We start from the raw sequence: 72,089 nt of genomic DNA, 5'->3' as shown, positions 1-72,089 counted from the left end.
TGGTTATCAAAATATTTTTAATGTATATAAACTTTGAATCACTGATTCAGCTTCCATAAAATTATCCTAAAATAATCAAAGATGCAAAAAGATGTATATACAACAAAGTTCACCATGGCCTTCTTGATAATAGTGAATAAGTATAAACAAAATAAATGCTCAACACTAGAGAACTGTTAGGCAAATTATTCATAAGATAGAATGTTATGCAGTCATCAAAAATCAAGTTTTAGATGAATATTTATTGAAATATGAAATATTTGACATGCCCATAAAAGGTTTTTAAAAAGCAAACTACAAAAGAGTATTATAAAATGATGCTATTATATTGAGAGAGAAGAAAGGAAAGAAAGAGAAAGGAGAGGAGAAAAGGAGGGAAGGAGAGAGGAAAAGAGGAGGGGAAAAAATGGAATGGCAAGCTCTGTTGAAATTTTGTTTTATATCTTAGGAACACAGGGATTTATTATTTGTTGTTTTGTTTTTGCTTTCCTATGTTTTAACAAATTTTCTACATTTTTGTAATGGAAATATTATTTATTTGAGTCTGAAAAGACTACCCAGAAATCTCTGGGCAATAGGATTACAAATATTTTTCATTTTCTTCTTCTCATACAAGAATATTTACAGCATACAAAACTACTTCTTGTATTTTTCAATATTTTTATAGAAAGTCTTACCCGTGGAAGAGATCTGATTTACCCAGTGTTACCGATGGCCTGTCCTTAGGGGTCTGTAGCAACTTCAGTCCTTGCCTCCTCAGAAGAAATAATTCGACTGAGGGACAAAATCAGAAAAAGAGACAGAGACAAGTTCCACAGCAGGAATAGAAGTTTATTTTAAAAGGCCTTAGAACAGGAAAGAAAGTCAGGTGCGCTTGGAAGAGACCCAAGCGTGCACGTGAAAGGTTAAAGAGCGGACAAGTGCCCCATTTAACTGTGATCCTGGGACTTTCATAAGCTCGCCTCTTTACCATGATTCTTCCCTTACAGTGGGCTGCCCTCATGCACAGAGCCCTCCTTACCCTTGAGAAGTGAGCTCATGCAGTGTGTTTAGGGAGTTACAGGCATGCCCATCTGAGGCTTTCTTCCTTTTTCCAGTGGAATGTACCTGGAAGGATCATACTTCGCCATTTTTGTCTCTTAATATGCATGCCCAAGAAGCTGTTTCTCCCTGGCGTCTGCATTCAGTTAACAGTTTTAATTAATAATTAACAGGTGTGGACCATCAGTCTCTCCCTGGCTGCCGAATTATCATTTTAAGAGAGGCAATGCGATAATTGCCAAATCATCACCTGACTTTTCTAGTGGGTGGGGGGAGAGCCCTCTCCTGCCCCACCCACGCCTAACTACCTGTAACAAAAGCATGAATTATTTATATTGAAAGAAAAGAGTGCTTTTTTTTTTTTACACAAAAAGATATGGGTATCTTTTATATGTGACATTTTCAACATGAACCGCATAGTATTTGCATAATACTATGAAATATATTTTTAATAATGAAGATCTGGTCTGAATAATCTAGAATAGATGAAGTGTTCAAAATGGATACAAATTTGGCAGTGAGTCCCAGGTATCAAATATCCTTTCAGTCCTTCCCACAAGGAAACTGACAGAAATGAAGACTTATTCCCCTTATTTTCTTCTCAGCTTCTATGGCAGCCGGTGGGATGGGGAAGGTTTAACTGCAAGCATGTCCTTGCGCTAAGAATTTGAGGGAGTAAGGAACAATAGCTGGGGCGTGGCTGGGTGGAGAGGTCTTAAGAATAGTATTCACAGGGTCGGAACACATTTTTTCAAGATCTTACAAGTGAAAAACGTTTCTGTAAATAATCTGTTTATTTCACCTCTGTTTGCAATTTAAATAATACTGAACAATTTTTCAATAAATAACACTAAAAAATCACAATGGTTGACATTTATTGATGCTTGCTCTATGCCAAGCACTGTATTAAATCATGGCCATACATTATTTCTTTTAATATGAACAGCAGCCCTACGAGGCAGGAACTTTTTAAATCTTCACCTGACAGACTACAAGAGGCAAGGCCTAGAGAGGTTGGGTAACTTGTCCAAGTTCCTAGTAAGTAGTAGAGCCAAATTTAAGACCAGGTTTATCTGAATTTCAGCTCCAAGTATTTAATTATACACTGCCTAACATATCTGCCAAAGCTAAACAATACCCAACAAAAATGCATTCATATGGTCACCGAAAAATACATGCTAACTAGAAGGTTAAATAGCAGTATTATTCTTAAAAGTCAAAAACTAGAAACCACCCAAATGCACAACAGCAATTGAACAGATAAATTCTGGTATATTTACACAATGGAATGCTATACAGCAATGTAAATGAATTATCTACAACTACGTGCAACACATGGATGAATATCACAAACATAATGTTGAGCAAAAGAAGTCAGACCCAATGGATGCTATAATTCAATTTGTTCAAAATATGCAATAAATAGTCAAAATAAATCTATTATTTCAAAATCAGGATAGTGGTTACTCTTTGATATTGAGGATGTGGCAGGTGAAGCCTGGACAGGTTTCTGGGTGCTGGTAATGTTCTGTTTCTTGATCTGGGTCCTGATTACACTGATTACAAGAGTGTGTTCACCTTTTAAGAATTCATTGAGCTTTATGCCTGCAATAGGGGTACTTTTCTGTATGACTAGTAAGTCCAGAGGAAGAATGCAGTTGGTGACAGACATGTGGTTTAGTTTCTACTAAACACTCTACATACAGGAAAGTAGTATAAAGTGATAAAAGAGGATTATGGAAATACTGATCTGATAATGATCAGCTTTCTAAGATACAAACAATTAGCCCTGGGGAGTGACAAATAATATGCCACAACAAGCTCACTTGGTTACCTTTCCATCATAATTCAGAACCAGAGTGTGTCTGTTTGGACAGCAGGAAAGTGTTTGCTTTAATATCACCACCTGCAGAATGAAATTCAACCAATTAAGTTAGGAAATTGCCATTTACAGATAATTATTATTTAGCTGGTTTCTAACTTCACAGATCTGCCGCCATTTGAGGACAAGGTCCCAAAACTGCCATAGGGTGTGGTGTCGGAGCTGGTCTATTTTAACTTAATGATCTGGAAGAGGAAATAACCAGCATGGTAATGACATTGTGAACGATGCTAAATTGAGAGAGTTGCAAATGCTAATAAAGGCAGAGGAACAAGATGGGAAGACTTTGCTGATAAAATCTGGACTTTGTGAATAATACCAGCGCATTGAATTCCCAATGCTCTGCCCTAGCAATAGATTCCAGAGCAACTCCTTTGTGTTAAAAAATAAAGGTCTCATATCTAAAAAAAATTGAATATTCTATTTTGGCACTGCAATTTTAAATAAACTTTCTTTAATTTTAAAATAGTTTCAGACTTACAGAAAAGTTATTAAGATAGTACAGAGTTCCAAAACATCCCACACCCAGTTTCCCCTATTATTAACATCATATATTAGTATAGCGCATTTGTAACAATTAATGAACCGATATTAATACATTGTTTCTTTTTTTGTTTTTTAAATATAAATTGACAAATTATAGTTATACCTATTTATGGGGTACAAAATGATGTTCTGACTTATGACTACAATATGGAATAATAAAATCAAGCTAATTAACCTACCCATCACCTCAAATACCTAACATTTTTTGTGTTGAGAACATTTAAAATTTAGTCTCTTAGCAATTTTTAAATGTTTGATATTATTTTTACTATATTCACCACACTGTGCAATATATCTCAAAGCAAAAAAAGAAAAAAAAACTTATTCCTCCTGCCTAATTGAGGCTTTGTATAATTTGACCATGATTTCACCATTCCCCCTAAACCCCAGCTTCTGGTAACCACCATTTTACTCTCTGTTGCTTTGAGTTTGATTGTTTTAGTGTCCACATATAAGTGAGAATTCTTGAAGGGGAGTATCTACGTAAATTATCTGGAATTCTTCTACGTGGGATTTTTGTATATTCTTCCCCATTTATTTATTCAATCATTTATTATGTCAGTATGAACTCATGGATATTTATTTTATACTTTGGCTTATAATCCAATACTGCTTTATTTATTTTGATCCTCAAATCATTCCACTTTCAGCCATTGGGAGCTCTTTCAGTTGACTCCTGTGTCTTTCTGACACACTTCCACCACTGTGGATTTTCTTTTCTTTTCTTTTTTCTTTTTTTTTTTTTTTTGAGTACTTTCTTATTTTCTAGCAGTACAAAATGTTCCAGGATCATCTGCATATTTCCTGCCCCAGTCCTAGAATCAGCCATTTCTCCCAGGAGCCCTGGTTTATTTTATCGAAAAATGGTATTAGAAACCAAGATCTGTGCACTATGTGTGACTACTGTTACTGGAGTGTTTTTGGTTCTAGCCCTGTAAACTGACAGCACAAGGAAATACATTTGTATATATAAATGCTGTATATACACATATCTGTAAACATTTCTGTATGTATCTATCTGTGTCTATATTAAACTAATCATGAGTTCATACTAATGTCTTTAATTCCAATCCATTACCACATGAATTATTCTACTCTTTTCTCCTTATCTGTAACCTTTCTGCTCCAACAATGAGAAAACTAGCTCCCACCATCTGCCGTCCATTTCCTTATTGTGTAATCCTAGTATCCATGTATAGTAGTTTAAGAATTGTGAACCCATATCCCAATAGGAAACAACTTTATCATTTAGAGTAGTGCTTATGTACAGTTCCTTTTATCTTTAGTCTTATAGACTCTACCCATTACCTTGTACATTTCCTCTACCCCCCCTTCCGTTATGTTGTTTAACACATGCGTAATACAGTTAGATTTTTAAAAATCACATTCTGCATTCCATTCTGAGATCCACTGATCTCCTAAATGGTTTTTAAATTTGCATACATTAAAGTCCACTCTTTGGGCTCTAGTTCTGTGGGTTTTGACAAGTATACAATATTGTGTATCCACCATGGCAGTCTCATTCAGAATAGCTTCACTGCCTTAAAAAAAAATCCCCCGTGATTCTCACATTCAACCTTTCCCCACCTCCACTGAACTTCTAGCAATCACTGACCTGTGTCTAGAGTATTCTCTTTTCCAGAATGTCATATAAAGGGAATCACACCAAATATATCTTTGAAAACTAGCTTCTTTCACTAGGCAAAATGCATTTACATCTTTGTATTTGCATAGCTTGATAACTCATTCCTTTTCATCACTCAATAGTATTACATTATATGATGTAGAACAGTTGGCTTATTCCTTTACCTATTGAAGGACATTTTTGTTGCTTCTAGTTTTTGGTGATTATTCATAAATAAACCTGCTATAAACTTTTTTAATTTTAAATTTTTTATTTTCAATTTTTGTGGGTACCTAAGTGTGTATGTTTATGGGGTACATGAGATGTTTTGATACAGGCATTCAATGTGTAATAATCACATCATGAAGAATATCCATTCCTTCAAGCATTTATCCTTTGCTTATAAAAATCCAATTACACACTTTTAGTTATCTTAAATATACAAGTAAGTTATTACTGACTATAGTCACCCTGTTGTACAATCAAATACTAAGAATTATTCATTCTTACTATTTTTGTACCCATTAACCATCCCCATCTTACCCTAAGCCCCCCACTACCTTTCCCAGCCTCTGGTAACTATCCTTCTACGTTCTATGTCTATTAGTTCAATCGTTTTGATTTTTAGATCCCACAAATCAATGAGAACATGCTATGTGTTATTTAATTCAATTTACTAGTATTTTGTTGAGGATTTTTTGCATCAGTATTCTTCAGAGAGATATTGGCCTGTAGTGTTTTTTTGGGTTCTTTTTTGTTTGTTTTTTGTTTTTTTGCTTTTTTCTTTTGATATGTCTGTGTTTGGTTTGGTATCAGGGTAATACCAACCTCATGGAATGAGGTTGGAAGTATTCCCTCCTCTTCTATTTTTCAGAATAGGTGGAGTAGGATTGGTATTAGTTCTTCTTTAAGGGTTTGATAGAATTCACCAGTGAAGCCATTGAGTCCCAGGCTTTTCTTGACTGGGAGAATTCTTATTATCATTTATATCTCATTACTTGTTATTGGTCTATTCAGGTTTTGCATTTCTCCATGGTTCAATCTTGGTAGGTTGCACATGTCTAGGGATTTGTTCATTTCTTCTAGATTTTCCAATTTATTGGCATATAGTCACTCATAGTAGCCACTAATAATCCTTTGAATTTCTGCAGTATCTGTTGGAATGTCTCCTTTTTCATTTCTGATTTTATTTATTTAGATCTCTTTTGTTTTCTTAGTCTGGCTAAAGGCTTGTCAATTTTGTTTAACCTTTCAAAAAATAAACTTTTTGTTCCATTGATCTTTTGTATTGTTTTCTTCATTTCAATTTCATTTATTTCTTCTCTGATCTTTATTATTTATTTTCTTCTACTAATTTTGGGTTTGGTTCTTTTCTAGTTCTTTAAGATGCATCATTAGATTGTTTATTTGAAGTTTTTCCTCTTTTTCATATAGGCACTTCTAGCTATCAACTTCCCTCTGAGTATGCTTTTGCTGTATCACATAGGTTTTGGTATGTTGTATTTCCATTATCATTTGTTTCAATAAATTTTTTAATTTTCTTAATAATTCCTTCATTGATCCACTCATCATTCAGAAGCATATTGTTTTAATTTTCATGTATTATATAGTTTCCAAAATTTCTCTTGTTATTAATTTCTAGCTTTATTCCATTGTGTTCAGAGAAGATGCTTGGTATTAATTCAATTTTTTGAATGTTTTAAGACTTTTTTGTGACATAACATTTGGTCTATCTCTGAGAATGATCCATTTGCTGAGGAAAAGAATGTGTATTCTGTATCCATTGGATAACATGTTCTGTATCTATTAGATTCATTTGGTCTATAGTGCAGATTAAGTCCAATGTTTTTTGTTGATTTTCTGTCCAGAAGATCTGTCCAGTGCTGAAAGTAGGGTGTTGAAGTCTCCAGCTATTATTGTATTGGGGTCTATCCTTCTCTTTAGTTCTAATAATATTTCCTTTATATATCTGGATATGCCCATGTTGGGTGCACATATATTTAAATTTCTTATATCCTCTTGCTGAATTGACACCTTTATCATTATATAGTGACATTCTTTGTCTCTTCTTATAGTTTTTGTCTTGAAATATATTTTGTCTGATATAAGTATAGTGATTTCTGCTCTTTTTTTGTTTATACTGGCATGGAATATATTTTTCCATCCCTTTATTTTCAGCCTATGTGTGTCTTTACATATGAAGTGTGTTTCTTGTAGGCATCAGATCAATGAGTCTTGATTTTTCATTCATTCAGTCAGTCTATGTCTTTTGATTGGAGAGTTTAGTCCATTTACATTCAATGTTATTATTGATAAGTAAGGACTTACTCCTGCCATTTTGTTATTTGTTTTCTGGTTGTTTTGTAGTCTTCTCTTCCTTCCTTCTTTCTTCCCTTCTTGTCTTTCTCTAAAGAAGGTGATTTTCTCTGGTGATATGATTTAGTCTCTTTTTAGTTTTTGTATATCAGTCGTATGTTTGTTGGTTTGAGGTTACCATGAGGCTTGCAAATTCAATATTATAACCCCTTATTTTAAACTGATAACAACCTAACACTGTTTGCATAAACAAAAAAGCAAAAAGAAAACTAGTAAAAACTCTATGCCTTAACTTCATCCCCCCACTTTTTAAATTTTGTTGTTTCTATTTATATTTGATTGTACTATGTTTTGGAAAGTTGTTGTAGTTATTACTTTTGATTGGTTCATTGTTTAGTCTTTTGACTTAGGATAAGAGTAGTTTACACACCAAAGTTACAGTGTTATAATATTCTGTGTTTTTCTGTGTACTTACTATTACCAGTGAGTTTTGTACTTCAGGTGATTATGTATTGCTCATTAATGTCTTTTTCTTTCTGATTGAAACACTCCCTTCAGCATTTTTTGTAGGACCAGTCTGGTGTTGATAAAATCCCACAGCTTTTGTTTGTCTGATTTTGCTTCTCATGAAGGTGTTTTATGAGTGTAGATAGTTGTTAAATTGGTGTCCTTGTGTGGGGGATGACTGGTAGAGCCTTCTATTCCACCATCTTGCTGCACCTCCAATCATCTGCTATAAACATTGATGTGCAGGCTTTTATATGGACATAAATTTTCAACTCCTTTGGGTAAATACCTAGACGTTCAATTGCTAGATTGTAGGGTAGGACTATGTTTACCTTTGTCAGACACTGCCAAAGTGTTTTTCAAAATGGCTGTACCTTTTTGTATCCCCACCAGCAATAAATGACAGGGTTTTTTTTTTTGTTCTTCATCCTTGCCACCAATCAGTATTGCTAGATTTAGGGTAGGACTATGTTTACCTTTGTCAGACACTGCCAAAGTGTTTTTCAAAATGGCTGTACCTTTTTGTATCCCCACCAGCAATAAATGACAGGGTTTTTTTTGTTTTTCATCCTTGCCACCAATCAGTATTGTTAGATTGTAGGTGTTAGCCTTTATATACTTGTATGGTAGTATCATATTGCTGTTTTAATTTGCATTTTTCTAATTTGCTTGAAAAATGATGGCGAGTGTCTTTTCATAGGCTTCTTTGCCATCTGTATACCTTCTTTGGTGGGGAATCTGTTCAGACCTTTTGTCCATTTTTACATTGAATTGTTTGTTTTCTTATTATTGAGTTTTTAAAGTTCTTTGTATATTTTAGACATAAGTTCTTCATTAAATATGTATTTTGCTGATATTTTCTCTCAGTATGTGCCTTGACTTTTTATTCTTATAGCAGTATCTTTTTCAGAACAGAAAAAAATTTAGTTTTAATAAAGGTTTCCTGTTCACTCTGATGGTAGTTTCTTTTGCTGTGCAGAAGCTCTTTAGTTTAATTAGATCCCATTTGTCACTTTTGGCTTTTGTTGCCATTGCTTTTCGTGTTTTAGACATGAAGTCCTTGCCCATGCCTATGTCCTGAATGGTAAGGCCTAGGTTTTCTTTTAGGGCTTTTATGGTTTTAGGTCTAACGTTTAAGTCTTTAATCCATCTTGAATTAATTTTTGTATAAGGTGTAAGGAAGGGATCCAGTTTCAGCTTTCTACATATGGCTAGCCAGTTTTCCCAGCACCATTTATTAAATAGGGAATCCTTTCCCCATTGCTTGTTTTTCTCAGGTTTGTCAAAGATCAGATAGTTGTAGACATGCGGCGTTATTTCTGAGGGCTCTGTTCTGTTCCATTGATCTATATCTCTGTTTTGGTACCAGTACCATGCTGTTGGTTACTGTAGCCTTGTAGTATAGTTTGAAGTCAGGTAGTGTGATGCCTCCAGCTTTGTTCTTTTGGCTTAGGATTGACTTGGTGATGCAGGCTCTTTTTTGGTTCCACATGAACTTTAAAGTAGTTTTTTCCAATTCTGTGAAGAAAGTCATTGGTAGCTTGATGAGGATGGCATTGAATCTATAAATTACCTTGGGCAGTATGGCCATTTTCATGATATTGATTCTTCCTACCCATGAGCATGGAATGTTCTTCCATTTGTTTGTATCCTCTTTTATTTCATTGAGCAGTGGTTTAGGGCTCATATCCAGAATCTACAATGAACTCAAACAAATTTACAAGAAAAAAACAAACAACCCCATCAAAAAGTGGGCAAAGGAAATGAACAGACACTTCTCAAAAGAAGACATTTATGCAGCCAACAGACACATGAAAAAATGCTCATCATCACTGGCCATCAGAGAAATGCAAATCAAAACCACAATGAGATACCATCTCACACCAGTTAGAATGGCAATCATTAAAAAGTCAGGAAACAACAGGTGCTGGAGAGGAAGTGGAGAAATAGGAACACTTTTACACTGGTGATGGGACTGTAAACTAGTTCAACCATCGTGGAAGTCAGTGTGGCGATTCCTCAGGGATCTAGAACTAGAAATACCATTTGACCCAGCCATCCCACTACTGGGTATATACCCAAAAGACTGTAAATCATGCTGCTATAAAGACACATGCACAAGTATGTTTATTGCGGCATTATTCACAATAGCAAAGACTTGGAACCAACCCAAATGTCCAACAATGATAGACTGGATTAAGAAAATGTGGCACATATACACCATGGAGTACTATGCAGCCATAAAAAATGATAAGTTCATGTCCTTTGTGGGGACATGGATGAAATTGGAAATCATCATTCTCAGTAAACTATCGCAAGAACAAAAAACCAAACACCGCATATTCTCACTCATAGGTGGGAATTGAGCAATGAGAACACATGGACACAGGAAGGGGAACATCACACTCTGGGGACTGTTGTGGGGTCGGGGGAGGGGGGAGGGATAGCTTTAGGAGATATACCTAATGCTAAATGACGAGTTAATGGGTGCAGCACACCAGCATGGCACATGTATACATATGTAACTAACCTGCACATTGTGCACATGTACCCTAAAACTTAAAGTATAATAATAATAAAATAAAAAATAAAAAAAATTTAAAAAAAAATAATAAAGGTTTCCTGTGCATTGCATTTTTTTATTACTTTTCTCCTCTTTTTATTCTTCTCTGGTGTTAATTGAGCATTTTATGTCATTCCATTTTATCTTTTTTATTAGCATATCAATTACAGTTCTTTAAAAAAAATTTTGTAGTGATTGCCCTAGACTTTCCAATATATATTTTAAACTGGTCTAATTTCACCATCAAATAATACTATACTGCTTTAAGCACAGTACAGATGCCTTATGACAGAGTATCCCAAATTCATCCCACTCATTCTTTGTAACATTGCTATTATTAATTTTATTTCAGATTTCACTTCACTTATCCACATGCCATAATAACCCAATACATTCTTACTATTATTACTTTAAACAAACAATAATATTTTACACCAATTAAAAATTTAAAAATCAAAGTACTTCATCATATCTTTATTTATTCATTCTCTAGTGCTCTCTTTATGTAGATTCAAGTTTCTGACCTATATACTTTTTCTTCTGCCTGAAGAACTTCTATTAACATTTCTTGTAGGGTGAGTTTGCTGGCAGTGAATTCTCTTAGTTTTTGTTTAAGAAAGTTTTTACTTCTTCACATTTGAAAGATAATTTTTTTGATATAGAATTCTAGATTGGTGAGTTGTTTTTTCTTTCAAAGCTAAATATTTCACTCCACTCTCTTCTTACAACACAGTTTCTGATTAAAAAGTCACTGTAGTTCTTTTTTATTTTTTATTTGAATAGTTTTGGGGGAACCGGTGGGTTTTGGTTACATGGATAAGTTCTTTAGTGGTAATTTCTGAGATTTTAGTGCACTCATCACCCAAGCAGTGTACACTGTACCCAACGTGTGGACTTTTATCCCTCACTCCCCCTCCCACACTTCTCCTCATGTCTCCAAAGTTCATTATATCATTCTTATGCCTTTGTGCTTTCATAGCTTAGTTCCCACTTATAAGTGAGAGCATATGATGTTTGATTTTCCATTCCTAAGTTACTTCACTTAGAATAGTGGTTTCCAACTCCATCCGGGTTGCTGCGAATGCCATTATTTTGTTCTGTTTTATGACTATGTAGTATTCCATGGTATATATATATACCACATTTTCTTTATCCATTCATTGGTTGATGGTTATTTAGGCTGGTTCCATATTTTTGCAATTGCAAATTGTGCTGCTATAAACATTCTTATCTTTATTCCTCTATAGGTAAGATGTTTTCTCTTCCCTTCACCCCCCAACCCCCGTGCCCCCCTGATACACACACTTGTTTGGCTTCTTTCAAGATTTTCTCTCTGTGTTTGGTTTTCTGTGTTTCAATATGATATACCAAGGTGTGAGGACTTCATGGTGGGCTGTGGAGGCAGAGATTTTTCCTGCTGGTATTCTCTGAGCTTCCTTGATCTGTGGTTTGGTATCTGTCATTAATTTTGGAAAGATCTTAGCCATTATTACTTCAAATTGTTCTTTTGCTTCACTGTCTCTCTACTCTCCTGGTATGTGTGTGTTAAATGTTCTTTTCTTTTTTTCACCCATGCTTTATTCTCCTTGCATTTCAGTTTGAGAAGGTTCTATGATCCTGTCATCAAGCTCACTGACTCTTCCCTCTGTCATGTCAAATCTACCGATGAGTCCATTGAAGATATCCTTCATTGCTGTTACTTTTTAAAATTTCTAGCATTTCCTTTTGATTCTTTCTTAAGGTTTCCATCTCTCTGCTTGTACTACTCATCTGTCCTTGTATGTTGTCTACTCTTTCCATTAGAGCCTTTGACACATCATCATAATTATTTTAAATTCTGTCTGACAATTCCAACATCTGTGTCATATCTGTGTCTTGTTCTGATGATTGCTTTGTCTCTTTAAGCTGTATTTCCCTTGTTGTTTGTTGTTGAAAATCAGATAGTTTATATTGGAAAATAGGAATTGAGGTAAATAGGCCTTTAATGTGAGGATTCATGTTAATATGACTAGAAGTTGGGCTGTGTTTAAAATTTCCCATAGCTACAGGTGCCAGAGATTTCAAAATCTTCTAATGTCTTTGTTTTTGTCTCCTCTCTTGACTTTATGTTTCCCAAAGTTCTCCTGCTCAGAGAGAGTTTGTGTCTTGCAGCTCTTTCAGCTATAATCCACTATCATACTAGAGCCCTCTTGGGGTGCTGGTAAGTGTGTGGCAGGGGAGCATTCTATAATCTGGTGATTAACTCTTAGTGTTTTAGTGGGCCTATGTCTCAGGGACGTAGCCTTCACAAGTATTTCTGCAGTGGCACAGCTTTCTTTTCTCCCTTGGCCCCTCCTACCTTTCTGACTGCAACATTTTCTTATGGAAAAGGCTCTGGAGATAATTTCACAATGATTATGCTTCCCATTTCTCTGCCACAAGGGGATCTTTCTTTAATACTCCCTAAAAGAATTTGGTGGGTTCCTGGAGGCAAAACCTACAAAATTGTGGGGCCCCTCTATAACTGAAACCCCATGAGTTTCTTACTTTCATGTTAGACTACATTGAGGTGCCAACAATTCATCAAATTACTATTTAAATGTTCCTATCAGTTTCTGTCTCCAGAGACTCCTGCTTCAAATTAGCATATCTCAGCTGTGACTCTTTTGATACACCTGTCTATACAGATTTCAGGGTGACAATTTGTCCTACAAGGAAAAAGGAAAGGTGTGACAGTGGAGAAATACTTGTGCATGTTACATCCCTGAGATACAGACCCACTAAACACTGAGAGTTAATCATCGGGTTATAGAATTTGGCTCTCTAGTGGGTTCAGGAAAAGTTGTTGATTTTTACTTTGTCTATATTTTTCTTCTTGTAAGGATGGGAGTGACAACTTCCTAACTCTTTACACGTCAGAGCTAAAACCAGGGTATGTCCAGCATTGCATTTTAATCAAATAACAGGATGAAAGGGTGCCAAATATTTTGTTTCTAAGAAGGTCATTGAGAAGTGGCATTTACTGAGTGCCCAAAGATTTATATAGCCTATTAATTTGATCAACAAATAATTATTGAGTGCCTGCTATGTGCCAGGTGCTATTCTAAGAGATGAGGCTACCTCTGTGAATGAAATGAAGTTCCTGCTTTCATGAAACTTCCATTTGAGTCAAAGGGAGGCAGAAAATGATGATAAATGCTGTAAAGTAAAATAAAATTGAGTGGGAGATAGGGAGCAATGGGATGGAGGTTGGGGAATGCTATTTTAAAGATAATAGAAAAAAGGCACCTCTAATAAGGTAAGATTTGAAAAGACTTCCCTTCAATGAAGGAATGCCCCTATAGGATATCTGAAGGCAAAGTATTTAGGAAACATAAAGAAGGCAGGTATTGCTAAAGTGGAGTAATTAGAGAGAGAGTCACAAGAGAGGAAGCAGCAGGAACCCTCATCATGTGGAACCTCATCAGCCATGGTAAGGGTTTGAACTTTCACTCTGAGTGAGTTGGGAAACCACTGGGGAATTTTCAACAGAAAAACGGCATGAGTTGATATATTTTAAAGGGATCACTCTGTCTGATACATTGAAAACAGACTGTTGGAGTGGGTAGGACAACATGGAAGCTACAGAGGCTGATTAGGATGCTATTGGAATAATCAAGGCAAGAGATGATGGTGGCTTGAAGGTAATAAGATTTGGTCAGGTTCTGGAATTATTTTGAAAGTATAGACAACAAGATTACTGATGAATTGGTTTAAAAATATTAGTCAACTCTTAGTAAAATAAAGGTAATAAAACTTGTGTAAGATGAGAAAAATAACCCTCAAGGAGAGTTTATCTAGATCCCTGAGCTAATGAGTGGCAAATCAAAATGTTAAACCAAATCTGTCAGGCTCCAAACCCCTAACTCTGACTCTCACATTCACAGCCTGTTAGAGTTATGAGGGATCTTTGAGTTCAGCCCAATACTTCATTTCACAGAAGAAAAAAACTGAAGCTCCCACAGGTTAAGAGCTATTCTCTAGTTTCTAAAATTAGCTAAGGGCAGAACTGACACAAAAGACCATCTGGTGACACCTGAATGGGTCTCTTTCTACTCCACCATACTGCCCTTTTATCTGATAACCAGAAATAAACAGCCAAAGGTAGCAGGTAATTGTCAATTAAACCCAAGTTCACAAGAAGATAGTGCTATTATAAAATCTACTGCATATGGGTCGTCTTTGATGAGACATCACAAGACAGAAGTGATATTTATCACACTGCACTCTGGACACTGCTTGTATTTTTTACTTATTAACAAAATGGTGCATGTCTAAGGGAAGCCTTTAAAAGAAACCCAAAGGAAACAAAACGTGAAACAAACAAGCGAGCAAGCGAACAAAATCTGTGAAGTCAGTTGTGGTCCTAATTGCCTAACAAACATGCCAGGGCTGCCAAAAAGGTTGAATTCTGTGTGTTTCTATAGGATACTTTGGGGATTTTCACGACAGTGGTATGAACATTTAAACTGTGGAACTGCTTAATATAAAGAAGCCACATTATTCTGTTCATCTAAATTGATTATTTTCTCCTAGAAAATATATTCTTGGAAAAACCAAGAATTAATAGTAATCCCTAGAAATAAATTAGGGTCTTTCACATTTTGTAAAATACTTTTTTCATCTAGTAATGACTATTAGTCCTTCAAATTCAACTCAGTCTACTATTTATTAAGCCCTTACTATGCGCCAGAAACTGAGCTAAGGGATTTATGCCTTATTCATCTAATTTCCTTTGGCTCACTGAGAACCCTGGGTTTACCTCTACACCTTCACTCTTAAGTGTAAATCAAGGATTATTGTGCTATGTGATGTCTCTCTTCCATTATGCTTTGAATGCCTTGAGGACAGAAACTCTTCTTTCTCTCCTCTTTAGTACTTCAAAATATCTTGAGAGAAGTTGCACAGATCTTTACCTCCAAGTATTTCACTTAATTCAATTTATTCCTGACAATAGCCCTATGAGATATTGCTTTAATAGCCTTCTATTCACTCCGATGGTGAGGGAGGGGTTCCTAACCTTGGGTTGTGGGGATGGCTGAACTCACAACACCTGATACTAGTCACATGAGAGTGACAGCAGCTTCTTACATATACTCATAGCTCAGGGGAGGAGGACACCGTGGCATGCAGGGCCACATGAAGATTGTACTCCAGAACACAGTGAACAACTAGGGGCTATAGGAAGCTTTGCAGTGTCAAGTATAGGATGGGGTGCCCCCTGGTTTCCATGGGAGGATGCAATTGGCTTGTTTGGACAATTCCATTAACTGTCAGGAAACTGTAACCCACTACTCAAAGATATGTAGAAACCGTGCCTGATTCCTGTGATAAGGAGAGTTGTTTGTCTCCGGACTGTATCCATAGGAGCAGAGTAGGGAGGGAAACTTGTAATTAGTGCACACAAAGCACTAATTTTACCAGCTATCACGGCTGAACATAATATTGAGCCTTCCTTGTAAGCCTTACATTACAACTATACACGAGTAAAAGGAGTTCAGGATACTTAAATCGTGAAAAAGTTTATACACTTCCTGAGAGGTTGAGGTTAGACCCAGGTCTTTAAGACTTCAAAGTCATATTTAGTTTACAAATGGTTAATGGGACATCTTCAATTTCTAACCAACATTTTGATATGACTTCTAGAAGTATGAGACTAGAAAAGAAAGAATATACCATTTTCTGCCTGAAATCAACTTACAACAGAATATTTTTCCTTATATGCCCAAGAGTCACCAGCATTTGATTGGAAAGCATCATCACAAATATTTTATACCAGGGAGTGGAGAGAGCCATTATTGGCTTATGCCAAGGTCCCCTCACCTGCCAAGATGCCTATTTAGCCAATTTAGCTGTGACTTGGCCCGGTCTATCCAAGCTTCAGGTAAAGTACAATTATGGGTTAGATAACATGAATATTTTAATATGAAGATTGTGCTCTTGAATGTTTGGACTGCCACTTATCCATAAAAACTTGTTCCTATTTGCTATGAACATGAACATTTTTAGTAATTGCTGTTCTTTTTTTTTTTTTTTTTTTTACTTTAATGTTAGTTTCACGGATACATGTGCAGGTTTGTTATATAGGTAAATTTCATGTTGTGAGCGTTTGGTGCACAGATTATTTCATCACCCAGATAATAAGCATAGTACCTAATAGGCAGTTTTTTGATGTTCACCCTCCTCCCACCTTCCACCCTCAAGGAGTCCCCAGTGTCTATTGTTTCCTTCTTTGTGTCCATGTGGACACAATGCTTAGCTCACACTTGTGAGAACATGCAGATTTGATTTTCTGTTCCTGCATTAGTTCACTTAGGATAACAGTCTCCAGCTCCATCCATGTTCCTGCAAAGGACATGATCTCATTCTTTTTTATGGCTGCACAGTATTCCATGATGTATATTTGCCACATTTTCTTTAGTCCGCCATTGACAGACATTTAGGTTGATTCCATGTCTTTCCTATTGTGAACAGTGCTGCAATGAACATACACATGCATATGTCTTTATGACTGAACAATTTATATTCCTTTGGGTATATGTTCAGTAATGGGATTGCTGGGTTGAATGGTAGTTCTAAGTTCTAGAAGAAGTCACCATACTGCTTTCCACAAAGCCTGAACTAATTTACATTCCCACCAGTTGTGTTTACACATTCCCTCTTCTCCACAACCTTTCCAGCATCTGTTATTTTTTGACTTTTTAATTATGGCCATTCTGAGCGGTATGAGATGGTATCTTTTTGTGGTTTTGATTTGCATTTATCTAATCATTAGTGATATTCAGCATTTTTTCATATGCTTGTTGGCCATGTGTATGTCGTCTTCTGAAAAGTGTCTGTTTATGTCCTTTGTCCACTTTTTAATGGTTTTTTTAAAATTGTAAATGTAAGTTCCATATAGATGCTGGATATTAGACCTTTGCGGATGCATAGTTTGTAAATATTTTCTCCCATTCTGCAAGTTGTCTGTTTACTCTGTTGATAGCTTTACTGTGCAGAAGCTGTTTAGTTTAATTATTTCCCATTTGTCAATTTTTGCGTTTGTTCCTGTTCAGTAAGTTGTTGGCTGTGGATTTGCTTTTCACATCTTGGTCATGAAATCTTTGCTGGAGCCTGTGTCCGGAATGGTATTGCCTAGGTTTTCTTCTAGGGTTTTTATAGTTTTAGGTTTTACATTTAAGTCTTTAATCTATCTTGAGTTGGTTATATATATGATATAAGGAAAGGGGCCAGTTTCAATCTTTTGCATATGGCTAGCCAGTTATTCTATTATCATTTATTGAACAGGGAATTCTTTCATTATTGCTTTTCCTTGTCAGCTTTGTCAAAGTTCAGATGGCTATAGATGTATGGCTTTATTTCTGGGCTTTCTATTCTGTTCCATTGGTCTACATGTCTTTTTTTTTATTATATCATTTTGGTTATTGTAACCTTGTAGTATAGTTTGAAGTTGGATAATGTGATGCTTCTAGCCTTGTTCTTTTTGCTTAGGATTGCTTTGGCTCTTTGGGCTCTCTCTCTCTCTCTTTTTTTTTTTTTTTTTGGTTCCATATGAATTTTAGAATAGTTTTTCTAATTCTGTAAATAAAGTCATTGGTAATTTGATAGGAATAACATTGATTCTGTAAATTGCTTTGGGGAGTATGGTCATCTTAACGATATTAATTCTTCCTATCCATGAGCATATAGTGCTTTTCCATTTGTTCCTGTCATCTCTGATTTCTTGCAGTAATGTTTTCAATTCTTGTAGAGATTTTTCACCTCCCTGGGGTTAGCTGAATTCCTGGGTATTTTATTTTTTTTTCTGTGGCTATTGTGAATGGGATTGCATTCTTGATTTGGCACTCAGCTTGGATGTTGTTGGGGTATAGAAATGCTAGTGATTTTTGTACACTGATTTTGTATCCTGAAACTTTGCTGAAATTGTTTATCAGATCCAGGAGCTTTTGGGCAGAGACTACGGGGTTTTCTAGTTATAAAATCATAAAGTACGTGAAGAAAGATAGTTGGACTTCCTCTCTTCCTATTTGGATACCTTTTATTTCTTTCTCTTGATCAGTTGTTTTGGCCAGGACCTCCAGTACTATGTTGAATAGGAATGGTGAGAGTGGGCATCCTTTTCTTGTTCCAGTTCTCAGGGGAAATGCTTCCAGTTTTGGCTTGTTTAGTAGGATTTTGGCTTTGGATTTGTCATAGGGTGCTCTTAATATTTTGAGGTATGTTCCTTCAGTGTCTAGTTTGTTAAAAGGTTTTTAACATAAAGCAGCACCGAATTTTATCAAAAGCCTTTTCTGCATCTACTGAGATGATCATGTGATTTTTGTTTTTCCTTCTGCTTATATAATCAATCACATTTATTGATTTGCGTATGTTGAACCAACCTTGCATCCCAGGGATAAAGCTTAGTTGATTGTGGTGGATTAGCTTTTTGATGTGCTGCTAAACTCAGTTGGCTAGTGTTTTATTGAGGATTTTTGTGTCTAGGTTCATCAAAGTTGTTGGTCTGAAGGTTTTTGTTGTTGTATGTCTGCCAGGTTTTGGTATCAGAATGTCGCTGACCTCATAAAATGAGTTAGGGAGGAGTCTCTCTCTTCAATTTTTTAGAATAGTTTCAGTATGAATGGTACCAGCTCTTCTTTGTATGTCTGGTTGAATTTGGCTGTGAATCCATCTGGTCCTGGGCTTTTCCTGGTTGGTAGGGGGTTTTTTATTATTATTATTATTATTACTGATTCAATTTCAGAACCTGTTGGTCTGTTCAGGATTTCAATTTCTTCCTGTCTTAATCTTGGGAGGTTGCATGTTTCCAATAATTTACCCATTTATTTTAGGTTTTCTAGTTTGTGTGCATGGAGGTATTCATAATAGTCTCTGAAGGTTTTTTGTATTTTTGTGGGGTTGGTGGTTAATGTCCCCTTTGTCATTTCTGATTGTGTTTATTTGGATCTTTTTCCCTTTTTTTTTCTTTATTAGTCTAGCTAGCAGTCTATTAATCTTATTTATTCTTTCAAAGAACCATCTTCTAGTTTTGTTGATTCTTTGTATGGTTTCCTGCATCTCAATTTTATTCAGTTCAGCTCTGATTTTGGTTGTTTCTTGTTTGTTTTTGTTTGTTTGTTTGTTTTGCTAGCTTTGGGGTTAGTTTGGTCTCATTTCTCTAGGTGTGATTTTAGGTTGCTAATTTAAGATCTTCCTAACTTTTTTATGTTGTTGTTCAGCACTATAAACTTTCCTTTTACCATTGTGTTAGCTGTGTCCCAGAGATTAAAGTAGGTTTTATCCTTGTTTTCATTAGTTTCAAATAATTTCTTGATTTCTGCCTCAATTTCATTGTTTACCTAAAAGTCATTCAGGAGTAGGTTCTTTAATTTCCATGTGATTGTATGGTTTTGAGAGATCTTCTTAGAATTGATTTCTATTTTTATTGCACTGTGGTCTGAGACTGTGCTTGGTGTGATTTCAGTTTCTTTGAATTTGGTGAGAATAGTTTTATGGCTGATTGTGTGGTCGATTTTAGAAGATGTGCCATGTGCAGATGACAAGAATGTATATTCTGTTGTTTTGGTGTGAGAGTTCTGTAGATGTCTGTTAAGTCTATCTGGTCAAGTGTCATATTAAAGTCCCAAATACCTTTGCTAGCTTTTTGCCTTCATGATTTGTCTAATATTGTCAGTGGGGTGTTGAAGCATCTTGCTATTATTGTATGGTTATCTAAATCTCTTTGTAGGTTTCTAAGACTTGTTTTATGAATCTAGGTGATCTTGTACTGGATGCATGTATATTTAGGATAGTTAAATTTTCTCATTGAATTGAACCCTTTACTGCCATGTAATGCCCTTCTTTGACTTTTTTGATTGTTGTTGGTTTAAAGTCTGTTTTTTTCTGAAGTTAGAATAGCAACCCCTGCTATTGTTTGTTTGTTTGTTTTCCATTTGCTTGCTAGATATTTCTCCATCCCTTTACTTTGAGCCTATGGGAGTCATTGCATGTGAGATGTGGCAAGGCACAACTTGTCACTCTACGCCTTTTAATTGGAGCATTTAGCCCATTTACATTCAAGGTTCATATTGATATATGCAAATTTGATCTTGTCATCATGTTGTTAGCTAGTTATCATGTACATTTGATTGTGTAGTTGCTTTATAGTGTCAATGGTCTATGTACCTTAGTGTGTTTCTTTGGTGGCAGTAACAATCTTTCATTTCCATATTTTAACTCTCCCTTAAGGACCTCTTGTAAGGCAGACCTGGTAGTAATGAATTCCCTTATCATTTGCTTCTCTGAAATGGATCTTATTTATTCCTTCTTTGCTTATTAAGCTTAGTTTGGCTGGATACAAAATTCCTGGTCAGAATTTCTTTAAGAATGCTGAATATAGGCCCCCAATCTCTTCTGGTTTGTAGGGTTTCTGCTGAGAGGTCCACTGTTAGCTTGATTGGGTTGGGTTCCCTTTCTAGACGGCCTGTCCTTCTCTCTAGCTGCCTTTAATATTTTTTCTTTCATGTTGACTTTGGAGAATCTGATGACTATGTCTTGGGGATGGTCATCTTATATTTCCTGAATTTAGATGTTAGCCTCTCTAGCAAGGTTGGGGAAATTTTCATGATGATATCTTCAAATATGTTTTCCAAGATGCTTGCTTTCTCTCTTTCAGGGATGTCAGTGAGTTGTGGATTTGGTATCTTTACATAATCCTATATTTCTTGGAAGTTTTGTTCATTCACTTTAATTTTTTTGTTTATTTTTGTCTGAGTGAGTTAATATGGAGAACTGGTCTTTGAGCTCTGAGATTCTTTCCTTAGCTCGGACTGTTCTTCTGTTAATGCTTACTATTGTATTATGAGATTCTTGTAGTGAGTTTTTCACCTTTATCAGATCAGTTTTGTTTTTTCTTAAAATGGTCATTTTATATTTCAACTCCTTTATCATTTTATTATATTCCTTATATTCTTTGAATTAGTTTCTACTTTCTCTGGAATCTTGATGATTTTCATACCTATCCATATTCTAAATCCTATGTGTTATTTCGGGAATTTCAGCCTGGTTAAGAACTGTTGCTGGGAAACTAGTATAGTCCTTTGGAGGTAAGAAGACACTCTTGCATTTTGAATTGCAAGAGTTCTTGTGCTGATGCTTTCTGATCCATGTGGACCAATGTTCTTTCACTCTTCAGAGTTTCTGTTATTTGGATGGGGTTTGTTTTTGTTGTTGTTGTTGCTGCTGCTTTCATCTTATTTGATGCCCTTGAGGGTATGTGTATTAGTCCATTTTCACACTGCTGATAAAGACATACCCAAGACTGGGCAATTTACAAAAGAAAGAGGTTTATTGGACTTACACTTCCACATGGCTGGGGAGGCCTCACAATCATGGTGGAAGGCAAGGAGGAGCAAGTCACATCTTACATGGATGGCAGCAGGCAAAGAGAGAGCATGTGCAAGGGAACTCCTGTTTTTAAAACCATCAGATCTTGTGAGACTTATTCACTATCATGAGAATAGCATGGGAAAGACCCACCTCCCATGATTCAATTACCTACCACCAGGTTCCTCCCACAACATGTGGGAATTCAAGATGAAACCTGGATTGGGACACAGCCAAACCATATCAGTTTGATTGTGGTATAAGGTAGATTCAGTCAACTGGCTTCGTTTCTGGAAGATTTCAGGGGGCTAAGGCTCAGCTCAGCATTCCTGGGTTGTGTGCTCTAACTCTGTTGGGCTGGTACCTGGGCCCCTGGCTTTGTTCTCTGGCCCCTTGAGGTCAGTAACATGCTGTGCTGGAGGGCCTGGGTATTCCATCTGCTGGCCACAACATTCCAATGGGGGTGCTTGCCAAAGCGGTTTGTCAGTGGTGGCAGCAGGATCTGTACTCGCTTAAGTGTGCCAGCAGCTACAGCAGTATGGTGAGGATACGTGCACATCAGATGGGATGGGATGCAAATGGGAACAGGGCAGTGGCATCTGTGTGTTTGCACCAGCAGTGGCAGCATGGCAGGGTGCTTGCATGTTGGCCTATCCTTATATTCTTACATTTCAAGTTCTCCTTGTGTCTGCTTTAAGTTTGAATATGTTTGCTATCAATAATGAATCTGATTTTTAAAATATGTAACAGAGTGCTTTCTTTTTTCCTCCAAATTTGCTGAATCATTCTGTTTCAATCAGGAACTTCAAGGCAGTACAACTGTTGTTCTTGTATGTTTCTTAGGAACAGTGATCTTAGTTGTGATACATTAGAGTTAGGGTAGTGGTGGACAGGGGACTCAAAGGGCTGCTGTTTGCGGATTTTAAAATGTAAATGCCAATTTTTTAGCATAAAGTATTCAGGAAATTTGCAACCAAATGGGTAACACATGTAATTGAACAGTGCCAATAAACTGAATTACAAGTGAGTTAGCTTTTGACTGTGTACAGTCTTCCAAACCTAATAATCATGAAGAACAAAGACCTCAAGACTTTGAAGCTGGTCATCTATCCAGTGAAAGAAAGTCACAGGAGGTGAAAAGAAAGCTAGTGACAAGCAAAGCAGCAGGTTAGTAATTGACATCATTCCCTATAAAACAGCACTAAAGTTGAGATGAAGGCAAAGAATATTATCAAAGCAACATGATCTCCTAATAATAGAGCAAAATCAAATATACAGTAATTGACCCAGCAATCTTACCTCTAGTAATTTATACCAAAGACACAATGGCAAAAAAGTAAAAAGACATCCACCAGGCATGCAATACTGTTTGTAATAGCCAAAGACTAGAAACAACTCAAATATTGATCACCAGGAGAGGGATTAAATAAAATATTGTACATTCACCCAACAAAGTCCAGTGCAGCTGTAAAAAGCAATAGGAATATTTCAATATGTTGCTACATGGAGAAAAGTGTGTATACTACATTAAGAAAGGGAAGAGCTATCATAGATTAAGAGATATGAGAGAAGCATATCAACCAAATACAGTGTATGCACCTTGTTTGGATTCTGATTTAATGTATAATATACAAATGACTTTTTTGAGACAACTAGAGAAAATTAAACTAGACAACAGATAATAAAGAATTATTATTAATTTTGTGGATCGATAATAAAAATTTGGTCATTTTTTCTTAAAAATTCCTTGTCTATGGAGGTAAATACTGACATATTCTTTTGGAAGAAGTCAGCAAACAAAAAAAAAGTGGGGTGGGGGGGTAAAGAAAAGTAAAACTTAAAACAGCAGAGTGTTGAAACGTTGAATCTGGATGACAACTATGTAGGGAATACTGTATTTTCTACTTTTATTTATGTTTGAAAAATTCCATAAGAAGTTAAAATAAATATGCTATATACATATATATAAAAATATACTGTATATAGAGATATGAAGAAACACATACACACACACACACAGAGAGAGAGGGAGAGAGAGAAGCTTTGGTCCCATCCAAGAGATCTGATTTAATGGGTCTGGCATAAGGCATATGTATCTGAATTTTTTAAAAGGTCCAAAGTTCATTGGCAGTCTCATGAATCAAGCAATAGGATATATCATTTGAAGGTTAAAAATTCTTAAATATTTTGTTTATCAAAAATCCATACTGAATACTAAAGCCATGGATAAATACACCAAATTTTCTGTTAGGTAATTCTAAAAGCCCGTTAGGGTTCTTAAGTGACTTAAGGTTATATGAATAACAGGGATTTTTTTTTTATCTCAGTCTACTTTGATGTTCAGATCTGATGATTAAGAGAGAGTCCTGGTTGACAGAATGCCAGGTAACGGACATAATAAACTTAAGTAAACTTGAGGGCAGGACCAGCATCATCTAGGTCATTTACAAATGTCCACAGTCTCTGCCACTTCAAAGGATTACAGGGAGGATAACAAGTATATCTGTGTAAGTTCCTCAGAGTCCTCAAAGAACAGCCTTCAACAAAATCCAAGGTATTAGTGGTGATAACAAGGAAAGCTGCTCACCCAGTGGGCTCACCTTGTCATTGGCAGAGGAGGAGAAGCCCAGATTGGTGAGTGGCATCATCCCTGCCCAGCATCAAAGAGAATGAAAGGTGCAGAATCCTACCAGGGAAGGAGGAGGAGGCTGATAGGGCTCAAAAGCTCAGTCATCTTCTCTGTGTTTGAAAGCAGAGAGAAAGATACCAAGCCCTGTAATATTTCACTCTGCAGCTTATGTTCAAACAAATGGGCAGGGCTTTAATTGGGACTTTGATCCTACCAACAAACATAGACATACACTTTAGGCTGATCTCTAACAGAAAAAAAAATTATATACAAGTATTTTCATTGTGATTTTGCTGTGAGTTTAAAAATCCATATCGAATTTAATTTTTGAGCAATACTAAGCCGGCAGTAAAGTCTTGCTAGAGCATTTTATCAAACTTTAAATTTTTAAATTTTATTTTAAAGTTTTTCAAAACAAAGCTGTAGAAGTAGAATTTTTGGTTCAGGAAATCTTTTCTCGACAAAAGCTCTCTTCAGTAAAAGTCAGAATGTGAGTGTTCCTCACAAAGCACCTTAGTGATTTCATCACTGTCCAGGACTGTGCTTCAACAAACTCAGCTTTCTCAGAGTCTTTGAGATGATTATATGCTGGATGCCGCCTCCAACTAACAAGGCCTACTAGAGATTCATATGTAAATTCAGAGTGAAAATTTACTAATTTTCAATGAGAGCTAAAACTTCTAGATAGATTGAAAAGTCATGTTAGCAGAATCAATAATCATTCAACAAATATTTACTGAGCATTGTAGTAGGCTGAATAATGGAGCCCAAAGATAACAGGTCTTAATCCCTAGAACTTTTCAATGTTACTTTATTTGGTAAAAGGCTCTTTGCAGAAGTGGTCAGTATGGGAAACGTATCCTGGATTTATCCAGGTGGACCCTAAAAGCAATCACAAGCATCCTGCTAAGAGAGAGCCAGAGAGGAATTTGACTACACATACACAAAGGAAAAGGCCATGTAAACACAGAGCAGAGTGAGATTTGAAGATCATGGTCTTAAAGATTGGAGTGATGAGGCCACACATCAAGGAACTTGGGCCGCACCAGATGCTGGAAAAGGCAAGGAATGGAGTCTCCACTACAGCCCCCAGAGAGAGTGCAGCTCTGCCACTGACACCTTCATTTCAGCCCAGTGGTAACTATTTCAGACCTCTGGCCTCCAGAGCAGTGAGAGAATAAACTTGTGTTTTAAGACACCAAGTTTGTGATAATTTGTTACAGTGGCCCTAAAAAATTAATGCAAGCACAAAGTGTGTGTGCCAACTGTGCCTGCCAACTGTTTGCACATGAGAAATGTTAGTGGCAGCCAGATCTGCATGGTCTTCATCTTCATGAAACCTCAAAGTAGGTGGTAGGAAGATATATGATTTGATTCCATCAGGTCTCCATAGCTTCTGTATTGCTGCCATGGTGGCAATATGTAACCTGCAGGCAAACTGATGTTCCTGTCAGCTGAAAGAACATTTTTTTTTTCCTCCAGACAATTCTCCATGTTTTCTCTTTAATGCACCAAGCTGGCCATTCCTTCTTTTGCACACAGCCACTTCAATTATACAATCTCCTTTAATTCCCATCAACTGCCAATAGATCTATTAGATAGATAGACAGACACACATCTTATGTTTAGATTTTGTTTGTTTCACTATCACAGAGCATACGTTTGCCTTCTTACCAAGCTCCTGAGGTAACATTTCATGTAGCTACATCTTTTATATAATATTTAATATTGTATTATTGTGTTTACAATGAATATAATCACAGATGTTGGGGATTTGAGCATAAATGGATTTGACATTTTATGACACTTTTGGCTGAGACCTTCCACCTTGACAAATGTTCTGAACATTCTGCAAATAATTGCATGGAGTGTCCTTTTGACCACGGAACAAACTGTTAGGTATGGCAAGCTACTTTGAAAATGACCACGAACATCAGTATGCTGATTTTAAAGATGTTTTGTGAGTTATTGTAACTAAAATGAACTATGCATATGACGCTTAAAAAGTAGAATATTGTGGGAGGAGCCAAGATGGCCGAATAGGAACAGCTCCGGTCTACAGCTCCCAGCGTGAGTGACGCAGAAGACGGTGATTTCTGCATTTCCATCTGAGGTACCGGGTTCATCTCTCTAGGGAGTGCCAGACAGTGGGTGCAGGTCAGTGGGTGCGCGCACCGTGAGTGAGCCGAAGCAGGGCGAGGCATTGCCTCACTTGGGAAGCGCAAGGGGTTAGGGAGTTCCCTTTCCGAGTCAAAGAAAGGGGTGACAGACTGCACCTGGAAAATCGGGTCACTCCCACCCAAATACTGCGCTTTTCCGACGGGCTTAAAAAACGGCGCACCACGAGATTACATCCCGCACCTGGCTCGGAGGGTCCTATGCCCACGGAGTCTCGCTGATTGCTAGCACAGCAGTCTGAGATCAAACTGCAAGGCGGCAGCGAGGCTGGGGGAGGGGCGCCCGCCATTGCCCAGGCTTGATTAGGTAAACAAAGCCGCCGGGAAGCTCAAACTGGGTGGAGCCCACCACAGCTCAAGGAGGCCTGCCTGCCTCTGTAGGCTCCACCTCTGGGGGCAGGGAACAGACAAACAAAAAGACAGCAGTAACCTCTGCAGACTTAAATGTCCCTGTCTGACAGCTTTGAAGAGAGCAGTGGTTCTCCCAGCAAGCAGCTGGAGATCTGAGAACCGGCAGACTGCCTCTTCAAGTGGGTCCCTGACTCCTGACCCCTGACCCCTGAGCAGCCTAACTGGGAGGCACCCCCCAGCAGGGGAACACTGACACCTCACATGGCAGGGTATTCCAACAGACCTGCAGCTGAGGGTCCTGTCTGTTAGAAGGAAAACTAACAAACAGAAAGGTCATCCACACCAAAAACCCATCTGTACATCACCATCATCAAAGACCAAAAGTAGATAAAACCACAAAGATGGGGAAAAAACAGAACAGAAAAACTGGAAACTCTAAAACGCAGAGCGCCTCTCCTCCTCCAAAGGAATGCAGTTCCTCACCAGCAACGGAACAAAGCTGGATGGAGAATGATTTTGACGAGCTGAGAAAAGGCTTCAGACGATCAAATTACTCTGAGCTACGGGAGGACATTCAAACCAAAGGCAAAGAAGTTGAAAACTTTGAAAAAAATTTATAAGAATGTATAACTAGAATAACCAATACAGAGAAGTGCTTAAAGGAGCTGATGGAACTGAAAACCAAGGCTCGAGAACTACGTGAAGAATGCAGAAGCCTCAGGAGCCGATGCGATCAACTGGAAGAAAGGGTATCAGCGATGGAAGATGAAATGAATGAAATGAAGCGAGAAGGGAAGTTTAGAGAAAAAAGAATAAAAAGAAATGAGCAAAGCCTCCAAGAAATATGGGACTATGTGAAAAGACCAAATCTACGTCTGATTGGTGTACCTGAAAGTGATGGGGTGAATGGAACCAAGTTGGAAAACACTCCGCAGGATATTATCCAGGAGAACTTCCCCAATCTAGCAAGGCAGGCCAACATTCAGATTCAGGAAATACAGAGAACGCTACAAAGATACTCCTCGAGAAGAGCAACTCCAAGACACATAATTGTCAGATTCACCAAAGTTGAAATGAAGGAAAAAATGTTAAGGGCAGCTACAGAGAAAGGTCGGGTTACCCTCAAAGGGAAGCCCATCAGACTAACAGCGGATCTCTCAGCAGAAACCCTACAAGCCAGAAGAGAGTGGGGACCAATATTCAACATTCTTAAAGAAAAGAATTTTCAACCCAGAATTTCATATCCAGCCAAACTAAGCTTCATAAGTGAAGGAGAAATAAAATACTTTAGAGACAAGCAAATGCTGAGAGATTTTGTCACCACCAGGCCTGCCCTAAAAGAGCTCCTGAAGGAAGTGCTAAACATGGAAAGGAACAACCGGTACCAGCCGCTGCAAAATCATGCCAAAATGTAAAGACCATTGAGACTAGGAAGAAACTGCATCAACTAATGAGCAAAATAACCAGCTAACATCATAGTGACAGGATCAAATTCACACATAACAATATTAACTTTAAATGTAAATGGACTAAATGCTCCAATTAAAAGACACAGACTGGCAAGTTGGATAAAGAGTCAAGACCCATCAGTGTGCTGTATTCAATAAACCCATCTCACGTGCAGAGACACACATAGGCTAAAAATAAAAGGATGGAGGAAGATCTACCAAGCAAATGGAAAACAAAAAAAGGCAGGGGTTGCAATCCTAGTCTCTGATAAAACAGACTTTAAACCAACAAAATCAAAAGAGACAAAGAAGGCCATTACATAATGGTAAAGGGATCAATTCAACAAGAAGAGCTAACTATCCTAAATATATATGCACCCAATACAGGAGCACCCAGATTCATAAAGCAAGTCCTGAGTGACCTACAAAGAGACTTAGACTCCCACACATTAATAATGGGAGACTTTAACACCCCACTGTCAACATTAGACAGATCAACGAGACAGAAAGTCAACAAGGATACTCAGGAATTGAACGCAGCTCTGCACCAAGCGGACATAATAGACATCTACAGAACTCTCCACCCCAAATCAACAGAATATGCATTCTTTTCAGCACCACACCACACCTATTCCAAAATTGACCACATACTTGGAAGTAAAGCTCTCCTCAGCAAATGTAAAAGAACACAAATTATAACAAACTGTCTCTCAGACCACAGTGCAATCAAACTAGAACTCAGGATTAAGAATCTCACTCAAAACCGCTCAACTACATGGAAACTGAACAACCTGCTCCTGAATGACTACTGGGTACATAACAAAATGAAGGCAGAAATAAAGATGTTCTTTGAAACCAATGAGAACAAAGACACAACATACTAGAATCTCTGGGACACATTCAAAGCAGTGTGTAGAGGGAAATTTATAGCACTAAATGCCCACAAGAGAAAGCAGGAAAGATCCAAAATTGACACCCTAACATCACAATTAAAAGAACTAGAAAAGCAAGAGCAAACACATTCAAAAGCTAGCAGAAGGCAAGAAATAACTAAGATCAGAGCAGAACTGAAGGAAATAGAGACACAAAAAACCCTTCAAAAAATTAATGAATCCAGGAGCTGGTTTTTTGAAAAGATCAACAAAATTGATAGACCACTAGCAAGACTAATAAAGAAAAAAAGAGAGAAGAATCTAATAGACGCAATAAAAAATGATAAAGGGGGTATCACCACTGATCCCACAGAAATACAAACTACCATCAGAGAATACTACAAACACCTCTACGCAAATAAACTAGAAAATCTAGAAGAAATGGATAAATTCCTCGACACATACACTCTCCCAAGACTAAACCAGGAAGAAGTTGAATCTCTGAATAGACCAATAACAGGATCTGAAATTGTGGCAACAATCAATATCTTACCAACCAAAAAGAGTCCAGGACCAGATGGATTCACAGCTGAATTCTACCAGAGGTACAAGGAGGAACTGGTACCATTCCTTCTGAAACTATTCCAATCAATAGAAAAAGAGGGAATCCTCCCTAACTCATTTTATGAGGCCAGCATCATTCTGATACCAAAGCCAGGCAGAGACACAACCAAAAAAGCGAATTTTAGACCAATATCCTTGATGAACATTGATGCAAAAATCCTCAATAAAATAGTGGCAAAACGAATCCAGCAGCACATCAAAAAGTTTATCCACCATGATCAAGTGGGCTTCAACCCTGGGATGCAAGCCTGGTTCAATATATGCAAATCAATAAATGTAATCGAGCATATAAACACAGCCAAAGACAAAAACCACATGATTATCTCAATAGATGCAGAAAAAGCCTTTGACAAAATTCAACAACCCTTCATGCTAAAAACTCTCAATAAATTAGGTATTGATGGGACGTATTTCAAAATAATAAGAGCTATCTATGACAAACCCACAGCCAATATCATACTGAATGGGCAAAAACTGGAAGCATTCCCTTTGAAAACTGGCACAAGACAGAGATGCCCTCTCTCACCACTCCTATTCAACATAGTGTTGGAAGTTCTGGCCAGGGCAATTAGGCAGGAGAAGGAAATAAAGGGTATTCAATTAGGAAAAGAGGAAGTCAAATTGTCCCTGTTTGCAGACGACATGATTGCATATCTAGAAAACCTCATTGTCTCAGCCCAAAATCTCCTTAAGCTGATAAGCAACTTCAGCAAAGTCTCAGGATACAAAATCAATGTACAAAAATCACAAGCATTCTTATACACCAACAACAAACAAACAGAGAGCCAAATCATGAGTGAACTCCCATTCACAATTGCTTCAAAGAGAATAAAATACCTAGGAATCCAACTTACAAGGGATGTGAAGGACCTCTTCAAGGAGAATTACAAACCACTGCTCAAGGAAATAAAAGAGGATACAAACAAATGGAAGAACATTCCATGCTCATGGGTAGGAAGAATCAATATCGTGAACATGGCCATACTGCCCAAGGTAATTTACAGATTCAATGCCATCCCCATCAAGCTACCAATGACTTTCTTCACAGAATTGGAAAAAACTACTTTAAAGTTCATATGGAACCAAAAAAGAGCCCGCATCGCCAAGTCAATCCTGAGCCAAAAGAACAAAGCTGGAGGCATCACACTACCTGACTTCAAACTATACTACAAGGCTACAGTAACCAAAACAGCATGGTACTGGTACCAAAACAGAGATATAGATCAATGGAACAGAACAGAGCCCTCAGAAATAACACCGCATATCTACAACTATCTGATCTTTGACAAACCTGAGAAAAACAAGCAATGGGGAAAGGATTCCCTATTTAATAAATGGTGCTGGGAAAATTGGCTAGCCATATGTAGAAAGCTGAAACTGGATCCCTTCCTTACACCTTATACAAAAATCAATTCAAGATGGATTAAAGACTTAAACGTTAGACCTAAAACCATAAAAACCCTAGAAGAAAACCTAGGCATTACCATTCAGGACATAGGCATGGGCAAGGACTTCATGTCTAAAACACCAAAAGCAATGGCAACAAAAGCCAAAATTGACAAATGGGATCTAACTAAACTAAAGAGCTTCTGCACAGCAAAAGAAACTACCATCAGAGCGAACAGGCAACCTACAAAATGGGAGAAAATTTCGCAACCTACTCATCTGACAAAGGGCTAATATCCAGAATCTACAATGAACTCAAACAAATTTACAAGAGAAAAACAAATAACCCCATCAAAAAGTGGGCAAAGGACATGAACAGACACTTCTCAAAAGAAGACATTTATGCAGCCAAAAAACACATGAAAAAATGCTCATCATCACTGGCCATCAGAGAAATGCAAATCAAAACCACAATAAGATGCCATCTCACTCCAGTTAGAATGGCAATCATTAAAAAGTCAGGAAACAACAGGTGCTGGAGAGGATGTGGAGAAATAGGAACACTTTTACACTGTTGGTGGGACTTTAAACTAGTTCAACCATTGTGGAAGTCAGTGTGGTGATTCCTCAGGGATCTAGAACTAGAAATACCATTTGACCCAGCCATCCCATTGCTGGGTATATACCCAAAGGACTATAAATCATGCTGCTATAAAGACACCTGCACATGTATGTTTATTGCGGCATTATTCACAATAGCAAAGACTTGGAACCAACCCAAATGTCCAACAATGATAGACTGGATTAAGAAAATGTGGCACATATACACCATGGAATACTATGCAGCCATAAAAAATGATGAGTTCATGTCCTTTGTAGGGACGTGGATGAAATTGGAAAACATCATTCTCAGTAAACTATCGCAAGAACAAAAAACCAAACACTGCATATTCTCACTCATAGGTGGGAATTGAACAGTGAGATCACATGGACACAGGAAGGGGAATATTACACTCTGGGGACTGTTGTGGGGTGGGGGGAGTGGGGAGGGATAGCATTGGGAGATATACCTAATGCTAGATGACGAGTTAGTGGGTGCAGTGCACCAGCATGGCACATGTATACATATGTAACTAACCTGCACAATGTGCACATGTACCCTAAAACTTAAAGTATAATAAAAAAAAAAAGAAAAAAAAAGTAGAATATTTTGCTTATTATATGCATCAGTTAATGAGGTTCTGGTGCCCTGGTCTAAGAAATGCCACCCTCCTTTGCCTCTGATTGGCATCAAGAATGTAAGCTGAATCAAGCCATCTCTCCCAAGGCACGCACAAGGTAGTTTGTTATGCAGCCTCATACATAGAAAAGGATTTCCCAGGGTTTGTCCTCCACTGTAACCATCCAACTTTGGAGCTGTGCGGATGAGAGAGAATAGTCGGTAGCTGTTTACAGTAGTGCTCTCTCTTAGCCCATGGATAGTAACTGCACTATAAGCCTAGGAAATGGAAAAATAATGGATTCCTCTCATCTGGCCTCCTGCCTCCTACAGTCCCTATCTTCTACCATGAGTCCACATTTGCCTTTCAGAAATGAGGTTAATTCACTTTTATCTCCCTCTAGGATTTGTGAGATTTTTCGTGTGCTTCGGATACTTCTATGGGAGTCAGTAGGCCTGGAGAGAGAAAACTGGCTTGCATGCCCAGCCAACAAGAAAAGAGTTTGCCTGTTTGACTTTACTGTTTTCATAAGCTTTGCAAAAGCATGGACTGAGGATGACAGAATCTTCTTTGGGTCATGATTTCATAAAAATTTTAAATACATTTTATGATTAAAATGTAATTATGTAATCATTGCATATAATTTTGAATATAAATTAAAGTATAACGAAGAAAATAAAACCATCTGAAAACCTATCGCTTCAAAATAACCAGTGTTGGCATTGAACATGAATACATTTCACTATGAAATTGTGATCATTCTCTGTACACAGTTTAAAGTCCTGCTTTTTTTTACTTTACATAAAATCATAATTTTCTTTGTCATTATGTAGTCATCATAAACATGACTTTTCAGAGCTGTAAATATCCTACCATTTTATATTTGACCACTTCACTATTGTTTGATGCTTCTATTATTTCCGGTTTCTCACTGTTGAAAGCAGCACTTTGAAATGAAAACACTTGCATATAAATTCTTTGTGGACATGTATAATTATTTCACCAGGATAAAGTGCTAGTTGTGAAATTACTGGGTGAAAGAACATGCAGGCTTTAGATAATTTCTTCTGAAGTATAAAATACACACAGAAAAATACACAAACCGTAAGGGCATTGCTAGAATTTTTATCAAGGGAATACAACCACGGAAAATACCCAAAATCCAGATCAAGAAATATTTCTATCACCCCAGAAGACCCCTGTCAGTTCCTAAATACCCCAAAGGTAACCACTATATTGACCTTTCACACAATAAATTAATTTTACTGCTGTTTAAATGCCATATAAATAGAATCATTTTCTGGTATATACTCTTGTTTTAATCTGGCCCTTTCACTCAACACTATGTCATTTGTGCAATTCATCCATGTAGTTGAGTGTAGCGATAGTTTGTTCTTTCTCATTGCTGGATGGTATTCCATGGTGTGCACATGCCATGCTTACTTATCCATTCTACTGTTGAGGAGGATTTGAATACTTTTCAATTTGGAGCTATTAAGAATAGTTCTGCTATGAACGTTCTAAAACATGTCTTTTGGTAAACATATTGCAGAGGCTAAAGCAACTCCATCTTGGATGCTAATCCACCATGCTGACCTCTGATTAACTTCAGTACCGGGAAGCCCTCCAAGATTTCCAGTTTATTGTTTCTTGTATAAGAGCATGTACTTACCATAAATCCTGCCCTTAGGTTAAAACAACCTTGATGTTATCATACTTACCATGTGTCTTGCGCTTGGCAATTGTCCTACACATTCCTCTGAGTCACATATGCCCTTTCCCTATGGAGCACAGGGTCTGATGGATAATGGTGTGGGGATCCACCATCTTGTCTCACCACTGCCTGAGACAGACATGGTTTCTGTTCGTTAAGTCTCTATTAAATATTTCCTTCTGAGAAACAGAATATATCAGTCTCTTTTTTTAACTTTTAAGTTCAGAGATACATATGCAGATTTGTTATACAGGTAAACTCACGTCACGGGGGTTTGTTGTAAAGATTATTTTGTCGCCCAGGTATTAGGCCAAGTATTTATTAGTTATTTTTCCTGATCCTCTCTCTCCTTCCACCCTATGCCCCCAGAGAGGCCCCAGTGTCTGTAGTTTCCCTCTATGTGTTTATGTGTTTTCATAATTTAGTTTCCACTTGTAAGCGAGAACATACAGTATTTGCTTTTCTATTCTGGCATTAGTTTGCTAAGGATAATGGCCTCCAGCTCCATCCATGTTGCTGCAAAGGATATAATCTGGTTCTTCTTAATGGCTGCATAGTATTCCGTGGTGTATATATACTACATTCTCTTTATTCCAGTCTACTATTGATGGTCATTTAGGTTGTCTCCATGTCTTTGCTATTGTGAATGGTGCTGCAACAAACATACACACGCATGTGTCTTTATAACAGAACAATTTATATTCCTTTGTGTACATACCCAGTGATAAGATTGCTGGGTTGAATAGTAGTTCTGGTTTTAGCTCTTTGAGGAATAGCCACACTGCTTTGCACAATGGTTGAACTAATTTACACCCCCCACAACAGTGTATAAGCATTCCTTTTTCTCCAAAACCTCAGCAGCATCTCTTTTATTTTACTTTTTTTACTTTTTAATGATGGCCATTCTGACTGGTGTGAGATGGTATCTTATTGTGGTTTTGATTTGAATTTCTCTAATGATCAGTGATGTTGAGCTTTTTTTCATACACTTGTTGGCCGCATGTATGTCTTCTTTTGAAAAGTGTCCGTTCATGTCCTTTGCCCACTTTTTAATGGGGTTGTTTGTTTGGCTTATAAATCTGTTTAAGCTCCTTATAGATGCTGGATATTAGACCTTTGTCAGATGCATAGTTTGCAAATATTTTCTCCCATTCTGTGGGTTGTGTGTTTACTTTGTTTATAGTTTATTTTGCTGTGCATAAGCTCTTTAGTTTAATTGGATCTCATTTGTCAAATTTTGCTTTTGTTGCAATTGCTTTTGGCAGCTTTGTCATGAAATCTTTGCCCAATGTCCAGAATGGTTTTGTCTAGGTTGTCTTTCAGGGTTTTTATAGTTTTGGGTTTTACATTTAAGTCTTTAATCCATCTTGAGTTGATTTTTGTACATGGTATAAGGAAGGGGTCTAGTTTCAGTCTTCTGCATATGGCTAGCCAGTTATCCCAGCACCATTTATTGAATAGGGAATCCTTTCCCCATTGCTTGTTTTTTGTCTGCTTTGTCAAAGATCAGACGGTTGTAGGTATGCAGCCTGATTTCTGGGCTCTCTATTCTGTTTCATTGCTCTATGTGTTTGTTTTTGTACCAGTCGTTTTGTACCATATGTCAGCCTCTTTCTTCAGCCCCTCAACTTCCTCAGACTTTTCAGGGTAGCTATGCATAGACCTGCTCACCATGGGACACATACACACAAACTTCTGTTGGATATGTATTAATACTTAGGAGTGGAAATACTAGTTTATTGAGATGGCATATTTTTATTCTCAGTATATTCTGTCAAACAGTTTTCTAAAATGGTTGTAGAATATGCACATTTTAAGTCTCTTGATGCAAACTGCTATTCAGAAAGGTTCTCAAACCTTACAATCTCCCAGCAGCATATCAGATCCCACATGGAACTTTTCCAAACACTAAGTATTACACTGTTTTAAAAGACCTTTGCCGCTCAGTTAGGCCAAAAAGTGGCTTTCTTTCTGTCGTTTTGATTTGTATTTCCTTGATTGCTATTGATAGTCAATACACATTTTACAAAAGAAGAAACACAAATATCTAATCAACATATTTTTTAAATGATCACATTATTTCCCACATTATCTATTGGAATATTTGTCTTTGTCTTGTTGTTTTGAAAAGCATTGCTTTGTATTAACAGAATCATGGAAAATGTTTAAATAATAGCTTCATATACACACAGACTCAATTAATGCAGGGATACATTTTGTGACTCTCATTCCATTTTTAAACTTTTTATCCACTAAGCAAATTTATGGTGCATACATTTTGTTCAAGGATATATGATACATTGTATAGTGAGAAAAAAAATTGTTCAATAAGTTAGGCTCTACCTTCAAATGGTTTATAGTCCATTGGCTGCATAAGATGCCTCCCCCGACCCCGCAAGTGGATATCTACAGTGCAGAGCAGCAAGCTGTGCAAGTCACTTGGGCAATAACAGAGTAAGGGACTTAGGGCTGTAGAGAAAGGACAAAGGGCATTTGGCTGGGATAACAGACTGCATTGAAGGCGCAGCCTTGAAACTAAACCTTGAAAGATGAGAGTACCTTCTCCACTAGCTGAATCTGAAGGGGAAGCAGAGGCCAAGCTGGCCCTAAGGCCAGAAGGAAGCCCGGGGATACATGGCAGGATACAAGTATGTATAAAACAAGAGGAGAAATCAAGAAGCCCAGGCTAGTTCTCATATGGAATTCAGGCAAGAGAATGATGAGCTCAAAATAAGACAGGAAGACAGTTTGAAGCCAGAGAGTTCCTGTTTGAAACAATTTCATTAGCACTAAGCTGTTCCTCCATTTTAAGTAACTTGTTCCCTCTGGAAGAAATCCCCTCCCCCCATTGAGCTCTGAAAGTTAGGCTAGGCTGGGTGGACTTAAGTTGGGAACCTACATGTGTACAAAGCTAGGACCCTTGCCATTGAAACAAGTAAAAAAGTAAGCAACAAAGGCACATTTATAACGCTGGAGGCAGATTAAGTCAGTCACAGATGTTCTCCTGTTTGAAAAGTGAAGAAAAATAAAAGCAAAGGTTAACCAAACAACCTGTGACTCTGCTTATAGAATCTGAGGAAAGTTTGAGTTGGTGTTTGTAACTGAGAGAAAAACAACTGAGGATGGCGGTGAGAAGCAAAGAGGCAGTACCCATGTAAACTTGCAAGTATATTGGCAAATATAACCCAAGATTTTGATTAGACTTGATCTTAGAAGTATTATGGATGTCCAGGGATTTCCTTTCACTTGGCATGTATGTGCATCCTATGAACCTTCTGTAGCCAAATTTGCTTCCGTGTGTTTTCCTCATTCCACCCAACGCTTACCATCCATCCCCTGCCCACCACCACACACACACACATACACGCTTGCTGGGAGTAGAAACTTAGAGCCAAGAAAAGTCCATAAACCTGTTCCCTGGCTTAAAGCCTACCAAAAGAAAATGAGGAGCTAGCTGTGAGCAAGAATCATTGTGTTGCGTTTCACAGGTTCATTTCCCTAATTCTATTTGAGGACTCTAAACACATTATCAAAAGAACTAATAAAAGAGTGGGAGTGGCTTTTCTTCCTGGAGTTTGGGGTACCACAGGTAAGGCAGTGGGAACAGTCAATCCCAGGTACAGACAATAAGAGACTACATTGTTTATAGATTATTTTAAAACAATAATAACACCAGCTAGTCCATCTGCTTGATTTTCACCATGTACTAGCAATTCTAAATAAATCAGCAAGAAAATACTCCCCCCGCAAAAAAAAAAAAAAAAAAATTCTCTTGTTTTCGTGATTGCTTTTAAGCTTTAAAACTGTTACATATACATAAACTTCAAAACAGCATTTTGTATTGCTTATTCTTCAATCAACATGGTATTTTACAAGGAAATGAATTCAGAGAACTCCCAGTTATAGAGACATCCTGACACATGTAGTCTCAGCTACATGGGCCCATTGCTAGAGAAGATAACAGTTCTAAGTGAATGGAGCTCACTTTGGATGAAGTTCCTTGCTCCATCCCCTGTAATACAGCACATCTCTGCATTTAAACAGTAGATTCAAACTAAGAAGTGATAGCAAAATGATTATAAATACAGAGAAACAGAAACCGAGTTACTTCAATTCTGCTATTTCATGAACAAAATTGTTCTGTGAACCTGGTGGTATTAATGCTTTCAGACATTTTTCTTTATGTGTGCCGTGGCCATGTCACCATTTTTCCCCAACATGACAGTCATGTAATTAAAAAGTATTCATCTATACATTTTGTCCCTTTTTGTACTGTAATATTTATTCTTATTACTTTTTAAAACTGGCATAATATATTTGAAGTTCAAGAAAATGTTCACTGTCTACATTCTTTTCTGGCCAGTATTATTCATTTTATATCATGACTACTTTGAAGATAATTTGATCAATAAATGATCTATTCTGGTTTTCAATACACCAGGCAAGGCACAAAGGGAGACCAGCCATTTCCCACCAGGAGTCCCAGTGAAGATGAGGTTCAGAAACCCACAGGGAACTTGAGCCACAACAGGTCTCAGTAATTAACATGGGAAGATGAATTTCAGAAAAAAAGAAGTAGAGCCTGAGGCTCTGTTAGACACAGTGAGGTCCCATCTCCTCAGTACCAAGAAGTGTTATACACTGATCAAAAAGGGCAACTTTAAAACCAGAAATCAGGCCCAAAAGAGACCCATTCAGCATGCAAGACAGGATTGTTCAAGCCTTTTTAATAGCAACCAACAGTTAAATATATATTTCACATGCAATCAGAACACACATACTAATATATACATATACATATTATTTTAAAAACACTTAAACCTTACTATGGATGATGAAGTCTGTTCATTCTATTTCACTTTTTCAAAATGTTGGTTGTGACCCAGCAAATTCAGTTCATGTCCCACTATTGGGTAGTGAGCTGCAGTTTAAAAAATACTGATGCAAGGGAAAGGAGTCTTGACCTTCCAGCACACAGATAATCATTTAAGATTTGTAGGTCTTTTACTCCAGAGCAAGCTTTGAAGAGCCAGATGCTTCTTCTTATCCTGTGTCCTGGAGCAATCTGAGCTCAAACTTCACTAAGAACTAGAAAAAAAGGATGAGTTGGGGACATAACAAAATTCAAACAGGTCCAAAACCCATATGCTATGGTTTGACTATGTCCCCCAAAAAGGATGTGTTGAAAACTTATTCCCCAATACAACACTGTTGGGAGGTGGGGCCTAATTAGTCATGAGGGTTCTACCTTCAGGAATAGATTCATGCTGATTATAAAAGGACTTCAGGTTGTAAATTCAACCTCTTGCTCTCTCTCTTCCTCTTGCCTTCTGCCATGGGATGACACAGCAAGAAGACCCTCGCCAGATGCTGGCTCCTTGATCTTGGGCATCGCAACCTCCAGAACCATAAGCTAATAAATTTCTGTTCATTATAAATTACCCAGTCTGTAGTATTCTGTTATAGCAGTAGCAAATGGATTAAGACACTATGTTAAGGTAAGAAAAGAAGATCTGGGAATTTTCTGAGGCTTTTAACTAAAAAAGTAAGTACTTTTTGAGTAAGAATATCTCAAGTTGAGGGCCTATTCTATTACTGCAATAAAAAGACAATAAGAAAAGTTAAGAAATAGCTTTGGAGAAATGAAATGTCATAGTAACACTACTTTGTCTGACAGTGAACAATATTTACATAGCTACAATGATGTAAACATTTTTGATTTTCCACTTGTAGAATTAACTTACAGAAAAGGAGAGGATTTACTTACTTGAATTATATGTTCATGGTTGTTATGAACCTTCAAATAGAAATGCAAGTGTATGGGGGCAAAAGTTAGGAGGTGGACATGTGAGAGAAGAGTTAAGAAAAGGTAGCATCCTTAAGATTCTCATTAAAAAGTGAGGAGTTAAGGATTCTGTACTTTGTATCTAGTTGATAAAATTAAAATGTATTACTTAGATCTACAGAGGTAACTAACAGTGGAACTGAAATAGGCATATGAATTTGTTAGTAAGATGAGGAGAGAAGAAATACAGAAGCAAAATTCTCATTTATTATAGAGGAAGTCAATATATCATGTGTACAACTGATACATCAAGAAACAGTAGAAAAATATATTGTATTTAGGAATGTGGAAGTAGCTACAAAGAAAAAGGGGGCAAAATCATTTAAAAATAGATGCAACTGGGAAGGGGTGATATCAGGGACTACTGTTTATTATTACACATGTTTCTGTACAAATGCATTTTGAAAACAATTTTCATGAATTATTCTAATTTAAAATAATAATAAAATTAATAACATGGTGATGGTAATAATTAGTGTAATCTAAAAATTATGGATTTTACCCTTTTGATTTTCTAGAGTTGTGAATCAATCGTTGAAATAAAAATTATCGTAACACTTTTGAGTTCTCTTTTTCTCTTACTCCTGGCACAGTTTGCCAACTTCTAAAAATGGTTTTATATACCATTCTTTAACAAATGAGACTTAAATGTAAGTTAAATAAAAGCATTCCTCAGAAATTAATCAACTTTGGTGAGACAAAAATGATTTGATGGTACTTTGATCATATTTTATATTCCATATTTGGTTGATATGACTCTTAATGCTAGCAATATTATCCTGCTTAAGAGAAAAGCCGTTTTCCATTCTGTTACATTGTAACTTGCACTTCCAGAGCCTCCAGAGAGAACTCTGCAGGAGCTGTTCATGAGCTGCAACAGCAGCGTCAGATGGGATGTAGGTGGGTCTCCTGTGATCAACTTGGTCAAGTATAAGATGGAATGTAAGAGCTAAAATAGACCTCAGAGATGGTCTGTCTCCTTAATACTCAAAGTGGGGTCTCAGGACCAGCAGAGCATCACCTGAGAGCTTATTAGGCATGCACAACCTAAGGCCTCAGAGCTGCCGAATCAGCATGGGCATTTTAACAAGACCCCCAGTTGATTCAGTTGATTTGTGTTCACATTAAATTTTTAGAAGCATTGGTCATTCTAATTCAATCTTCCTCCCAGTGCTCAAACCCCTCTCTCCAGCATCTCTGACCACTGGTCTCCTAGCCTTGTCTCTGTTGAGAGCACTAGATGATATTTTGTAAGGGGGATATCTGCAAGGGTTCAAGGGAGGCTGATTTGATGATGTGCTAGAAATTTGCCCAGCAGACTGAGGCAGGAGGGAGAGCAGTATTGGGACTGGTGGAGATGAGGGTAAGGACCGTGGAACCAGTGTGAGCCATAGGGGAAAAGGTTCAATGCACTAATGACAGACTGAAGGGCAAGGGCTAAGTCTGAGATGGGAGTTCAGCCAAGGGGCGGAACTGCTGTGAGCAGCCAAAGGAAAGTAGTTGATACAAACTCAAGTAGCCCATCTAGGTTAGAGAACTAGAAGATAGTCTGGAGAGCCTTTTGTAAAAATTGCCTTAGGCTGACAAGATAATAGCATGTTTTTCACTTGAGGAGCTTCCAGTTAGTCTTCATGAGTGTTTTTTAAACAGCTTTATTGAAATTTAACTGACATACCATGCCATACAATTCACCCGTTTAAAGTTTACAATCCAATGGCTTATAGTGTATTCATATAGTTGTACATCAGTCACCGCAATCAGCTTTAGAATATTCTCATTACCTGACAAGAAATCCTTTACCCCTTAGTTATCATTCCCCATTCCCCCACCCACCCACCTCCAGCCCCGGCAACTACTAATGTGACTTTTGTCTCTAGGAATTTGCCTATTCTGGAGATTTCATATAAATGGAAACATACAGTATGTGGTCCTTGGTGAGTGGCTTCCTTCACTTAGCATAATGTTTTCAACGTTCATCCATGTTGTTGCACGTATACTTTTGACCTTTCAAAACAAAACCAAATTATACTAACAGTATCAGCAAACAGCAGAATCTCTAAAGAAATAACAAATGAAACTCCCACTTTTAAAAGTGAAGCTTCAATTCCAGTTTTGTTGAGTGTGGAATCAGAATGCCTGAATAAAGTATGAATCTCAGCCAAAACCAGGGAGATTCAAAACCTGAGAGAAGCCATGCCAGAGACCCTCTTCAGCTCTGATGAAGTCAAATAAGTGAAAGCCACTCATCCTGTACTAAAGTTCCAAATGTCAGCAAAGCAGTGAGGATTGTAGGAAGCTTGCTTCAGGTCCCATCTGCAGGTCATCAAATGTCAACCTAAAATAATCAAAAGAGTCAGGGTATAATTTAAAGAGAGTTCAGAGGGGCCAAGATGGCCAATTAGAAGCAGCTGAGGTCTGCAGCACTCACAGAGAGGAATGAAAGGGGCAAGTGAATACAGCACCCTCATCTAAAATATCCAGGTAGTCACATTGGGACTGATCAGGAAAATAACTCGACCCACAGAGGAAAAAGAAAAGCAGGGTGGGGCGATGGCCCACTCAGGAATGACAGAGCCAAGGGAACCCCAGTCAAGGGAAGCGGTGAATGATTTTGCACTCATGGGAAACTATGCTTCTCCCACGGATCTTTGCAAATCATGGATCAGGAGATCCCCTCATGATCCCCTGCCACCAGGACCTTAGGTCTGACACACAGAGCTATGTGAAGTTGGCAGAGCACCTTCTCAGGCATGCATAGGCCCAGAAGCTTTGCATAATCTGGCTCCAGGATCCCCAACAAACGTGTCTGCAACTCAGGCAAGGCAGAAGGTCCACACATACCCCTAGGAAGGGGGCAGAATCCAGGAACTCAAGCAGTATCATTCTGTGGACCCCACTTCCACAGCATCTCACAAAATAAGACTCACTGGCTTGGCATTCCAGCCAGCCACTGGCAACAGGGCGGAGCCTGCCTGAAACAGGATGGAGCCTCCAAGGGGAGGGGTGGGTGCCATCTCTGCTGTGTGGTTGACTCAGTCATTTGTGTCTGTGGGCTTCGGAGACTCCAAATAATCCAGTCGAGGAAGGATCCCCCCAGCAGTGCCCCACAGTGGCTTTGCCATATTGTGGCCAGACTGCTTCTCTAAGCAGGGCCCCAATCCATTCCTCCTCACTGGGCAGGACCTCGCAGCCAGGACCTCTAGCCACGCCTGCCCACCTGCACATATTATGGACAGATCTCTGATCTCACCCAGGGATGGAGTGCCTAGGGGAGGGAAGGGCCACCACCCAGGTTGGTTGGGTGACTCAGTGGTTCTGGCCTGCAGGCTTTGGACAGTCCAAGTCAACAGGGGCAAAATTGGTTCCCAACCATGACACAGTTGTTTTGTTGAGCTGTGGCCAGACTGCTTCTTTAAGTGGGACCCCGATCCACTCCTCTTCACAGGGTGGGTCTTCCCAGCCAGGGCCTCTAGCCATCTCTATCTGTGCTCTACCAGCCCAACAGAGCTCTAATTTCTTTCTGGGATGGAGTGCCTGAGGGGTGGGGCAGGCTGTCACCTTGGCCATTCGGGCTTCTCAGCTGGTCCAGCCTGTGGGCCTTGGAGAACCCAAACTGATCAGGGTCTGAAGAGATCTCCAACACAACACAGTTGCTCTACCAAAATGCAGCCTAAATGCTTCTTTAAGCAGGTCCCTGATACCACTCCTCCTGACAGGTTGAGACCTCCCAACCAGGGTCCCCAGCCATCTCCTACAGGCATGTTTGGGCCAGAAATAAGTCAGTAACTCCCAGGACGGAGCTTCCAGAGGAAGAGGCAGGCTACCATCTTTGCTGTTTTGCAGCCTTCACTGGTGATACCTCCAGGTATGGGAAGAACCAAGGCAACTAGGGTCTGGACCAGACAGACCCCCAGAAAACTGTGGCAGCCCTATGGGAGAGTAGCCAGACTGTTAAAAGAAAAACAAACAAACCAACAGAAAACAACAACAACAAAACACACAAAAAACCCATCCAAAGCTCAGCAACCTCAAATATCACAAGCAGATGAGCCCTCAAAGATTAGAAAGAATCAACACAAAAATGTTGAAAACTAAAAAGCCAGAGTGCCCCCTTTCCTCCAAATGATTTCAACACCACTCCAGCAAGGACTCAGAACTGGGCTGTGGCTGAGATGGGTGAAATGACAGAAGTAGGCTTCAGAACATAGATAATAACAAACTTCGCTGACATAAAGGAACATGTTGTAACCCAATGCAAAAAAGCAAAGAATCATGGTAAAACATTACAGGAGCTGACAGCCAAAATAGCCAGTTTAGAGAAGAACATAACTGACCTGTTAGAGCTGAAAAACACACTGCAAGAACTTCACAATGCAAGCACAAGTATTAATAACAGAATAGGCCAAGCAGAGGAAGGAATCTCAGAGCTTGAAGACTGGCTTTCTGAATTAAGACAGGCAGATAAGAATAGAGAAAAAAGAAAATGTGGCACATACACATCGTGGAATACTATGCAGCCATAAAAAGGATGAATTCATGTCCTTTGCAGGGACACGGATGAAGCTAGAAATCATCATTCTCAGCAAACTAACACAGGAACAGAAAACCAAACCCTGCATGTTCTCACTCATAAGTGGGAGTTGAACAATGAGAACACATGGACACAGGGAGGGGAACATCACACACTGGGGCCTGTCAGGGGATGGGGAGCTAGGGGAGGGATAGCATTAGAGAAATACTTAATGTAGTTGATGGGTTGATGGGTGCAGCAAACCGCCATGCCATGTGTATACCTATATAACAAACCTGCACATTCTGCACATGTATCCCAGAACTTAAAGTATAATTTAAAAAAAAATGAAAAGGAATGAACAAAACCTCTGAGAAATGTGGGATTATATCAAGAGAATTAATCTATGACTAATTGGGGTACCTGAAAGAGACAGAGAGAATAGAACCAAGTTGGAAAACATACTTCAGTATATCATCCAGGAGAATTTCCCCAACCTAGCAAGACAGGTCAACATTCAAATTCAGGAAATATAGAGAACCCCAGTAAGATATTCCACAAGAATATCATCTCCAAGACAGATAATCATCAGATTCTCCAAGGTCGAAATGAAAAAAAATGTTAAGGGAAGCCAGAGAGAAGGGCCAGGTTACCTACAAATGGAAGCCCATCAGACTAACAGCAGACCTCTCAGGGAAACCCTATGAGCCAGAAGAGACTGAGGGGCCAATATTTAACATTCCTAAAGAAAAGAATTCCCAACCCAGAATTTCATATCTGGCCAAACTAAGCTTCATAAGCAAAGGATGAATAAGTTCCGTTTCAGATAAGCAAATGCTGAGGGAACTTTTAACCACCAGAGCTGCCTTGCAAGTGCTCCTGAAGGAAGCACTAAATATGGAAAGGTAAAACCATTATAAGCCACTACAAAAACTCACTGAAGTGCACAGACCAGTGACACTATGAAGCAACCACATAAACAAGTCTGCAAAATAACCAGCTAGCATCATGATGACAGGATCAAATCCACACATAACAATACTAACCTTAAATATAAATGGGCTAAATGCCCCAATTAAAAAACACAGAATAGCAAGCTGGATAAATAACCAAGACACATCAGTATGCTGTCTTCAAGAGACCCATCTCACATGCAAAGACACACATAGGCTCAAAATAAACAGATGGAGAAAAAATTACCAAGCAATGGAAAACAGAGAAAAGCAAGGGCTGCAATCCTAGTTTCTGACAAAACAGACATTAATAAACCAACAAATATTTTAAAAGGCAAAGAAGGGCATTACATAATGGTAAAGGGTTCAATTTGACAAGAAGAGTGAACTATCCTAAATATATATGTACCTAATACAGGAGCACCCAGATTCATAAAGCAAGTTCTTAGAGACCTTCAAAGAGACTTACTCTCACACACAATAATAGTAGAAGACATTAACACCCCACTGACAATATCAGACAGATAATCAAGACAGAAAATTAACAAAAATATTCAGGACCCGAACTCACCTCTGGATCAAGTGGACCTGATAAATATCTACAGAACTCTCCACCAAAAACCAACAGAATATACATTCTTCTTATTGCCGCATGGCACTCACTCTAAAATTGATCACATAATTGGAAACAAGACACTCCTCAGCAAATGCAAAATAACTGAAATCCTAACAAACAGTCTCTCAGACCACAGTGCAATCAAATTAGAACTCAAGACTAAGAAATTCACTCAGAAACACACAACTATATAGAAATTGAACAACCTGCTCCTGAATGACTCTTGAGTAAATGATAAAATTAAGGCAGAAATCAAGAATTTCTTTGAAATTAATGAGAACAAAGACACCATGTACCAGAATCTCTGCAATGCAGCTAAAGCAGTGTTAAAATGGAAATTTATAGCACTAAATGCCCACATCAAAAAGCTAGAAAGAGTTCAAGTTAACAACCTAACATTACAACTAAAAGAACTAGAGAACCATGAGCAAACAAACCCCAAAGCTAGCAGAAGACAGGAAATAACCAACATGAGAACCAAACTGAAAGAGAGGAGAAACCAAAAAAAAAAAAAAACTTCAAAAAACCAACAAATCCAGGAGCTGTTTTTTTTTGAAAAAATTAATAAAATAGATAGACCATTAGCTATACTAACAAAGAAGTAAAGAGAGGAGATTCAAATAAACACAATCAGAAATAAGGGGGATATCATCACTGACCTTACAGAAATACAAACAACCATCAGAGAATACTATAAACACCTCTATGCACATAAACTAGAAACTCTAGAAGAAATGGATAAATTCCTGGACACATACACCCTCCCAAGACTGAACCAGGAAGAAACTGAATCCCTGAATAGACCAATAACAAGTTCTGAAATTGAGACGGTAATGAATAGCCTACCAACTAAAAAAAGCTCAGAACCAGACAGATTCACAGAGGAATCTACCAGAGGTACACAGAGGAGTGTGTACCATTCCTACTGAAACTATTCCAAAATATTGGAAAGGAAGGACTCCTTCCTAACTCATTCTATGAGGCCAGCATTATCCTGATAGCAAAATCTGGCAGAGATACAATAAAAAAAGAAAACTTCAGGCCAATATCCTTGATAAACATTGATGCAAATATCCTCAACAAAGTACTGGCAAACCAAATCCATCAGCACATCACAAAACGTATCCACCATGATCAAGTAGGCCTTATCTCTGGGAAGCAAGTTTGGTTCAACATATGCAAATCAATAAATGTGATTCATCACATAAACAGAACTAAAGACAAAAACCACATGAATTATCTCAATAGATTCAGAAAAGGCCTTTGATAAAATTCAACATTCCTTCATGCTAAAAACTCTCAATAAACTAGGTATTGCAGGAACATATCATAAAATAATAAGAGCCATATATGACAAACCCACAGCCAATATCATACTGAATGGGCAAAAGCTGAAAGTGTTCCCCTTGAAAACCAGCACAAGACAAGGATGCCCTCTCTCATCACTCCTATTCAACATAGTATTGGAATTTCTGGCCAGAGCAATCAGGCAAGAGAAAAGAATAAAGGACACTCAAATAGGAAGAGAGGAAGTCAAATTATGTTTGTTTGCAGATGACATGATTCTATATCTAGAAAACCCCATAGTCTCAGCCCAAAAGCTTCTTAAGCTAATAAGCAACTTCGGCAAAGTCTCAGGATACAAAATTATTGTACAAAAATTGCTAGCATTCCTATAAAACAACAACAGGCAAGCTGAGAGCCAAATCAAGAATGCAGTCCCACTCACAACTGCCACAAAAAGAATAAAATACCTAGGAATACTGCCAACAAGGGAGGTGAAAGACCTCTACAAGGTGAACTACAAACCACTGCTCAAAGGAATCATAGAAGACACACACAAATGGAAAATCGTTTTATGCTCACAGATAGGAAGAATTAATATCATGAAAATGGTCATACTGCCCAAAGCAATTTATAGATTCATTGCTATTCCTATTAAACTACCATTGACATTGACATAATTAGAAAAAAACTATTTTAAAATTTATATAAAACCAAAAAAGAGCCTGAATAGCCAAAACAATCCTAAGCAAAAAGAACAAAGCTGAAGCCATCACTCTTCCCAATGTCAAACTATACTACAAGGCTCCAGTAACCAAAACAGCATGGTACTGGTACAAAAACAGACATATAGACCAATAGAACAGAACAGAGAACCCAGAAATAAGACAGCACACCTACAACAATCTGATCTTGTACAAACCTGACAAAAACAAGCAATAGGTAAAGGATTCCCTACTTAATAAATGGTGCTGGAAGAACCGGCTAGCCATATGCAGAAAATTTAAACTGGACCCCGTCCTTACATCATATACAAAAATCAACTCAAGATGGATAAAAACTTAAATATAAAACCCAAAACTATAAAAACACTAGAAGAAAGCCAAGGAAGTACCATTCAGGACATAGGCATAGGCAAAGTTTTCATGATGAAGACACCAAAAGCAATTGCAACAAAAGCAAAAATTGACAAGTGGGATCTAATTAAACTAAACAGCTTCTGCACTACAAAAGAAACCATCCTCAGAGTAAACAGACAACCTATAGAATGGGAGAAAATTTTTGCAAACTATGCACCTGACAAAGGCCTAATATCCAGCATCTACAAGAAACTTGAAAAAATTTACAGGAAAAAATCAACCTCATTAAAAAGTGGGCAAAGGATATAAACAGACACTTCTGAAAAGAAGGCATACATGCTGCCAATAATCATATGAAAAAAAGCCCAACATCACTGATCATTAGAGAAATGCACATCAAAACCACAGTGAGATACCATCTCACAACAGTCAGAATGGCTATTATTAAAAAGTCCAAAAACAACAGATGCTGGTGAGGTTGTGGAGAAAAAGGAACGCTTTTTCAATGTTGGTGGGAGTGTAAATTAGTTCAACCATTGTGGAAGACAGTGTGGCAATTGCTTAAAGACCTAGAGGCAGAAATACCATTCAGCCCAGTAATCCTATTACTGAATGTATACCCAAATGAATATAATCATTCTATTATAAAGACACATGCACATGTATGTTCATTGCAGCACTATTCACAATAGCAAAGACATGGAATCAACTTAAATGCCCATCAATGATAGACTGGATAAAGAAAATGTGGTACATATACATCATAGAATACTATGCAGCCATAAAAGGGAATGAGATCATGTCCTTTGCAGGGACATGGATGGAGCTGAAAGCCACTATTCTCAGCAAACTAATGCAGAAACACAAAACCAAATACTGCATATTCTCACTTATAAGTGAGAGCTGAATGATGAGAATACATGGACACATGGTTGGGGAACAACACACACTGAGGCCTGTTGGAGGGTTGGGGGTGGGAGGAGGGAGAGCATCAGAAAAAATAGCTAATGGATGCTGGGCTAGGTGGTGAGATGACTTGTGCTGCAAACCATAGTGCACATTTACCTGCACTATGTACCCCTGATGCACGTGATGCTGCACATGTACCCCTGAACTTAAGATAAAAGTTGGGAACAAAAATAATAGTTTCTTCCCATCGCCTTTGCAATGCCTCTCTTTCAAGCAAATGATTAAACTCTCCATCCTATCATGGTGTTGTGTGGTATGTGTGTTTTAAGGAAAGCTCCTTCTCTCAGTTTTTCATCCACCTGCTCCATCTCGCTGGTCTGATGGCACAGCTGTCATCCTGGAATTTTCCTTCCCTGCTGTCCTGGGATGTCACCATTTACTGGATCCCATGTCTTTCTTTTTCTTGGCTACACCCTTACTTTACCACAGTACATCCTCAAGTAATATAGAAAACAAGTTTTCTGAAATTTCTCAAATTGTCTACCCTCAGATTTGAGTAACAGATTGGGTTATATTGGTTAACAAGTTATAGGTTGAAAATTATTATCTCTCATACCTTAGAAGGCAGTGCTCTATTACCCTTTGGTATCTAGGGTTGATAATGAAAAGTCTGAGACCAATCTGATTCTCATTTTTTGTATGGCATTGTTCTCCACCCTCTGAAAATTTTTAAGAATTTAACTTTATTCTTGGTGATTTCTCTAGATGATGGTTCTGTTTGTTTATTTGTATGTTTATTCCCTGCCGGGGGTACTCAATAGGCTTTTCAATGTGGATATTTGTACTCCTGACATTTCAGTTTTGGAATTAGTTTTTCTTTCTCTATTGTTAGTTTGATAACCTTTCCGTTCTCATTTTCTCTATTTTCTCTTCCTGAAACGCCTAATCAGTTAGGTTAGACCTCCTGAATGGATCTTCTGTCTTATCTGTTTTCTTGTTGTTGTCATTTGTGATGGTCAGATTCATGTGTTGACTTGGCTAAACTACAGTACCCAATTATCCAAACAATAATCTGGGTGTTGATGAGAATGTATTTTGTAGATGTGGTTAACATCTACAATCAGTTGATTTTAAGAAAGGGAGATTATCCTTCATAATCTGGGTAGACCTGACCCAAGTAGTTGAAAGGCCTTAAAAGCAGAACTGGTTTCTCTAAGGAAGAAGAAGAAATTCTACCTGTGAATGGCTGCATCAGCTCCTGCCCAAGAGTTCCAGCTTACTCTTCCTATTGGCCTGCCCTATGAATTTTCAACTTATCTAGTCAGCTCCCACAATCACATAAGCCAGTTTCTTCCTTCCTTCCTTCCTTCCTTCCTTCCTTCCTTCCTTCCTTCCTTCCTTCCTTTCCTTCCTTCCTTCCTTTCCTTCCTTCCTTCCTTTCTTTCTTTTCTTCTTTCTCTTTCTTTCTTTCTTTCTTTCTTTCTTTCTTTCTTTCTTTCTTTCTTTCTTTCTTCCTTTCTTTCTTTCTTTCCTTCTTTCTTTTTCTGAGACGGAGTTTTGCTCTTGTTGTTCAGGCTGGAGTGCAATGGCGTGATCTTGGCTCACTGCAACCTCTGCCTCCAGGGTGCAAGTGATTCTCCTGTCTCAGCCTCCCGAGTAGGTGAGATTACAGGCACATGCCACCACGCCCAGCTAATTTTTGTATTTTTAGTAGAGATGGGGTTTCGTCATATTGGTCATGCTAGTCTCGAACAGGATCCTGACCTCAGGTGATCTGCCAGCCTCAGCCTCCCAAAGTGCTGGGATTACAGGTGTGAGCCACTGCGCCTGGCCACCACATAAGACAACTTCTAGATAGATAAATATAGCTATAGATCTCCTACTGGCTCTGTTTCCCTGGTAAAATCCTGACAGACACATTCTCCTTTTTAAAATATTTTCTTTATCATATCTTTCAACTCTTTTATACATATTTTTATTTCACAATGTTCTTTTATTTCTAAGCATTCTTTCTTGTTCTCAGGTTGTTCCCTTTTTATAGTATCCTGTATTATTTGTTTTGTTAATATAATATTCTTTCTGAGTTTCAAACTGTCTTTTGTTTCTCAATGTATCTCTCACCTCGAAATTATATTTTTCTATTTGTTTATCTAAGTGTCTCTGCTCCATAGTATAGATTTTCCTTAAATGCCCACTTGGCAGGGGGAGGAATAAATGAGAGGAGTTCTGCATATTTGGAGACCATTGATTGTGCAGCCATTAAATGTCAGAATGTAGAAATTTTTTTTTTAATCCAGAGACATTTCACTTATTTTGAGAATTCTGTAATTTTTTTCTGCTTGAGTGATATACATACTGCATGCACCACCTTCAAGATGGATGGGTGAGATTTCTGTTTCATATCCAGACTTCAATTAATCCCTTATGTATCGCCCTTAACTCTCCATCATATTTGTAGTTCAGCAGGACAGGTTCAGTCCTCCCTAACTGTGGCTCCTCCGTGTACGATATGAGCTATGGCATCTTTTGTGTGTTTCATTAGTATAAACTCTTGCATGCATTTTCTGTCTTCCAGAAATGTGTTGAAATATCTCACCTGCTCCAGCCTTCCCTATCATTCTATTCATGCCATGAGTCTACACATTTTTATTCCATCACATCATTTTTGGTGTTGGGAGAAAGAGGAAATGTGGTCAATTCATCAAATTTGACAAAGAATTTGATTATTTTTTAATAGATTGTGTATTAAATATTAATTGAAGGTAGTGATAGTGATGGTGATAAAAATGATAACTAGAAAACACAAATCCTATAAAACAAGATAGAGATATACCCATTTGTAAAATTCCACTTTCTGTCCTCTCTTGAAGAGCCCTGGATGGTTCCTCATTGATCATCAGATCAAGGCCAGATGGAGCCCCTATGGCCTCCCTTCACTGATCTCACCTTACTTTTAGGCCCTTCTCTTTTCTTGGTCACCAAATCAGAACTTGTTCTCCTATAAACATTTTTTTATTTTCAACCCTCAAATTCCAGCCTCTCTGCCTAGAATACTATTCTTTCCCATTCCAAATCTTTCACTACCATTTATGCCCATCTCGAAGCCCATGAAGGCTTCCTAATTCAACCCCATAATATGTTCCTTCTCCTGAAGTCCTCATATATTTACAATCACCTACTATCACAGTACATTTATTCATTCACACTAAAAACATGTAATGACCACCAACTATGTACCAGAGGCTGTGCTAGACACTAGTCATGGAAAGGTGAACAAATGGGACGCAGCCCCTACTTTTCCAACATCATGCTCTAATTCCACTGTGATACAGGAGTTAAGAAGAAATTACTCACACAGATAGTGAGGGTACAGAAGTCCTCGGTAAGGATTTCCTTTCAGTGAAATGCAGCCCCAAATCATTTTCCTTTCTAACAAAGAACAGCCTGTAAAATCAAGCTGCAGACATAGATGCTGGCAGTTGTGCCAATCATGTTCAAAATGGTGGCGCCATCTTCCCTTCTCTTTGTCAGCCATGAGTACAGTAAGGAACAGACAATATGGTGCCAGTCAAGGGGCAAGTTTATTTGCATAATAAGATTAGGGTGGGGCAGCCAGCCTTCCCCATGCTATGGAAACGCCATACCTGATCCAACCAATCTGTGAGCCCTATGTAAACTGACACCACCTCCTCTAGCCTGACTATAAAATCTGGTGCATCTGCAGCTGGCCAGGCTTTTCCTCTCAAAAGCCCCTCTCTCTCACTAGAGAGACAGGGCTGTTTTCCATTCTCTTTCTTTCTCTTTGCCTATTAAACCTCTGCTCCTAAACTCCTCGTGTGTGTTCGTGTCCTAAATATTTTGGCAGGAGAATACGAACCCCGGGTATTTACCCCAGACAATGTAGCCGCTTCCATAGCACGAATGTTTGACTTTTCTCCTCAGACTCCATCATCCACTTCCCAACACTAGCCTTGAAGCAATTATTAACATAGTAGGTGCCTATACACATCATTGAGCTAGATTTCTACCATATCCTCCCACCCTTTAAAATTTTTAGAGGCAGTTCTTTCCCTTCATTCTTTCCTTTATTATATCTTCAAACCCTTCATCCTTTCTAAAAAGCCAGAGTTTTCACAGGCATTTCTTAATACCATATGCTAATGGTATCAGAATGCATATGCAATCCTCAAAACTAACAAATACATTAGTCAGAAAGGTGCATAGACCATACACATAGCCATCAGGCTCAGAGATCCTACCTTTGGAGTCTTTCTGCTTGCAAACAGCTACAGGAACTACTCCAGCAAAGTGCTACCACATTCATGCCCATTCCCAACTCCATCCCAATCTGCCAGTTCTCATTACACTGTGGAGACATCGTTAGCATCGTTCAGCCACTGTCCAGGCACTCATCAAGCCCACACAGGAACAGAGAATATTTTGTTTACTTATTTCTGTGTCTATTTTGCTTCGCCTGGTCCCCAAGCCTTTTGCGTAAGAGCTTCATGATGACTATTGTAGTTTCTCATGTTCCTTTCCTACCTGCTTCTGAGTTCAGGCTGTGTTCTGGAGGGTTGATATCACAGTTTGGGTTTCTGGAAAGCAGAATTTGAGACAGAGATGAGCATGTCTCGACATGTATTAGGTGCCGTGTTAGATGTTCAGCCCCGTGAAGAGGAGGGGAAGGAAGCAAGAGTGGGCATAAGGAGAAGTTAGGCTGTTCTGAAAGCCCAAAAAAGTTTCAGCCAACCCTAGGGTAGCTCTGGATCTGGGATGGCCCTTCAGGGTTATATCAGGTTAAAACAAGGAGGTCGGACTTTCATGTCTGTACACTGCTCACTGTATACAAACTTCCCCAGGAAGGAGGTGAGATCTCAGGTGAGGCAGTCTTCTTCAGTGGAGGCAATTTCCAAAAAGGCTGACAGCTGAAGACAGTCTGCAGGCAGCACTCCCAGCAACTGGAGGAGTAAGCGCTTCATTTCTGAAGGGCAATCAGCACATCATGGCATCCATCACAGTTGAGTTTCCTGAAAGCCTGTGCTCTAGAGAATGGTGTATTACTGAAGTCAGTGTGGGTGCACCAAAATCAATTCAAATGCTTCCTGGACTAAAGTGGTATTTTCTCTTGTAGTTACACCCAGGCCTTAGGAGAATGTTATCAGCAAGGAGGCTCTCACCACTCTCCAGTCAGCACAAGTTCTAAGAGCTTCTTTGCCACAGAAATAATAAGGGGATCAGGAGAAATTAATGAGCTTTCATGTTACCAGTATGTCCTTTCAGATCAATGAAAAAAGAAGAATCAGCGTGAGACAAAGGCAGCAAGAAATAAATGAGAATCTCTACACTCACCCCTCTACTTGTAATGCCACTTGTCCCTTTTTATACCTCTCTGTGTGCTGGTGTTTATTTATACAAGGCCTAAGATAATCCTTTGCACATAGTAGGTGCTCAATAAACATTTATTTAAAAAATGTATAATACAACCTCATAAAAACCACTCCCCTACTCAACCACAGTGAAGTAAAAGCAGTGCTAGATAATTAGTAGAAAAAGTACATTTCATTACTTTATGGTTTCTCATGGTTTATTATCTTAAATGCTCTGGGTGGTGACTTTATTTACTCGGCCAGTAAGAAGATATATGTGGTTAAACCCACTAATCAGCAGCAACACCTACTCGTACCTCTTATGGCATCCATTTTACAGTTTGTTTTCCAGAAACGATAAATTAAAATCCCGCGTTGGATCAAGCCCTCACTCACTGTGCTGTCTGCTTTCCCTGTGGGTTTGCAGGACCCAGTGGTGAAGGTCAAGGCATATGCCTCTGACATCGATGATATTTTCAAAGCTTGTTATTTCAACAACGAAAACAAATAAGAAAAGGCAGAAGATAAAATATCCATTGAATGCATAGTATCTAATTGCTGTTGGTGCTATTTGCTAGACAGAAGATGACTCTTGTGAACGAGAAACTTCTAAAGTGAAAGGTGCTCCACAGAGAGCTCACAGCAGTTTCTTTGTCTCTCTGTCCAAGTTGTTTAATCAGATCGCCCCTGATGTACAGCTTGACTATTGTAAAGCAACAGAGTTTCATCTTCCCCATATTGTAGGTCTTCCTTTTCAGTCTGCTGAAAGAGATTACCCTTTCATGACTACACTGATGCTTTGGGATTGACACTGAGCAAAATGACAAGTGCATGATGTTCTTCAAAAACACAAAGTGAAAACAGGCCAACCTGGAAAGAAGGGAAGATCGTACCTAGAAACCTGTGTCATTTTTCTTGAGACTGTTCCAAGTACTATCTTAAGGTCCTCACCAACATACAAATCCCAAAATCATGAAGAATTTTGCCCAATGATGATTATCTGCCTTCACACACGTAAAGTGATGGATATCTTGCAATATTCTGTAAGATACTGCTGAGTATTCAATGTATCACATAGTCATTCTTTCTTCTCTGCTACTGCCACTACTGTTGTCACTGCTGAGAAATCCTCATCCTATTCTTACAGCCAGGCTGTACTCACGGTACCAACTCACAAGAACAAACTATAGTCAGGCCATAAATAGGTTACTGTTACTGGCAGTGAATCCATAGGGGTCTACAGCAACCTCTATTCTTGCCTCCTCAGAAGAAAGAATTCAACTGACAGGAGTAAGACAGAAGGAGAGACTGAGGCAAGTTTTAAAGCAGGAGTGAAAAGTTTATCAAAAAGGTTTAGAGCAGGAATGAAAGGCAGTAAAGTACACTTGGAAGAGGGCCAACAGGTGACTTGCGAGATCAAGTGCATGGTTTGACCTTTTGACTTGGGGTTTTATATGCTGGCATGCTTCCAGGGTCTTGTGTCCCTTCTCCCCTTGGGGTGGGCTGTCCATATGTGCAGTGGCCTGCTAGCACTTGGGAAGTGAGCATGCATGGTGTGTTTACTGAAGTTGTATGCATGCCCACTTGAGGCATTCTTCCTCTCCATAGGAACCAGTCAAACATCCCTAGAAGGTCATATACCAGTTAAACACTGCCATTTTGACTCTTAGTGCACATGCTTCAGCCCATTCACCCAACTCTTGAGATATTGGGAAGCTGCTGATCACCAGTTTCAGGTGTTTCTGTTTATTGGGAGACTGCCTTTCCCTGGCACTGGCTGCAACCAATTATTATTTTAGAGAGACAGCTTAATAACCACCTGACCATCACCTGATGGTTGCCTGACATTCCTGGTGGGATGGCGGTTGCTTCCCTGCCCTGCTCGTGTCTGCCTGACTACCTACTGTAACATTACAACATCCTGAACTAAGGAAGTAACTGCATCCCAACTGGGAGACTGACCTCTCACTTCAGACCACAGCACATCAATAACATGACAAACATTCCATCAAGCTAGTCTCTAGAAGAAATAATAAAATCCAAGAAGATACTTTGACTTTTTCACAAAGCATAATGATATTTGCAATACCCACTAAATACCCAAACTAATGAACACAAAACTTGGCTTTAAATTGCCAGGAACCCTTAATGTCTACAGTCTCTAGTTCCAGAAAATTCCAAGATCCTGGTGGTTTGTAATTTAAGATCTAATTTATGAGTCACATTCAGTTACTTTAGTAGTATGGAGAAATTATTAAAAGAGTGAAAAGAGTTTTTTAATTTTTTTTAATCATATAAGAAAATTGGTTTCTCCCATGAGAGACTAGGAAAAAATAGAGGAAAGAGGAAAATGAAAGTGAAGGAGAGACCTTTAATGATCTCCATCTATCCCAAAATTATCCATTTTTTTCTTCTGAGAACTGCTCCCTTCATCCATAGAGATAGGACTCTGAAAGCCATGATTGTATTATGTGACCTTGAGCCTCAGATCACAGCTAATTGGATCCAAGATAGACATTGCCCCCAAACTGATCCAATCACAGTCTGTCTCCTTGGAATATACAATTGAGATTCTGAATAGCTGGTTAATCTCTTCCTGTGGCTGGAAGGGAAACAAGTAAATGTGTGAACTGCAGGCCAGTTATTACCTTCTACGCATGGAGATAAAGAGTGAGAAAGCCACATAGGAAGAGAACAAGCAGTGAGACAGACAAGCTAAACCTGCTGTTACAGCTTTCTACTCATGGTTCCAATTCACAAAGAAGCTTAGCTCTACTTCCTGCCCTTGAGCTCTGTGGTTATCCTTGTATTCTCATAATAAATTCCTCCTTTTGGCAGAAACAAGTTTGAGTGGGTTTATATTACTTACAACTAAAAGAACCTTGACTAAGTCGGATTCTTATTCTGTTAACATCATTGAGTAGTAACTAATTCACACTCCATCGTGTCTTGTTTGTAGAGTCTCCAGAATGTTAGCTGCAGATCTGAAAACTGTAAAATCCCTAGATTTTCCATCTCCGTCAGGCATGAAACCAATTACACTGAGAAGAGAATGGGCTTGACGAAACAGGCATATGACACCAGAGTATAGAGGCTAGAACTCTCCCTCACCAAACTCATGCACTCAAGTTTAGGCAACAGAAGCCCTGTTTTCCTTTACTGGGGTAGAGAGCATAATTTAGAATTTTGCCTGGTTGTAGAGGGTTGAAAAGAAGAAAGAAGACCGAAAATTCAAGAATCCTGGCACGGGCACTAGCATGCTGGGTACAACAAATGGAATGAACGTGGGAACTTCTTAGAATTGATGAAAGTGTTAAGTTTCTCTCTGTTCAGCTAAATAATTTTGCACAGGAAACCAAAGCGGCAGCCTGTTGTAAAGAAAATAGTCCTTCTAGATCTAAATGCGGTGCTGAGTCATGCTGCCTATTACATGTTAGATAGGAGAATGAGAAGAAGAGATAATAATAGTGATAACAACTATAATCATAGCAGCTAACATTTAATGTGTCTTTTTTGAGCTGTTGTGAGCATTTCACTTACAGTAACTTAGTTAATCTTCACAATAGCACCAATGAGGTAGATACTATTATGATCTTTATTTTAAAAACAAAAAAACTGGAGCTCAAAATGGTAAGGTAAATTTCCAAGGATTCACAGCTAGTACCTGTGGAATTAGTATTTAGACCCAAGCAATCTGATTCCAGTGTTGGAATTTTAACTTTTAGATTGTGTCTCAACAATAAAAAAATGGAAAAATCGGTCATTTCAAGTTAAATAATAGGTATTGAAAACCTCCAAATGCCCTCATTATCTCTTTCACTGGGCTTCTAATTCACGTATCTTTCTCCACTCCTGTATAGGTCTGAATTCTGGCAGGAATTAGAGGGAACTCTCAAAAAGTATGATTTAAAAGAGTTCAGTTAAGGGACTCTTACAAGGTATAGGTAGGATTAAGAGAAATCAACAAGGAATAGTGAAGCACCCCAGGTTCAGCAAGAATACTAAGCTACTACCATCCCTAGCATGGAGTGGGCAAGGGGAGAGAGCAGTTACCAGAACCTGATGAGACTTGTGGCTGTAGGAGAGAATTGTTGAATAGGAGCTATAGGTAGAGTAATGAAGCCCTTACCAAATTTTGGCCTCACCTAACCTCTCTCTTATTTCCTGCCTTCCAGTCTCTTGTCAATGCCTTCTGTTAGCTGAACTCAACCCAAATGGAGGGCAAAAGGGCCTATTGATGCAGCTCATACAGGTCAGCTCCTGAGACACAGAGCAGGGCAGAGTTGGGCGTAATGTGAATCTGGAGAGGCAAATGTAGAATATCCACCACACTTCTCCTCTAAGATACCAACGAAAGAAAAATACAATTTTTTAATATACAAAATATTAAATCATAACACAAGAAAAGAAATTTAAAAAGAAAACTGGAATTGAACTAAAAATTTTGAAACCCAAGAAGAAGGAAAAGCACATGGGATTGAATTTATGGAAAAGGAAGGCAGGAAACAGAAACTTAAAATATGTCAGCCATCTTCAAGGGCTCAAGACTAGAGCCTATTAATGTAAAGAATGGAAAAGCTCTGGGTACTTTATTAAAGAATTGTCTTAGGTACACATGTCAATGGGTCTTCATCCTACCCCCCACAGTTATACACAGTATATGCATTGAATACAGCCTCTGCCTGCCTATGAACTGATCTCCAAAGATCAACAGATATTTGAGAAAAACAGTTGTCATGAAAAAAAAAGATGAAAAAATAGAAATGAACTAAAAAAGGAAATATGAATAATTTAGGAAAAAGAGAACATTCTTTCAACGATCATATTCTTCTCTCCAGCCCAGACAGCTCCACCCTGAGAATCAGACTAATTTTCAAATGCCAGCTGGACATAATAGCAAAGTTCCTCAAGCACCTTAAATTTGCCATGTCCCCAGGTACTGGCTTCTTTCCCATCCCAAACATGTCATCGTTCCTGAGTTCTTAATCTCCATTCATAGCATAACCATCCATGCACTCTCCAGGACTATAAATCTTACCTTATTTTTTTTTCTATTTCTCACCCTTACCTTAAGCCTTACATCTAACTTCCAGATTCCATCTCAAAAATGTCTCTTAAACACAATTCATATCTCTGTTCCCACAGCCCCTATATAGATTTTCATCAATTTGAACTTTGTCAATGCCCCATGTCTGTCTGAATTCTACCAGAGCAATAGAAACAATCAGGGGTAGAGGAAGAGAGATTTATTTCACGACATTGGCTTACATGATTATGGGGACTGACAAGTCCAAAATCTATAGATAGGTAGCAGACTCGGAGCCACCAGGCAGGAGCTGCACCACTGTCCACAAGCAGAATTTCTTCTTCCTCAAGGAAACCTTAGTTCTACTCTTAAGGCCATTCAGTCAATTGGGTAAGGCCTCCCCAGATTATGGAGGATACTTTCCTTTACTTAAAGTCAACTCATTGTAAATGTTAATCATGTCTACAAAATACCCTCACAGCAATGCCTAGATTAGTGTCTGATTGAATAACTGGATACTATAGTCCAGACAAGTTGACACATAAAACTAACCATCACAGCCCCTCACTAATGTCTGCCTTTCAACGGCTTCCCCACCCTTTCATCCTGTGTGTCAATGGGCCTCAAAACTAGGAGCTACATCAGAATCACCCAGAGGGATTTAAACGCACACTTGCACACACACAAATTACTATTCCTATCATACTTCTCTGAAGTTACCTATCTCCAGTGCCTATCTGATCACACTACTTAAAATCCATACTTCATCATGAAATATATAACACAGCTCACATTCCTTAACAAAATTCCCCAGGCCTCATGATTTGGTCCCAGTCTCCTTTCCTAGTCTCGACTTCTGCTATTCCTACCCACAGTCACATCAATTACTCTGGCTCCCCAAAGCCTTATCCATTAACAGCCATGTCTACACTTTTATTTATTCCAAGGATCACAAAGTAAACACCTACGAAGGCCAAGCAGGTAATTTAAACATGTGAGTTTGGATGGTGTGAGACAATAGGGAATGTCGCTGAATGGAACTGAGCTAATTGAAATGAGATTTGAAAGGCAAGGTAAGAATGGGCCTGGTGTTGGGGTGGAAGATGGGAGTGAGAAGAGGTAAAGGAAGCAGAATATAGGTATTGCAGCTGCTTTGTTGGTGCCCCACCTATATTCCCTTGACCCACCCAGGTTCGGTGGACAGTTTCCTTATTGTCATCTGTACACCTACAGTGACTTTCTACTGCAAACACTTGTGACTCTGCCTGAGGGTTTTCTATGGCTGCAAAACAATTTTCAGCCTACCTGCAGGACAGGCTGAAATTGTCAGGGAGTTAACAGCACCGAGAGCAGCCCTCAACCAAAGAGAGACGGGAGATAAGAGATAAACACCCCATTTCTTGCTTCTCAATTCTGAGGAGTGTTCCACACAATTTCTCAGGGGATCCTGAGTAGGAATGTTCCCCAGTTGCCCACAGAGGTAACCCTCTCATTAATACCCCTTTTATTGGCATCCTTCCTTCTCACTTCTCTCTCCCTCACATGTTTCCTGGGCCTGTTCCAAATAATATTCCTCTAAATCCCCATCTCAGGGTCTGCTTTTGGGTGGGGAGAAGATGAACCAAACCAAGATAGTAGGCTAGACACACACAATAGCGGCAGAAAGAAGGGAAGGTCTGGCGTAGGAAGCATCTCATAATATGAAGAGGTTGGCAGGTCAACACAGCCTGGTTTACTAGAGTCTGAGTGACAGGGGAGAGGGCCTACAAACCTTCTTCTGAGTATGCTGGGCACAGTGGACCCAAAGCCTCAACAGAGACTGCAGTATAGATACTTTTACTGAAATATTTACCCTGTCCAACTTTCATTTAATTTATACTTCCATCTTAGAAAATCTAGTTGGAATTGAGGTTTAACTCTGAGAAATTTATGTTAAACAGACTCAAAATCTAGCTTAATAAAGCTGAGACATAAAAATATTGTTCCTGCAAATAAACAGCAACTTTTACTTTTCCATCTAAAGTCAGATGGAGAGGAAATAAATTAGAAGGTAGCGAGTGCTCTGCATCCCAACCATTGTTTATGGCTCTCTTTACTAAGCTATTCTAAATCATGCATTGCCTCTTAGGGTCATAAAGATATCACTTTCTCCACTCAGCAAGAGAAATGAGAGGTGAAGAAGGAGAATGTTATTTTGCAGGAAGGGAAACAGAGCCCTGGAGATTTATCTGGGGCCCGCATCAGAGTAACTGGTTGATCAAGGAGTTCATATTCAGAGCATCAGAATTTCAGGCATTTGCTTAATCTAGCAGGCCCAGAAATTGATGAGATGCCAGGACTTCTGCAAACACAGTCACAGCCAGACCACTGGTATCTTCTGATTAAGTGATATTATTATCCAGCTCTTCCCTACTGAGAAATTTTTAGATATGTAATTGCTAGCAATCTCCAACCAAGAGTTTTCTGAGAGACTGGTATTAATGGGAATTTAAAGCCATTGACACATTTAAAGAGCATCTACTCTGTGTAGGTGTTGCAGTAGCGAAAGATGTGGGATAGTCATGGGTGTCCAGGTGGTTAATGAAGGCAGCCAGCTTTTTGTGAGAGAGGAGCTTACCTCCTCTCCTCTCCCAACTCAGTGCACCAAGACCTTGGCAGCAATTTCCATTCTGGAAATTCCTGTCTGAATTAGTTATATTTAATGACACCTAGAGGGATTCGTTAACAAAGGACTTTATGAAGAAAACCAAAATGTACATTGAAAATAACTGAATTCAACTTTAATAATGATTAAAGCATAATGTGTGTAATTCTATATATTTATATAATAAATATAATTTAAAATTCTAGTAATGCACATGATGTATGCATTTGTGATATGTACATCTAAAGCTTCAATAATCACCATAGCTTGATAATTTTATATGGGCCAGGTACTGTGCTGAGTATTTTCTATTCATTAACCCATTTAATGCTAACAAAACCCTATTTAGTATTTATTGTTACTATCACCCTGAAAATAAGGACAATGAGGTGTGGGAAGATAAGTCAACTTGTCCAAGGGCACACAACCAAGAAGTGGGAGATGGGATTCGAACCCATGACAAGCGATTCAAAAGCCCATGCTCTTAATAGCTACATTAAAAAAAAATTCCAAACTTTCCTCATTTAAGAACTTCTTATCTGAGGGAGGATTAGCAATCATCTCTGTCCTGGGCCTGCCAGGGTACCTGTTCCTTTTATCATTTTGATTCCGGGTATGGCAGATTATATTAATACTTTCCAAAATGGCCACAACAATATCTGCTATCATGAGCTTTCAGTAATCCTCCCATTGAAAGACTTGTATCTACATTCTCTCCCCTTGAATCAGGGCTTGCTTTTGACTAAGGCAGAGGTGATACTATGTGTCTTCTAAGGCCATTATAAAAGATAATGCAGTTTCTCTTTTATAACAGGATGCTTGCCCCTAGAACCCGGCCACCAGACTGAAAGAAAACCAAGCCCCCAGACCTCAGCCCTGGATCAGCTCCTAGCCAACAGCTAGCACCAACTTGGCAGTCATGGGAGTGAGCCATCTTCAAAGTAGATCCTCCAGCCCCCATTTGAGTCACCCCAGCTGACAACACAAGTGGCAGATATACGTCCTGACCAAATTGTAGATTCATAAGCTAAATAAATGGTTATGGATTTCTACTTCTGGCCAAAATGGAGTAGCTCCATTCATCCCGGGTCTTCTCTCTTACAATTAAAATAAAAACCTGAACATAACCAAGTATATAACACAACACAGTAACTGAGTATAGGAAAACTCTGAAAGGTGGAAAGAAGGTGAAATGCCTAGGGACCTTGGGACTTGAGGGATGACCCAGCAAGGATTTTCTTGGGTTTCCTTATTGATCCTCATGTATATCGGACTGCAGACATCTCCAACCCAGAACTGCCAATAGGCACAGACATAACAACTATGGAGGAATACATGTATAGTCCTGATACATAGTAAGCAGTCAATAAATGTTAGCAGTAAATAACAGTTATAACCATAAAAACCAACCTAAGATTCTCCCTTACCATAAGATAAAAAGATGCTCCATGGCCACTCTGAGCAGAGCAGAGGCCTAAGGCAGAAAGATAGAGGGATTTGAGATGACAATAGCTGGAGGGCGCTCTGAGATTTACTTTACTTCAGTGTGTCCTAGGAAGAGTTTCAACATTGCATAAGATGAAGCATAAACATTTAGAAACAGAAATAACAGAACAATGTAAGTAAGGCACTGGTCAACTATATACCAGGTGTAGAAACTGAACAACTGCAGATACACCAGTCAAATTCTCTGTAATTAATATAATAGCTCATCTTCAAGGAAGGAGCCAGTTTGGATTGTCATGGGTTACAGAAAGAATAAGACCATTAGAAGAGAATGTAAGTAACCTGGTGTTTCAGTTACCTAATGCTACATAGCAACCCACATCAAAGCTTAGTGGCTTAAAACATCCATAATAATTTATTCTCAGGAAGAGAGTGAGTAAAATGAGTGTAGTTCTTTACATGTTTGGTAGGATCCACCAGTGAAACCGTCTAGCCCTAGAGACTACTTTTTTAAAAAGCTTTCAATTACAAATTCAATTTTTAATGGTTTTATGTCTATTCAGATTATCTATTTCATCTTGGTGAGTTTTGGTAGTTTGTACATTTTGAGGAATTACTTTGTTTCATCTAAGCTGTTGAATTTATGATTATACAGTTGTTCACAATGTGATGGTTAATTTTATGTGTCATAAAACTTGACTGAGCCATGAGATGCTCAGATAGTTGATTAAATATTATTTTGGGTGTGTCTGTGAGGGTGTTATCTAAAGAAGCTAGCATTTGGATTGGAGGCCTAAGTAAAGTAGATGGCCTTACCCATTGTGGATGTGCCTCATCTAATCAGGTGAGGACCTGAATAGAACAAAAAAGTGGAGGAAGATTGGGTTCATGGTCCCTCTGCCTGACTACTTGCTCTGGGATATCGATCTTCTCCTGCCCTCAGCGCTCCTTGTTCTCAGGCCTTCAGACTTAGGCTGCACTCTGTATCATTGGCCCTCTAGTTCTCAGGCCTTAGAACTACACCACCAACTTTCTGGGGTCTTCAGCTTGTAAATGGCAGATCAGGGGACTTCTCAGCCTCCACAACTGCATGAGCCAATACCTTTTAATAAACCTCTTTCTCTCTCCCCTTCTCTCTCCCTCCCCTCCACACACACACACACACACACACACACACACACACACACACACACAGACACACACACACACAATATTTATGTGTATAAAATATTGGTTCTTTTTTTCTGGAAAACTCTAATACACACAGTATTTCTTTCTTAACCTTTTAATGTAGTACTACCAATTTTTGAGAGTACAGTGTTGAAGTTTCCAACTATAATTATGCGTTTACTTACACATTTATCTTCAGCTTTATCAGATTTTGCATCACATATTTTGAAGCTCTGTTGTTTTGCGCATGCACATTTAGAATTGTTATGTTTTAGTGGATTGATTTTTTTCATCATTATGTAATGCCTCTATCTGTCCCTGGTAATTTCCTTTGCTCTGAAGTGTACTTTGACCAGTATTAACATAATCACTCCTGCTTTTAAAAAAATGTTAATGTTTACATGGTATATGTTTTTCTATTCTTTTAACTTTCAACCTGCATATACTATTATATTTAAAGTGAGTTTCTTGCAGAAAGTATATAGGTGGATTATATTCTTTGTTCACTCAGTCTCTTAACTGGTACATTTGCACCATTTTACAATTAAGGTTATTATTGATATGTTAGGGCTTAAGCATGCCATTTTATTACTTGTTTTCTATTTGTTTCCTTTATTTCTTATTCCTGTGTTTATCTTTCCTTGCCTTCCTATGGGTTACTTAAGCACATTTTAGGATTCCATATTGATTTACATCTAGTGTTTTTGAGCCAAGCTGCTCTGCTCACTGTTCCTTGAACATGCTAGGTTCAAGTCAAGGGTCTATGTGCCTTGGCCCACTCGATTGTCCTCATGGATCTGTCCTCCATGCTTTCCCCAATCTTCTCAAGTCAATTCATTCTTCAAGTCCTTTCAACCCACTCCAGGTCATAGCCATTACCCATTGCCTATGTAGGCAATTTTGTATTTAAAGTGCTTTGTAATTGTTAAGAAATGTACTGCAAAATTCATCCATCTGACTCTTGTACTACATTAACAAACTATGGAACTTAAATAATGAGGTTACACGTTGGTTTTCTATACATTTAAATTTTTCAACAAGAATCTCCTGAGAATCTAAAGTGTGCAGAGAGTAAATTACACCAAGTGTTGGGCACAGTAAGACAAAGAGAGCACAATCCCTGTCTAAATGGAGTTCATAGTCTAGCACGGGTACAGATAGCTTCATAGGCAATTGCAATGCAGTGTGACACATGTCATAATAGGGAAAGCACAGAGTGCTGTGAGCAGTAACCTAGGCTAAGATGGTGAAGAAAGACTTCCCAAAGGGAGTGATAACAAAGCTATGACCCAAAAAACAGTAGGGGTTAGCTAATGAATCAGGCAGCAGGCACGGAAGCATATTCCAGCCGAAGGCACACAGAGGTGAGGCAGAGCAGAATGCAGGAGAAAAACAGGCTGGAGTTGAGAGAGCAGGGGAAGAAGATTGGCAATGACAGGAGGAAGGAAAGCCAAGGCGAGAGTAAGTAAGTCATGCCAAGGGGAGGTACAGTTTTGATGTAGGGTGATCCTATATTTTATTGTCCACATCCGGACACTTTCGTGTGCATGTTTGTATGTGGTAAGCACACTTAACTTAAATCCACCCTCTTAACAAATTTAAGTGTACAATACAGTACTATTAACTGTAGGCACAATGTTTCACACCAGATCTCTAGAACTTATTTGCCTTGCAAAACTGAATTTTCATATCCATTGAACAGCAACTCCCCATTTACCCTTCCTCCTGAGTACTGACAACTACCCTTATATTGTTTGCTTCTATGAGTTTAACTATTTTAGATTCCTACTATAAATGAAATCATACAATATTTAGTCCTTCTGTGACTATTTCACTTATCATAATGCCCTGAAGTTTCATACATGTTGTCACATATGGAAGGATTTCCTTTTTCTTGAGGCTGAATAATACTTTGTTGCATGTATAAAACACACTTTCTTTATCCACTTATATGTCAATGGGCATTTAGGTTGTTTCTACATGTTGGTTATTATAAATAGTAGTTTAATGAATATGACAGTGCAGATATCTCTTCAAGATCCTGATTTCAATTCTTTCAGATAAATACCCAGCAGTGGGATTGCTGGATCGTATGGTAGTGCTATTTTATATTTTTTAATGAACCTCCATACCATTTTCCATAGTGTCTGCATCATTTTGCATTCCCATCAGCCGTGTGCAAATGTTTCAATTTCTCCATATCCTGGGCAACACTTACTATCTTTTGTTGTTTTGATAACAGCCATTCTAACAGGTGTGAATTGATATCTCACCGTGGTTTTGACTTACATTTCCCTGATGGACACTGGGGCCCAAGTTCTAATGGCTCCTCCTATTTCCTCCTTTTGAATTGAGTTTATCCAACTGGATGAATTTGAAACATACAAACTCCATATTAAGGTGGAGAGGCCTTTCTCTGGTTAGTTTACCACATGGAAGCAGGAATGGAAAGGAGAAAGTGCTGCTTCATAGGCAGACAGGTGGAGGGCATTGCTTGGGTGAGAAAGAGAAAGCCCCATGCTGAACAATGACCTTTACCCCAATACCATCCCTCAGATAAATTCAATACTCTTTGTGGGGCATTGAAGTCAGGAGCGGAGAGGAATCAAAAACTGTTAGAGTCTCCTCCACTAAACTTCATGGAGAGGGTAGCAGTGTTGGCATTCACCAGCATTTCCCTGAGGGGAGAAAGGCCAGCGGAAGTTCCCATCTCATGAACTGAGACAAGAATGCAAAGAGAGAGAGAAAATGCCCTCTCTTTAAAAATAAATAATTTAGGGGGCTGCTGTGGAATGTCTGGGTGAAAGAAAATGGTAGCATGAACTGACAGGGAATAGGGATTAAAGAGAGAGGTAGATGAATTTGAGAGATGTTCAGAGATAGAAGCAACAGTCCCTGCTGAATAATTGCACGTGAGGAATGAAAAAGAGGCAAGAAATAAAGGATCACGTTCAGGTTTCTAACCTGACCAACTGGGTGGATGGTTGTAGTATATGCTGTTGGTGCCCCACTCATGTCTTCTTGCCTTTACCCCCTTGGAAAATGCCACACAAATTTCCAGCTCCCAGCCCCTACATTCCTTCACCTGAGGTCTTTCTCCAGCCACTGAAGCACATTTTGCCCATCCATGCTGGAGGCCAGCAGTGCTGGAGAAGTAACACCCATGGAAAGCAGTCCTCAACAAATGATAGATAGGAGCTAATGTATAAATATCTCAGCTTTAGTCTATGTTCTATAGTGTTCACAGAATTTTCTCAGTAGGAATAAGTGTTGGTTTCCCACAGTGGTTTCTGGTGTGATTGTTTACACTTTATTGACCATCTTCCCTTCCCAACCCCACTTCCCTCCTCCCTCACAATGCTTCCTGGGATCATCTCTAAAATATACTACACTCAAATCTTTGTCTCAAAGTCTACTTTTGGGGAAACTTAAGAAAACATAATATCATTAATCAAAGTAGAAAACACAGGTAGAGGAGGAGAATTGAGGCCAGTAGGAAAAAATAATAAATTTGATCTGGAACACGATGAATTTTATGTGCCAGGTGGTGTTTTCTAGTAGAGAGTTAGATATATGTATCTAAAGCACAGGTGAAAGAAACAGGCTGGAGATATGGATTCAGATGTTTTTATCATATAGAGTCTAACTAAAGCCTCAGAAAAGAAGGAGATCCTCATCCAAGAAGAGTGAATAGAATAGTGATTCTTAACTTGTTTTGAGTGAAGGACTACTTTGAGGATCCAAAGAAAGCTTAAAACCCCCTTTCCAAAGGGAAAAAAATGTTCAAGTGCAAACAAGCAATATTTCATACACAATTTTAGAAGTTCATTCAACTGTCTTAAGGCATCTATGGACTCCATAAAAGACTGATATCAAGTGAGGAGGAAAGCCAGAAGAATGTGATGTCACAGAACCAATGCCAAAAGTTTTCAAGAGGGTAACACTGATCCATACTATCAAATGTGACCAAGAAAATAAGCAAGGATTGAAAAATTCCCATTGGATTTAGAGAGGTAAGACATTTAAGGAGTTGTACTTCAGAAAAAGATCCTGTGTTCTTTTAGATTTTTCTTCTTCTTAGCCTTTGTCTGTGTTCCAGGCTGTTCCATGCCCCACACCATTCTGTGATGGAAGAACCACTTCTTTGTATCAGAGCCAGCACACTTGGAGAATTTTCACACCTTATTTTCCTAATCTCACAAAGGTGACATTTTGGTTTGGATATGGACTATCCTTGAGCTCTAGGTTTCTAATTGGCTATTGCACAGATTTTTTCAATGCTGGAAGTTCCAATTTTTGCCCTACAAAGTCACCACTTGTCATTACCTCCATGACTCATCTAACTTTTCAAATTCAGCATATGCCAGCCTAAAAACAAGCTTCAAATGATTGTAACTGTTCTAAGTAATTGCCCCAAATTTATCTCTTTTTTCTCAACCCATTTTCTTTCACCCATATTCTTGGTTTCTACATTCCTGGCTTTGTACTTCATACCTACTTTGCACCTCTAGCTCCTTTGGTTTGGCAAACTTTTGGGTGCCTTCAGTTGGTTTCTTGGTCTTTAGCCTTGTGCTTAGCTTTAAGCCTAGTTTGCCTCTCTTATCTCAATGGCCTGGGGTGGGAAAACCCTTGCTCCACCCCGTTTAGAGGGACTCCTGGTGGTTCATGGAGTTCAACTACTCACTTGCTGTCTCTCTCTTCCACACACCTTCTGTGACCTACATTAGCGTACGCTGCAGAGAGAGGTGCAGGCTTGGTTGTATTTCTCTGGTTTGGAGCAGAAGGAGAACAGCTTCCAGGCTGTATAAGTCCTGGACTTCCTCCCTCTCCACCTGCCACTACCCATATACCTTCCCCATTGGACAAATAGCACATTATGTATATCACAGAGAGAATAACAGATCCAAGTAACTTCCTTCATCCTCCTCCCCCAACCTTCTGCATCCAACACATCCAAGTGAGAACAGTCCAGAGCTTTGTTCTGTAGTTATTTGAGTTTCAAGCCTGCTCTATGGGGGCTACGTTTGCATTGAATGTAAATATTCATTAATGTATTTAATTCCCATCCTGAATATCTCTCTGTTTCATTATTGTATGTCTAGTGGGCTGAAACCAAGTCTGACTTTTTCTGTCTATCTTCTCAGTCCAGCATCACATATAAATGGGCACTTAATAAGTGATTTTGGTCATGACAGCATAATTAAATCTTTTTCTATTGGAAATTACACATGACTTAACTCCAGGGCTGGTTTAGTCTAATTGTGTTTGTGTTCATTTTCTTGCTTTTTCCTTTATCTTGCCTAATCCTGTCTCAGCAAAGTGGGCTTTAAATTCCAAGGAGACGCACATGGGATTTCAGTCCCAATCCCCTTTTGTTGGTTGACCAAGGGCAAGGAATTAAAAATATGTATATGCTTGATCCGCCTGGAGTGGGGATAGAGTGATCCAGCCTTTAATGTATTCAAACCACTAATGCTGTCATTCCTGGGGAGAGTTGAAGGAAGGGCTGCCATTATTTCTACTTAAGAGGCCTCTACTTATTTCCACAGCCAGTACCTAGAGAATGTCTTTTCTTTAAGGAAAGCTTTTATTTTTTGGAAAGACTCCAGCTTCTTGCTATTACCAAAAAGCCCAATCCAGCTTTGTGAGGCAATGCCTGCTGCATATGGAAGAGAAAGCGGCCCTACTTGTTAGTCTTACTAGAGGCTGAAAAAGAGGGCAAGGGGACTCTACCCTTAACACCAAATTTACATGTTTCCTGGAGAAACAATAGCTCACATCATAGTCACTCAAACTCACAGACATACATAGCTACCAGGAAAAACAGTGATTTAAATGGGTGACCACAGGCTAACAGGCTTCTCTTTAATGTTAAAGATAAAAGTTGCTAATTATTCAATTTCCTCATTTTCCAAGGTCTACTTCTGCACTGTGTAAGACAGTAGCCGCTAGCCACATGTGGCTATTTAAATTTAAATGCAAATTAATTAAAAAGGATAAAATTCAAATTCCATTTTCTCAGTCAAACTAGCCATATTTCAAGTGTTCAAAAACAGGTGGCTAGTGGCTATGTATTGGACAGCACAGATGTAGAACATTCCCTGCATCACAGAAAGTTCTTCTGAACAACGCTGGTCTACCTTAAAGCACAGTGAAATAAACCTGTTCACTGTTGGCTGAAAGTTGGTGTTCTCGTACCCTGCCTAGTGCCTCAGAATATAAATTATGTTAGGTGGTCACCTGACAAGGCACCACAGGCATAGAGAAGCTCCGGGACAATCCATTGTATCCTAGAATACTCTGGCAAGAAACCAGCTCTGAGTGAATCACTTCCACATAAGTCTTTTGCTGATGATCAATTCAAATGTCATACAGTGATGAAACTTACAGCTTCTGAAGATGCCTTCATCCAAGCATGGGGTTGGTAGGAGTGAGTGGCACATATCTCTGCCATTCAGTCCTGTACCTTGCCTTTGTTGTTTCTTTATACCTCTCTAAGATAATAGTTTATATTGTATACTCCACATGTTTAAGTAATGTGATGAATAGTTGAACAGAAATCTGGAGAGAGAATGTTTTTTGAGCTCACAACTAATGGATCTGTGACAGGAATAGGGAGGGCAAAATTTGGTTTTGACCTAATTGTTTACCACTGTCACATGATAAATTATTTCCTCAAATTTGAATCCCCTTTGAAATACAAATATACTACCTGTGAAGAGAAATACAATGAATGTATAGTACCTAATAACACATCAGTGTAGCTTAATTCATCAGATGCCCTCACAGAGGAGCAAGGACCAGAGGGAATTATGCAGTGAACAAATAAAGCCTGATGATGAAGTGACAGAGAAAGGTCTGTGTTCTTTATCAGTAACTCTTCTAAAAGCAGACATGTGGTTCTGTCCTTTCTTTTCCTCCTTTTGGTTCCCTTAACTTAAATAACAGCTGCAGTGTAA

The sequence above is a fragment of the Homo sapiens genome, chromosome X, assembly GCF_000001405.40.
Source record: "Homo sapiens chromosome X, GRCh38.p14 Primary Assembly".
In the NCBI taxonomy this organism is placed as follows: domain Eukaryota; kingdom Metazoa; phylum Chordata; class Mammalia; order Primates; family Hominidae; genus Homo; species Homo sapiens.
The sequence above is the reverse complement of the archived record's forward strand: the minus strand, read 5'-3'. Positions refer to the sequence as shown.